Genomic DNA, 72,059 nt, shown 5'->3' with positions numbered 1-72,059 from the left:
TTGCAAGTAAAATATAGTTAAATTTGTAAAATATTTTTTATCGATCATAAAATCTTTTATTAAAAGTTGTAAAATATTTTACCTTTGAAATTGGTAAAACATTTTCCAAAAACACATAGTGGTTTCCCCTCTCCCATCTGGTTGCTTGGTTACTAGTTTGGTGGCTAGAGACACTGCTCTAGCGATTGGTGCCAGTGGTTTGGTGGCTAGAGACTCCGTTCCAATGACTTGTGCCAGCAGTCCGATGTTTGGTGACTCCGCTCTGTAACTAGTGCCAATGGTTTGGTGATGGGATACTTTGCTCCAACAATTGATGTCGACAATCCAGTGCCCAGTGACTCCACTCCATGACCAGTGCTAACGAATGTTAGGTGTTTGGAGACTTCATTCCAGCGATTGGTGCTAGCGGTCTAATGGCAAGATACACCTCATCGGCAATCAATGACGACTATTCAATGCCTAGAGACATTTTTTTGACCAGTGTTGGCTTGCTCTTTGCTCTACAATAAAGACGTCCAGCAACTTGTTTCCCTCATTGTACTAGACCCATACTGTGTAAACCTAGTATTAATAGAATTGTTGAGAACATACATGTGAGGTAAGTACTACATTGAATAGGAATGACAATAGTGAGTGATTAATATAATATAGTTGGGATCAAATTCATTGGACACTTGTGAATGTTTAGACCCTCAATTACAAATTTTTCAAAGCAAGCTTATATTCAAACAATTGATGTGCAGAATGATAAATATAAGCAATACCCAAATATGCAAACTACTCTAAGCCATATTTTAATCACAACTAAATAGTAATTAAAAGCAAAGAGTAAGGGATAGAGAGAAGCAAACATAAGATAACATCGGCACGTGTTATCGAAAAGGAAAATGAAGAACTCAGCGAAAAATCTCTTTGCCACCCTCCAAGCGGTAAAATGATCCACTAGAAAATCAGTTGGGATACATGAATAGCAATAAACCCTCCAAGCCTAATCTACTCGATGCACCTAAGTCCTCTAAGCTTCTTGCTTCAACAAGGTTACGTCTAACCGTGTCTTCTCTAGCTTACCGGATCCCGTAATTAGCCCATTGCATCAACCAATAAGAATTGGTTTTCTCTTGAACTGCTTCCCAAAAACTAAGAACCTTCGCACTACTATGAATTTCGTGAGGTAAGGATTTGGCTTAAGATCCTCTCATGGGCATGACAATGGAGATGGGGAGTGTAGAGGAATTTAGAGAATCAAATGTATAATATTGTGGATGAATCAATCTTGTTGATCTCTAGGGTTTCTCTCTCAAAATTCTCTCTGGAAACTCTCTACATTTCGTAGGTATAGGGTATTTATAGTAGGGTATGAGATGGAATGTGAAAAGTCAGTTTTCAGCAAAACAGGGTGTACTAGCGAATCACTCGCGACTGGGATGAGTTGCGACTTCCAATTGCCAGTTAACAGAATGGCCAGATTGTACTTTTTGTCCTGTAATGATCCAACTGTCTTGACCCTTTAACTTCCTGCATGCTTCACATGTGTGCTAGATTCTGGCGAGTCACCATTTGCAAGTCAGTCCCAAGTCACCTCTTTTTGCACACTCTTGATCAATTCTTCACACTCTCTCACACATAACCCTTACATTATTCCCACCTAAATATAGGGTTTCTAAATGTTGAATTACAAGCAAATTTGGCTTGGAATAAAGCCAACACATATTTGAATAAATTCAACTTTACAATCTCCCCCATTGGCTATTTCGTGACAAAACCCTAAAACGGACTCTAGACTTAAAAATATAAGTTGGGAACAGTTGCCAAACTCACTCACACCTAATTCAAGATCTATGAATCTCTTGAACCATACGAACAAGTCTCCTAAAAAAAATATCACAAAATGCACTCATTAAGTTAATTGTAAGCGGAAAACTTAGAAAGCATATGAAGCAAGCACAATACGATCAAGTAAGTATGAATAAGGCAATGATGCATAACTTGACCATACAAGAACAATCACTATAAATAGTGACTACAATGAACATTCACACGGTGAATGAACATCCGGATATGCAAGCAAATAAGCTCAATGCAAAATATCATTTGCATGTCCAACACTCAACCGATGCAAGAACTCTAAAGCAAGAAGCATTAGGTTTGAATTGCATCAAGGATACAAGATCCAACAAGGACAAAAAAGTACTAAAGAAAATGCAAAACATTAACTAAAAGTCCTAAGCTACATAAGCAAAGGTACATAAAAGCATAGTCAAGTACACAACATAAGTTTTGAATGTTCAAATAGTTTATAAAACACCTTGAACATTTAGACCCCGAAATTACAAATTACCAAACAATGTATGTGCAGAATATGAACATAAGCTTAAAACAGAATTGATAAAACAATCTAAACCAAATAAAATTACATCCACAGCAGAAATTAAATGGCAAAGATTAAGGGAAGAGAGATGTTAACACAAAGACAACACAGCGATGTGTTATTGAAGAGGAAACCGAAGTCCTTGGCGTAAAAGCCCTTTGCAGCCCTCCAAGCAGTTAATAATCCACTAGAGAATGAAGTTGGGATACATGGACAATAGAAGACCCTCCAAGCCTAATCTACCCAGTGTACCTAAGCCCTTCAACCTTCTTGCTCCAACGAGGTTATGCTGAACCTTTGTCTTTTCTAGCTTACGGAATTCCGCTATAGCCCATAGCATCAACCAATATCAATTGGTCCTTTCCTGACTACTTCCCAAGCACCAAACAGCCTCCTCACAGATATGAGTATGGTGAGAAAAGGTTTTGGCTAATGTACCTCTCAAAGACGTAACAATGGAGAGGGTGTGAGTAGAGGAATTTGGAGAATCAAAAGAAGAAGATTGTGGATGAGTCAATCTTTTTTTTCTCTAGGGTTTTTCTCTCAAAATTCTCTCTGGAAACTCTCTACATTTCATGGGTATAAGGGGTATTTATACTTGTGTATGATTGGAATGCGAAAAGTCAGTTTTTCCTAAACAGAGTGGTCTGGCGACTGGATTGAGTCTCGAGTTCAAGTCGCGAGCTAACTGTCTGGCTAGCATGCTTTGCATGTGTGCCTTTTTTAGCAACTTTCCAGCCGCGAGCCACTCACTAGATCTAGTTGCGAGTCCCTGCAGAATGCACACTTCTGAGCTTTTCTTCACACTTCTCACACACTACCCTTACATGATTCCCACCTAAATACAAGGTTTCTAAATTCTGAATTACAAGCAAATTTGGTACAAAATAAAGTCAACAAAATGGTTGATTAAATTCAACCTTACAAGTTTAAACTATGAAATATGAACATAGACTAGTAATAACAACAAAGAAAAACTAGAACAACTTCTTGTTTGAATTGCTTGCTCCCCCTTTGATTTATCTCTCTCCCACTATCATAGCTCTCCCTCTATCATGATCACCATCTCCCCCTTTCTATTATGGAATAGCTAGTCATCATCTTCTTCTAGCTTCCTTTGGATTTGATCCAATTGAATTTGGAGATAGGTAAACTTTGTTTCAAATCGGGTGTGCTGAGACAATTTTGTGCATGATAGATGTGAGGCCAGACAATTTTGTGCTGATATCTTGCATAAAAGCCATTATGTTGTCCAATTTCTCATCATAGGAGTGTGAGCTAGAGCTTGTATCACCTTGAGGAGCATTACTTTCTTGCTTGACATTCTTTTGACTGTGGCCTATTATAGCATTGAGGATGGTAATGTTGATTGGTCTTTGCTTAGGTTGAGGATACTCATCTTCCAATGTGGGTACTCCTTTTAGCTTCAATATATTTGTGATGAGGCAACAAAATGGAAGGCGGTTCCTAGAGGCCGTCCTCTTAAAAGTTTTGACCAGAATTTGAAAGATATGAGAGCATACATCAATTTCTTCATTGGTAATCAAGTCATGAAGAAATAGAGCCCGACCAAGATTCATGTGTCCGGTGTTTGAGAGAGGATAGAGATTATGAAACATTATTGTTGTGAGCAAACTTAACTCGGGAGATAGAGATGACAGACTAATTGATTTCCCATTTGAAGACACATCCAAATTTTCTCCGAAAACATCGCAAAAAATTTCAGGGTCTGGGTCCATATCATCATACATTGATGGTTTTGCAAACATTGGTCGGTTGATGTTCAGAATGAGAGTAAGATATAAAGGCGTTATAGTGAAGTCCTTTCCTCTTACCCAACATCGTAGCTCTTCCCCATCAAAGATAGCATTCACATAAAATTCTTCCACATGCTCTTCATAAGGATCTTCAAGATTCGATAGAAGGTAGTTTCAATCCTTAGAAGTGAACCATTTAGGAATGTTCGTATCAGATGCTTGAGTATCTTTTTGGGTTTCATAAGGATCTTTTTGGGTTTGATCTACAGATGCTTGAGTATGTTGATCACATTTAATCAAGTACAATCACACAAATGAATAAGGCATTCATTAAACATAGACATGTGTGATATGGGTGGATATAAAAAATGAGATAGTTCTTAGTCTAATGTGAAGCTTCAATGATCAATTCAATCAAGTCATATACAATTAGCACTAAGTAGAGTGACTTATCTCAATTGTTGAAATGAACATATATGTCCTCCCACATAAACTTGATTACATTGAGATAGAAGCTTTTCATTTGGCTTGTTTTCTTTTGATCATTTTGATCTTTATATCTCTTTTTTAGATTGATGCCTGAAATTTTTGATATTTCATTTTGATGAGTAAGCCTTTGGCTTTTTAGCACCATACATTTAATTACACGTTGCTTTCCCTTTTTCCTAGTCAAATACTGGTTTGTGTGATGGCTTTTTTAGCTCATTATCTCTTTTCAAGATTTGACATTGGTTGAGCTCTTTAAGCAAAAAAATAAATAAGTGGGAAGAGACGTAGGTACAAGTCTACACAAGTCTCAAGATCAACAAAACTATTGACTAATCATTCATGACAAGTTTGAAGATTTATTTACAACAATCACTGTGAAAGACCGCAAAAATGCCTCTAAAAAAAAGAGATTTTGATACTTTTAAGGGCATCTCTCTTTTTGGGTAAGTGGTGTGGAGTCGCCACTTATTATTTTTATACAAAAAAAAAACTAAATATAAATACAATACTGAATTGTTCCTTTATCATTGATTGAACTAAAAAAAAAAATATTTGAAAATTTGAAAAATTACATGGCTTTGGGTCCTAGTTACAAACTACCAAATAATTACATGGCTTTTGTCCTAATTACAAACTACCCAAAATAAAAACAAAGACAAGGCTTAGATCTACTTATCCAAAGACATAAATTCGGAGGCTAGGTTACAAAATGGGAAGGTGTTAGACACCCATTTCGCCTAGACAGAGTCTGGTCTTCTAGACTCTTGTGGCCTATGTACTCCTTTATGTATGCTATGAATGATATGTTGTATATGTTAATAAAACTAAATCACACAAATTTATTTATGAATGCATCCTCTTCTTTATTTTAAAAAAATTAGATCTATTGTTATGAGTAAAAGAATTTGATTTTAGTTTATAAAAAAAAAAAAGATTTGCTTTTATTGTGTAAAAAAAGTGGTTTTTGGAGAGAAAATTCAGATATGTGTTTTTTTAAGTAAAACAAAGTCTTGGTTTTTTTTAAAAAAAAAAAATTAAATATGTTTTTAAGAACTTAGAAAAAAATGGTTTTGGTTTATAAAAGATTAGATCTATTTTTAAGAACTAAAAAAAAAAAAAGATTTTTGATGACAAAAAAATATGAAAAAGATTTTTGAGAAGAGGGTTTCATTCATGAAATAAATTTGTGCTACATATATTGAACAAAACAAACACAATAAACACAATCATGCATGATCTTTTTCTTTATTTCAAAATCCGTATATGTTAAAAAAAAAAAATATCTATATCTAAGGAAGATACAAATTCATTTATATTTTGAGAAAAATTCAGATCTGCATCTTAGGAAGATGTAGATTCGTTTTTATTCTAGGAAAAATTCAGATCTACATCTAAGGAAGATGTAGATCCTTTTTTTTTTTTTTTTTTTTTTTTTAATAAGAAAAATTCAGATCTACATCTAAAGAAGATGCAAATCCGTTTTTATTTTAAGAAAAATTTAGATCTACATCTAAGGAAGATGCAAATCCGTTTTTATTCTAGGAAAAATTAGATCTATATCTAAGGAAGATGTAGATCTGTTTTTTATTTATTTTTTATTTTTAAAGAAAAATTAGATCTACATCTAAGGAAGATGTAGATCCGTTTCATTTTGAAGAAAAAGAATTGTTGACTTGCAAATTTTTGAAAATAAGAAAGAGATCATAACAATAATAAAAGAATCAAGAACATGCCTTAAATAAAACAATAATTCATGATATGAATATTTGAAACAACTAAACTAAAAAAATAAACATACATGCATCATCACAAAAGAGAAGCATAAAGAAAAAGGGTTATCAGAAACAACCTCTTGCATGGAGCACTTCTTCTTCTTGAGAGGATATTTTAGGGTTCAAAGAAATTTATGCAATTATCTTTGAAACCTTGAAACCTAAAAACCCTAGTTTAAAAGAGAATACCAGAAAAGGGGAGTGAGAAATTTGAGAGTGTGAAAGGGTGTCTCTCCTTGAGCTTAAAAGAATGTGCTGAATTTTGAGATCCAATCCCTATTTATAGAGACTGGAATGCTTAAAAAATAAGCAACGATGGGTAGAATGTGAATCGGGAAACGTCTTTTTGCGAAAAAGTCAAAAAGGGTGTGCCTTATCAGCACCCAAAGAGAATTGGGCCAAAACCCAAGAAAGTGCAATTCAGCACTCCAAAAGTGCTGCAGGGTACTTTTGGGTGCTGATCGCACTTTCGTGTTTGGGTGTGTTTTAGACTCCTTTTTTAGGTTTTCTTGAGTTGGGCCTTGCACTTAGATGCATTTCCAATCTGTATTATAAGATTTTTATCTCTTTTCTAGATAATTCAGGTCTTTTTAGGAACGATTATCTTGTAGATAAATACCCTAAAATAAATCTTGATAAAGTTCAGATTATCCACAATTTTATTGTTATCCAATTATCCCTTTTATTCTTATGCAAGCAATCCTATTTTAGACACTAATTGTCAACCAATCACAAAATTATTTAATTAATTTTAATTTTTTAACCAATCAGAATTAATTTAAATTAATCACGCGTGGTTGACTCTACCTAGACACAATGCATGCTGATCGTGCAAACTTGATCATGTGATATCTTTTGATTCGATGGTTTGATTTGAAAACCGGACACATCATTGTGACTGTTAGAATCTCAAGATCATTTTTATGATATGCAATGAATGAATTAATGCAATCATGATTTTTGGGGTTTATGGATGGTCGCTCCAGTCATCTTCCTTGATTAAATCATGGATGCAAAATCGAGTGTCTACAAACACATAGATATCAAGATGTTTCCCACAAAGATACAAGTGCATAGAGAACAAACTAAGCTTATTAATGCATAAAGCCATTAGTGTGGAGGTACAAGGCTAAACATGCATGTGACAATACACAACACCGCCGATCAAACTTTTTGGATTTTATACTTTTTATGTGTTTTTGGATTTTTGACACAAAGCAAGTAAAAAATGATAAGAAACAACAAATAACCAAAGCTTTTAAACAACAAAAATAAAAAATAAAAACATGCTTCCAGCAAAGTAGTGTGTGCTTTACTCAATTAAGACCAATTCAAGATAGATATGTAAAACACACAACACACATGAGATTCAAGGAATGATACTGACATTGATGGTCTTACAGAGCGATTCAAACCAAGGACCATCAAGAGGTTTGGTGAAGATGTCAGCATTTTGGTTGTTCGTGTGGATGAATTCAAGACATATGATTTTATTTCCCACCAAATCATGGATGAAGTAATAACAAATCTCTATGTGCTTGGACTTTGAGTGCTGAACAGGATTCTTGGAAAGATTTATGGCGCTAGTGTTGTCATAAAATACACTCATCATTTATTGAGGAATTCCATAGTCATGAAGAAGTTTCTTCATCCAAAGAAGTTGAGTACAACAACTCCCAACAGCTATACTCGGCTTCAGCTATAGATAAAGATACCAAGTTTTGCTTCTTACTCATCCATGATACAAGGTTGTTGCCAAGATAGAAACATCTGCCTGAAGTGCTCTTTCGGTCATCAATATTTCCTGCCCAATTTGTATCCGAGTAACCAGCTAGACAATCATTAGAGTCTTTTAAGTACCATAGACCATACTCGGGAGTGCCATTAATATAGTGTATGATTCTCTTCACAGCCATCAAGTGGGACTCCTTTAGAGCTGCTTGATAAAGAGCATATACTCCCACACTAAATGTAATGTCCGACCTGCTTCCAGTGAGATATAGGAGACTTCCAATGATGCTCCTATACAAAGTTGGACTTACTTCTACCCCGGAAGAATCAAGACTAAGCTTGGTAGATGAACTCATGGGAGTGGAGGCATACCTTTTGGAATCCAGTCTAAACTTCTTGACAAGATTTCTAACATATTTTTCTGGAGAGATGAATATACCATCCTTCCTTTGTTTAACTTGAAGACCCAAGAAAATGTAAGTTCCCCCACCATACTCATTTCGAATTCCTTCTTCATTTCTTCAGAAAACTCTATAGCATGGGCGTCTATGATGGCTCCAAACACTATGTCATCAACATACACTTGAGCTACAAGAAGATAGTTCTCATCTATCTTTACAAACAAGGTTCGGTCGGCATACCCTCTTTTAAATCCTCTATCTAAGAGATAATTTGTAAGCCAATCATACCATGCTCTAGGTGCTTGTTTCAATCCATAGAGTGCCTTCTTCAATCTCAAAACATGATCCAGGAAGTGATGATCTTGGAAACCTTTAGGTTGTTTAACAAAGACTTCTTCATTAAGAAACCCATTGAGAAAGGCACATTTCACATCCATTTGGTAGAGTTTGAAATCCATAATACATGCAATGGACATAAGGATGCGAATAGACTCAAGTTTAGCTACGGAAGCAAAGGATTCATCAAAATCTACTCCTTCCATTTGAGTGTAACCTTGAGCCACCAATTGAGACTTATTTCTTATTATCTCACCATCCTTATCGGTCTTATTTTTGAAAATCCATTTGGTGCCAATGACATGAGTGTCTTTGGGCCTTGGGACAAGTTCCCATAGGTCATTCCTCACAAATTGATTCAGTTCTTCATGCATTGACTCCACCCAATTCTCATCTTGAAGAGCTTTTTCTATCCTTTTTGTCTCAAATTGAGCAAGGTAGCAATGATAAGTCACATGGTTGCAATAAGTGTGCTCCATTTTCTAAGACGTAGACCTTAATCTAGAGAACCGATAATGTTGCTTTTCGGATGATTTTGAACCACTTTAGATGATGGCTTCTTTGAGGTGGACACTTCATCATTCCGGGAGATAGGAGGATGAACTTTTGGAGGGGTGAGAGGGCTTGAGGATCTAGAGAATGATCTTGTCTCCATTCTAGAATTCATGGGAGTAGATTCTCTTTCTAGTGAACGTTCTTCCACTTCAACATCTTGGGCTTCAATCTCAACAATAGCTTCTTTGGAGCTTGTTCCTTCTCCACTATCATTATTTTCTACTTTTGTTATGGCATCATCAATGACCACATTGATGGACTCCATTACTGTTTTTGTTCTCTTGTTGAAGACTCTATATGCTTGATTAGTGGTTAAGTACCCGAGAAAGATAACTTCATCACTTTTTGCATCAAATTTTCCAAGGTTCCCCTGATCATTTAGAATGTAACGCTTACTCCTAAAGACTTGGAAGTATTTCACTTTTGGCTTTTTCCCACTCCAAATTTCATATGCAGTCTTCTTTGTTCCCGCTCAGAAGAATATTCTATTACTAATGTGACATGAGGTGTTCACGGCTTCCCCCCAAAATTTTTGAGGAATTTGCTTGTTGAGTAGCATAACTCTTGCCATTTCTTGAATCACCCGATTCTTCCTTTCAACCACCCCATTTTGTTGAGGAGTTTCAGGAGTTGAAAACTCTTTCTTGATCCCATTCTTCTCCAAAAAAGACTCAAATTTTGTATTCTCAAGAGATTTGCCTTAAGCCCTTTGATATATGGAACATCTTTCAATAGAGGTAGCCCTGGTATTTAAATAGTCCCTTTGCCAAGAACATGAGCATGGCTTCCATCCCCAAATGTCACATAGTCACCAACCTTCTCTTTGAGAGACTTAAACAGTAATTTATCTCCTGTCATATGACAAGAGCATCCATTATCAAGATGCCATAAACAAGAATTGAATACTTTCGAAGAGGTGTGCACAAACAAGCAAGCATGAGATAAGCACTCTTGACCTTTAAAAAGAAAATCATCTTCATTTTCTATTCTCTTACTAGATTGAATTCTCTTTTTAAGGTGATCAACCTTATCACGCAATATTCTATTTCTTCTTTTATACTTCTTGTAAGGTTGAATTTAATCAACCATCTTGTTGGCTTTATTCCATGCCAAATTTGCTTGTGATTTAGCAATTAGTAACCCTGTGTTTAGGTGAGAATCATGTAAGGGTAGTGTGTGAGAGAGTGTGAAGAAATGCTCAAGACTGCGCAGTGAAGAAAGGACTCGCGGCTTGGAAGCCACCAGAAAATGCACATGAGTGAAGCATGTAGAGAAGCTAAACTGTCATGCCAGTTGTAGCACTACAGGACAAAAAGTCTAGACTGGCCATTTAGTTAGCTCGCGGCTTGGACTCGCAACTCAATCAAGTCACGAGGCTAAGTCGCCAGTCCACTCTATTATGAAAAACTGACTCTTCGCATTCCTTTCTCACTCCAGTATAAATATCCCTTATACCCATGAAATATTGAGAGCTTCTAAAGTGAATTTTGAGAGAGAAACCCTAGAGAAAAACAAGATTGACTCATCCACAATCTTTACATAGTGACTCTTCAAATTCCTTAACTCTCACCCTCTCCATTGTTACATCCTTGAGAGGTTCATTAGCCAAATCCTTTTCTCACTATACCTATATCTGTGAGAAGGCTTTTTGGTGCTTGGGAAGTAGTTAGGAAGGGACTAATTCATATTGGTTAATGCTATGGGTTATAGCGGAATCCAGTAAGCTAAAGAAGAAATAGGTTCAACGTAACCTCGTTGGAGTAGGAGCTTGGAAGGCTTAGGTACAATGGATAGATTAGACTTGGAGGGTCTTCTGCTGTTCATGTATCCCAACTTGATTCTTTAGTGGATTATTGACCACTTGGAGGGCGGCGGAGAAGTTTATGCCGAGGGCTTTGGTTTCTTCTTCGATAACACATCGTTGTGTTGTCATTGTGTTTGCATCTCTCTTCCCTTAATCTTTACCGTTTAATTTATGCTGTGGATAGATTAGACTTGGAGGGTCTTCTGCTGTTCATGTATCCCAACTTGATTCTTTAGTAGATTATTGACCGCTTGGAGGGCGACGGAGAAGTTTTATGCTGAAGGCTTTGGTTTCTTCTTCGATAACATATCGCTGTGTTGTCCTTGTGTTTGCATCTCTCTTCCCTTAATCTTTACCGTTTAATTTCTGCTATGGATAGATTAGACTTAGAGGGTCTTCTACTGTTCATGTATCCCAACTTGATTCTTTAGTGGATTATTGACTGCTTGGAGGACAGCGGAGAGGTTTTATGCTGAGGGCTTTGGTTTCCTCTTCGATAACACATCGTTGTGTTGTCCTTGTGTTTGTATCTCTCTTCCCTTAATCTTTATCGTTTAATTTCTGCTGTGGATGTGATTTTATTTGGTTTAGATTATTTATCTATTCTGTGTTAAGGTTATTTACATTTTCTGCACATACATTGTTTGTTGATAAGCTTGAATTGGTAATTTGTTATTTGGGGGTCTAAACGTTCAAGGATATTTTACACACATTTTGAACATTCATTTGGTATCAGAGCGAGTGCACTTGCTATGATTTAATTACCTAAGTGCAATCCTAGACCCCTTAGCTATGGATGAAGCTATGGAAAAGGCTATGCTAAATTGTGGTTTAAATGTTTGTGATAATGACTCTATGAGTATGTTTGAAGGGTGCCCTAACAATGAACTCCTAGAGTTATTAAAAACAAAGAAACATGCTAGAATGTTTGTTCACATGCTGAAATATTTTGAAAATGAGAATCACATCTTACACAATAGTCTATGTGAATCTAATTCGTTGGTTAAGAAGTATAAAAGAAGAAATAGAATATTGTGTGATAAGGTTGATAATCTAAAAAAGAAAATTCAATCTAGCGAGAGCATGTAAAATGAAGATAAGTTTCTGTTTGAAGGTCAAGAGTGCTTGTCCCATGCTTGCCTATTTGTGCACACCTCTTTGAAGGTATTTAATTCATGTTTATGGTATCTTGATAGCGGCTGTTCTCGTCATATGACAGGTGATAAATCACTGTTTAAGTCACTCAAAGAAAATGTTGATGACTATGTAAATTTTGGCGATGGGAGTCATACCCAAGTTCTTGGCAAAGGGATTGTTGAGATACCTGGATTACCTTTATTGAAGGATGTCTTATACATCAAAGGGTCAAATGCAAATATTTTAAGCATCACTCAAATATGTGATGAGGATTTCCTTGTTTAATTCTCAAAGAAGGGGTGCATAATCATTGATGAAGAAGGGATTCAAGTCTTGGAAGGAAAGAGGACTACTGACAATTGCTACGGAGTGGTTCCTATGGCACCAATTTCCTGCAGAATTGCTCGTGTTGACATGTTGGAACTTTGGCATCAAAGATTCAGACATGCAAACTTCAAACAAGTGGCTAAAGTCTCTGAATTTGAAGTTGTTGAGAGACTTCCAAAATTTGGAAAGGTGCAGAAGACTTTTTGTGGTGCATGCCAAATGGGGAAGCAAACAAAGGCAAGTCACCACAAGGTGAATGTGATCGCCACTTTACGATGCTTAGAGCTTCTTCATGTTGATCTAATAAGGCCCACAAGAATTGAAAGTCTTGGAGAAAAAAGGTACATTATGGTCATTGTTGATGATTTCTCAAGATACACTTCGGTTGAATTTCTTAGAGAAAAATCGAAAGCGTGTGAGAAATTAAAAATTCTTTGCAAGAGACTACAAAACGAGAAAGGGGTTCTTATTGTCAAGATAAGGAGTGATCATGGCAAGGAGTTTGAGAATGCAAGATTTGAGTTGTTTTGTGAGAAGAATGGAATCAAAAAGGAATTTTCAGCTTCCAAAACTCCTCAACAAAATGGGGTGGTTGAAAGGAAGAATCAGGTGATTCAATAAATGGTGAGAGTTATGCTACTCAACAAGCAAATTACTCAAAAATTTTGGGGAGAAGCTATGAACACCTCATGTCACATTGGCAATAGAATATATTTTTGAGTGGGAACAAAGAAGACCGCATATGAAATTTGGAATGAAAAGAAGCCAAAAGTGAAGTACTTTCAAGTATTTGGAAGCAAGTGTTACATTCTCAATGATCATGAGAACCTTGGGAAGTTTGATGCGAAAAGTGATGAAGGCATCTTCCATGGGTATTCTACTAATAGCTGGGCATATAGAGTATTCAACAAGAGAACAAAGACGGTAATGGAGTCCATCAATGTGGAAGTTGATGATGCTATAACAAAGGTAAATATGGTTGATGATGGAGAAGGGCCAAGCTCCAAAGAACTCACAACTAAGGGCGAAGCCTAAGATATTGAAGTTAAAGAAACTACACCGGAAAAGGAATCAATTCCTATGAACTCAAAAATGGAAACAAGATCAATGTCTAGGACATCAAGTCCTCTTACTCCTCCAGAAGTTCATCCTCCCATCTCTCGGAATGATGAAGTGTCTACCACAAAGAAGCCATCATCAAGAGTGATCAAAAACCATCGGGCAGTAACATCATTGGATCTTTAGATGAAGGTCTCCGTCTTAGAAAGGGAAACTACTCTGCACCCATGACCATTGCTTCCATGCAATCTTCGAATGACTTGAGTGTGTTAGTGGAAGAGTTGGTGAGCACATCGAAGTGGAGTCGATGGGGATAGCAGAGGAATCCAATGATGAGGAAGAGGAAAGAATAGTGGGACTGCAAGAGACCTGCAATTCCCTCCTTGAAAAGATCGGTAAATATGTAAAAGTGGCTAAAGCAGCCATTAAGAAAATGAAGAAAGCAAAGCAAGACTACAAGAGTCTTTTAGTCCAATACAAGGAGACTAAGTGTGAAATCAAGACGCTGAATGGAGAGCTAACTGAAGCTTACTCAAAGATAAAATTTCTTGAGCTTGAGGTGATTCAAGCTAATGCTAAAGTAGAGCAGGTCTCCTCCAAGAAGCTTGATGAAGTACTTGCTCATCAAAAACCTTTCTCTGACAAAAGCGGATTGGGATACATCGGAGAGAGCAATTCGAGTGTCACAGTGTCCAAGGACATGAAGTTTATGAAAGCTAAGGAACCAATGGTGAAAATCTCTTCTGTTGAAAAAGTGAAGGCGGAGAAGAAGTGGAATGTGACTGACCAACGGTTTTTGTCTAAGTCACCTAACCAATCAATGGTCAAACCTAAGGCTTAAGGGAAATTTCTCCCAAAGTCATAAAGACGTTCGAGAATTCAACATTTCTGCTATCATTGTGGAATTCAAAGACACACCAGACCGAATTGTCATAAGCTTTGGGCATTAAAGAATGGCACTTATCAAAGGCCAAGTGGTCAAAGAAAGAATAAAGGGAACCCCAAGCAATCGAAAGGGGGAGAAGCTATGTCTAATATTGGAGATGTAATGAAGATGATTGATGCATTCACCACCTGCTTGACAAGCTTCAACAAAAGGTTTGAAAGTCAAAACAATAGTACCCAATCCTCTAGGGATATCACCCCATACGCATGTGCTGTGTGGGTGAAGAAGGGTACTCATGCATAAGCATTACAACATGTCCATGCATTAATTTTTCCTATGCTTTGTGACTTTGATTGGTTGTGTGCTTTTTGTTATCGTTCCAGCATGTGTTGAAAATTGTGCTTGTTTGCTCTTTACTTTGAATGTTTTTACATTGTTTTTGATCAATCTTTTCTTGCTTTTGTGTCAAAAATCCAAAAACACATAAAAAGTAGAAAATTCAAAAAGTTTGATCGGCATTGTTGTGTTTTGTCACAAGCATATTTTGCCTTGTACCTTCGTACAAATGGTTGTGTGCATTTTCGAGCATAGTTTGTTCTCTATGCACTCATATCATTATGGGAAAAATCTTAAAATATATGTGATTGTTGTAAATAGATCTTCACACTTGTCATGAATGATTAGCCAATGGTTTTGTTGATCTTGAGATATGCATAGACTTGTGCCTATATATCTTCCCACTCTTTATTTTATTGTTTTTGCTTAAAGAGCTCAACAAATGTAAATCTCCAAATGAAAAGAGATAATGAGCTGCAAAAGCCGTCGCACATACTAGTATTTGACTAAGAAAAAGGGAAAACGACTTGAAATAAATTTATGATGCCCAAAAAGCCAAAGACTAACTCATCAAATTGAAATATCAAAAATTTCAGGCATTGATCTCACAATGAGATGTTATGATTCAAAAGGATCAAATGATATGATGTAAAAGGAGCCAAATGAAAAGCTTCAAGTTATGTAATCAAGTTTTTTGTGGGAGGTCATATATGCATATTTCTATAACTAAGATGGGTCACTTTATCTAGTGGTAATTGTGTATGGCTTGGTTGAATTGATCATTGAAGCTTCACGTTATACTAAATACTATCTCATTGCTAATATCCACACACATCACACATGTCTATGTTCAATGAGTGCTATATTCATTTGTGTGATTGTACTTGATTAAATGTGTTTTCACATGCTCAATCTTTTTTTATCAAACACAAAAAGATTTTTAAGTGCTTAGTTGTTTTTGGAAACTATTTGGTTTTTACAAAAATTGTCAAAATTTCAAAAACAGTGTTGCCCTGTTTTGGCGACTTAGTTGTGGGTTGATCCAATCGAATGCCCCAGTCACGAGCCCACTCAGAGATTTTTTGTGGCTCACTGGTAGGTCAATGTCCTAGTCGTGAAAAATACTTAGAATATTTTTCAAAATTTGGGTTTTTATGTTTCTTGTGACTCAGATTGATGACTTGTTTGCGGGTGGAGGTTCGAATCGCGAGGGGTACTCAAAGATTTTCGTGGCTTACTTCGCGACTCCCTCACGGGTAGAACTTTCTAGTCGCAAAAAACTCTTAGAAATTTTTTTCAAAACTTTTATCCTAAGTGTTCTGGCGACTGGCCCTGGTGACTTGCTCGTAACTTAACCTAGTCGTGAAAATCGCGTGTTTTTGCACAATGAGGGTTATTTTCATGTTTACTTTATGCTTTGTAACATTTTGTTTTTGTCTTAGGTTTGAACTTCATTTTCTCATTTATCTTGCACCCTTCATGCATCATTATCATTGTTCATACCTTTAACTCTTGCCCTTTATTTTCTCCTTGACCCCTTTGTCCATTAGTGTCAAAAAAGAGGAAAGTATACTCTAGAGTAGTATACCGGAGAGTTTAGTCATTTCTTTATGATTGTTTTGGTGTATGATCAAGTTGCTCACATGTTTCACATCATGTTTACTTGATCGCAATTTACTTGTCCTTTTTATTACTTGCTTTACTTGAAGGTCTAATGTGTTTCATACAAGTGTTTCGTACAAGTGTTTCAGGTTATAGGTATAAATGTTCCAAGTTCATCACAACTCCTATGACTTATGATAGGGGGGTGATATGATAGAGGGAGAAAGAGAGAAAGAGCTTTGCATTATATTAACTATGTTTTTGCTTTGCTCATAATTTATGATTTTGCTTAGCTATTTAAAGTACTTTGTTTTGTACCGTTGCTTTGTAGCGTAGTACTTGTTTAATGTTTTTGCATTTTCTTTAAGTACATCACTCTTGTGCCCTAATAGGATCTTGTTCCTAGATGTATATATGTTTTGTGCATTGGTTGAGTGTTGGACATGCAAATGATACTTTGCATTTAAGCTTATTAGCTTGCATGTCCGGATGTTCATTCCATATGTGAATGAGCATTGTGGTCACTATTCTATAGTGATTGCTTGTATGGTCAAGCCATGGTTTATTGCTTTATTCCATTTTGCTTGATCGCTTTGTGCTTGCTTCATTTGAATTACAAGTTTTCTACATACAATGATTAAATTGTGTTGTTGTGTTTCAAGAGATACTTGTTCTTATGATTCAAGAGCTTCACAGATTCTAGAGTTAGGTGTGAGTGAGTTTTGTTCAACTATCCCCAACTCACATGTTAAGTCTAGAGTTTGTTTTAGGATTTTGTCACGGAATAGCCAAAGGGGGAGATTGTAAGGTTGAATTTAATCAACCATCTTGTTGGCTTTATTCCGTGCCAAATTTTCTTGTAATTTAGCAATTAGTAACCCTGTATTTAGGTGGGAATCATGTAAGGGTAGTGTGTGAGAGCATGTGAAGAAATGTTCAAGATTGTGCAGTGAAGCAGAGACTTGCGGCTAGATTTTGCGGGTGGCTTGCGGCTTGCAAGCCGCCAAAAGATGCACATGAGTGAAGCATGCAGAGGAGCTGAACCGTCATGCCAGCTATAGCACTATAGGACAAAAAGTCAAGACTGGCCATTCAGTTAGCTCACGGCTTGGACTCACGACTTAGTTAAGTCGTAAGGCCAAGTCACCAGTTCACTCTGTTATGAAAAACTGACTCTTCGCATTCTTTTCTCACTCTAGTATAAATACCCCTTGTACCCACGAAGTATTGAGAGCTTCCAAAGAGAATTTTAAGAGAGAAACCCTAGAGAAAAATAAGATTAACTCATCCACAATCTTTACATAGTGACTTTTCAAATTCCTCAACTCTCACGCTTTCCATTGTTACATCCTTGAGAGGTTCATTTCAAATCCTTTTCTCACTATACCTATATCTGTGAGAAGGCTTTTTGGTGCTTGGGAAGCAGTTAGGAAGGAACTAATTCATATTGGTTGATGCTATGTGTTATAGCGGAATCCGGTAAGCTAAAGAAGAAATATGTTCGATGTAACCTCATTGGAGTAGGAGCTTAGAGGGCTTAGGTACACTGGGTAGATTAGACTTGGAGGGTCTTCTACTGTTCATGTATCCCAACTTGATTCTTTAATGGATTATTGACCGCTTGGAGGGTAACAGAGAGGTTTCATGCCGAGGGCTTTAGTTTCCTCTTCGATAACACATCGCTGTGTTGTCCTTGTGTTTGCATCTCTCTTCCCTTAATCTTTACCATTTAATTTCTGTTGTGGATGTGATTTTATTTGGTTTAGATTGTTTATCTATTCTGTGTTAAGCTTATTTACATTTTCCGTACGTACATTATTTGTTGATAAGCTTGAATTGGTAATTTGTTATTTGGGGGTCTAAACGTTTAAGGGTGTTTTACACACATAGTGATGGCAGAATGATGCTAGAACAATGCTCGTATAGCCTACAGCCTACTTTACTACCACAAGCAAGGTAGTGATGAGACAAGCATAGGTGCATATAGCGTGAATATGCACCTATGGTTGCCTACATGTTCATGCATCAAACAAAAGATGATTAATAAACTTGAAACTTGAAGATCAAGTCCAGAAAAAACCTCAATTAGAAAAATATTCACATGAGGTTGTTTTGTGAAAAACTCCATATTTGATTCACTATTTCTAATGAATCTTAGGTTTTCTCCTAGGATTTTCTCTATGTTTTGAAAAGGTACAATGTAAGGTTTTATATAGTGAGAAAATAGGGGTTTGGAACAGCTCCTAGACAATGTGGGATTAGTTCCAAACCTCAACTTTAATGTAGAAAACTTGCCTTTCATTGTTTTTGGAACCCTAGCATGCGTACGCATGCTTGTGTATGCATACGCATGCGTACGTAGATCTGGATCATGAATGCACATACGCGTTTATGCTTACGCATGCCCTAGGGTTTCTGTGGCCTTTATTTTTCAAAAATAGCTTTATTTAGTTCACAAAAGAGTAAAATTTTCCTAAAATACTCTCCTTAAGTCAATTTTAATTTGATCAGCCCCTAAACCAACCTTGGGCTTTAGAATTTCAACATCATTGGGGAACGGGGGCCCGAGTTGAACTAGGGGTATAGAAGATGTATTTCGATGGAGCTATGAACCAATATGGAAGTGGGATGGATCCCATATACCTTTGGCAATCAAGTTGAACTTCGAGGCAACTAGCAACATGGTAGAATATGAGGATTGTATCACTGGAATGGAAGCTTAAGTGTAGAAATTGTGGAAGGTGAAAAAGGTAAACTTGAAATCTTATTACCAATATTTAGAGAATTTGACCAAAACCTTTAATAAGATTGACACAACCCTTAGGGATAGAACAAAGTTATAAGTTGGTACACAAGGAGAGGGCAAAGTCTTTAGTTTTGGCTATAGAATAAGAAGGAGTCCCTTGGTATTTTGACATCATGAAATTCCTGGAATTAGGAGTATATCTAGATGGTGTTGATAAGAGAGAACGTCGTTCATTTAGGATGATGGCAATGAAATACATCCTATGTGGAGGTCAGCTCTATAAGAGGTCTTGTGATGGCATACACCTTTGTTGTCTAAAGAAATAAGAAGTCGAAAGAGTAATGGAACAAGTCCATCGAAGGATTTGTGGCCCTTATATGAATGGGAGAATGTTGCCTAAAAGGATCCTAAGGATGGGATACTATTACAAAACAATGGAAATCAATTGTGTGAACTTTGTGAAGAGTTTCCACGATTGCCAAACACATGCAAATTTGAACCATGTACCACCTAGTGAGCTGCATAGTTTAACCTCTCCTTGGCCTTTCTAAGTATAGGGCATAGATGTGATTGGGAGAATAGCCCCTAAGGTTTTGAACGGAGATGAATACATCCTAGTGGCGATTGACTACTTCACCAAGTGGGTAAAGGGAGCCTTCTACTCCATACTGAAAGCCAAGCATATGGCTCGATTCATAAAGAACAACATCATTTGCCGATTTGGAGTGCCACAATAGATCATCTTAAACAGTGGTTCCCACTTTGAGGGATAGGTTTGAAGGATCATGGAGTTGTACAATATTAAGCATCCCAAGTCTTCACCATATTGACTGTAGACTAATGGGGCTATAGAAGTAGCCAATAAGAACATCAAGAATATCCTAGCCAAGATGGTAGTGACATACAAATATTGGCCGAAAACTTCCATTTTCCTTATTGGGTTACAGAACTTCTATCTGTGCATTGATTAGGGCAACCCCCTACTCTTTAGTTTATAGGAGTGAAGCGGTACTTCCCATTGAAGTGGAGATAAAATCGTTTAGGGTGCTAGTAGAAACCAAAGTCCTAGAGGAGGATTGGATAAGAGAAAGATATGAATAGTTGGCTTTGATAGATGAGAAGAGAGCTAGAGTACATTACCATGAATAAGTGTTTGTTCATTTAGACCCCTTAAACTAGATTGTTTAACCTAATTAATTAATCAAGTTGATTATTAGATTTATTATTCAGATCTAGGTTAAACAAATATATATCATATCATGCACAAATACGGAAAAGTAAATAACACCATGATATGATGACTTATGAAAACTAATGAAATGAACCGTTTCGAGGTAAAAACCTGGGAAGGATTTGATCTAGCTATCCTTAAGGTAAAGTAAATCCACTATAAGAGAATCATAGTTTTTGCAAAAGATTTAACCCTAAATCTAATGCTATCTCATGTAGTAACTTATTGACACGACCATGTGCAAGCTCCAAATCCATGGACTCCTTCTCTCCTTGGATTTACACCAACACAAGCTTTCTTGCTTGTGACTTTGAGATCCTACTCAAAGGTTTCAGATCACCATCAATAATGATCTTGTTGCAGCAACTAGATTCTACCAATGCTTAACTGTAGATCTTGCTTTGGCAGATTCTTGTGTAGTTTGAAGGTACATAACCTCTTGAATCTCACAAAGAGTAACACACAAGTCTTCTCAAAAGTCTACAAAATGTAGTTAGGGTTTCCCTTTATATGTGGACAAGTTAGGATGAATCCCTAAATATTTTTGCAGGCTTGGGCCTGATTTAAAATTTGCAGAATTTATTTTCCTGCGATTTTTGATCAATCAAGCCTAATTCTCGATTGGTCGAGCAAGGCAGAAATTGACTCCCTTTTTCTGTAGTCAACTGAACTTGAAGCTTGTAACCAACACCTGTAAGCATTGCCTAACACATAGACTAGACATATTTTGTTCTTGGTTTGACAACACATTTAAAAATATGATTCTAAACATTTAAACCTAAACCTTTAGAACCTAACAATCTTCCCCTTTGGCAATTTGTGACAAAACACACATATACAATGAAATGCTTAAATTTAGATACCATCCCAATTACAATATATTGCCCTAATACAATTTTAACACAACTACTAACTATTAGTTGCTAGTATAGACAACAACTGTTGAAAGAATTAACTTGTAAATTCCTAAAATACTGAAAACAAATCATAAATGCATGTGTGGAAAATACAATAACACAATCAAAGTAAAAATCTAATCTTTAATTCACAAACCCTATAAAGAGACAGTAATATCAAAATGAATAACCTCATCATCAATAAATATCATAGTCAATAATCACATCAATGTTTGTGAAACAAGAACAAAAACACTAAACATATATAAACAATGAAGAAAATCAAAATCAAAACAAAAGAAAATACATCAACCTCCTCCTAAATACAATAACTCTACAACCCCTAAGTACAAAAAGTCCTAAACCTACTCCCCCTTTTTGTTACAAATTGCCAAAGGCAATATCAATCATCAGAAGGTGGAGGAGCTGGAAATGTACCCCTATACTCGATAAAATATGCTCTCAATGAAGCAACCTCAGTCAACAACTCATCCAGAAGCTGTATGTAGGTTGCTTGAGTAGTAATGAAAGACTCCATCATGGCATAGAGTGGTAGAGGAGGGGTCACAATAGGGTCAACGTCATCAAAACCACTAGAAGGATCCACAGCAGCAGTCAGATCCACAAAAGTCTCCCTAGCAGTAGGCATAGCACCAGAGGTAGGAGTTGTAGTAGAATCTTCTCCTCATGATCTCCTTGAAGTCCTAGTGCTTGGTTCAACACTCTTCATCTGTGTCTGTTGCTGTTTAAGAAAGGTGGCTCCTATAGGGGTAGTGATGTGAACTAACTCTAAGGGAGGAGAATCAGACAACCCTAGAAACCTCAAAATCCTATTTATATACATAGGAAAGAATAATTTTTGATCTTTACTCTTACTCCTAGAAATATCAACAATGGTGTGAATAAACAAAGAGGGAAAATACATAGAACCATTTGTAATAAGAGCATAAAGAAAAGCACATCTATCTATAGGAATTGTATGAACATGGGAAATAGGATAGAAGTTATGATAGGAAATCCATAAATACAAAGAATTAAGCTCAGTAAACTCACAAGAATTGATTCTTGGTTTATTTCCCCAAGAAACAGACCTACCACAGTGTAAGGACATCATATCATCAACAAAAGGAAACTTAGTGTATGGATATGTGGGTTTAGGAACTAAAGGCACTCCTAAAGCTTCATAAACTATTTGCTTAGAGATGGTAAACTTTTGACCTTGAATCCAGGAAGTTGAGTAATGACCACCTGAACCTCAGAATAGACAGAGAGGTTTGAATAAAACTCTCTAATCAATGCTGCAAAAGGAGGATCAAACACCTCAAATAGAGAAACGCAGCTCCTAGACACAAAGTTCTTACAGATGGAGGGATTTAACTCACTCAACACAATCTCCCTTTCACCCCAAATAGACCTATATTTAGTTAAGGTCTCATAGGTCTCCTCACATTTGGCAGACAAAAACCTAACTCTACCAACTAGAGTTGAACCAGAAGAGGAAGACCTAGGGTTCCTATTTGCTCTAGTCTTAAATTTTCTATTAAACTTAGGAGCTATAACTAAAAACAAAAACAAAAACAACACAACAAAAACCAGGGACAGATTGCATTAAAATGGGTTAGAGACAAGATAACATGGAATTTTTGAAAAACTATATGATGCATGACATTAGAATACACATGATGCATGATCTAATGCTCCAAAATAGTTCAATTTTAACACAATTTTGAAAATTGAACAAGAAAATTAAGAATTTCACAAAATCCCCAATTTCGAAAAGCCTAATTTTCAAAAATTCTTATATTGATCATTTGAACAATTTAACAAGTATAAAACATGTTATAATCACTCAATCAAACAATATTACAAGCCAATTTTACTCAATTTTACCCAATTGAATAAAATCCCTAAATCTCTCAAGAACATAAGAACCCTAATTTGAAAAATCTTTATAAACCATGAAAATTTTGAGGTTAAAGCATGGAAATCATGTTTAAAGGATGCATGAACAAAAACCCATGAGTCAGATTTGACAAAAAATTTAAAAAAATAACATGTGTTCCAATGCAACATTGCGACCTATCAGAACTGATGGAGCTATAAAGGTGGTTTGGTGTTTTAAACTTATTGATCTTCTTTCATGGATAATCTCTTAAATATTTGTTGTTGAATCTACTTATCCAAAAAAAAAAAAAAAATTTGTTGTTGACTCTTGCATGCATTATAGGTGGGTCAAAAAAGGGCGAGATCACTTGTTGAGTTAGAAGATGGTGGGCAGCTTAATAAGAAAGTTCGACTAGGAACTCCTGCCACCCAATGGATCTCAGTCTATAATTCCCGATCAGCAATGAAGCAGAGGTGAATGACGCTCAAATATTGTTGGACTTAGAGGCCAATCCCCCTTCTTCTATATTAGTAATAGTACCTAGAGATTTCTATAAAAATATATATTGTTTCTGTCTGACAATTTTTTGGTTGATGTGTAGCTTTGATAATAACTCAAAGTCATGTTCTTTGTTTTGTATGGTTAAAAAAATTAACATTGGAGTCTTATCATTAAATCATTTGAAGCACAATTTAAGGTCACTGTGGGAATTAGTTATAGATATTTACATCATATCTTGGTGTTTAGCTAGGCTACTTGATCTCTTTCTGAAAGGAGAATGCATATTAAAGTTATAGATATTATACTGGAATCAGCTGTTATACCTGCTTTTCGTTGGTAGTCTTATTCGAATCTTTACAGAGGGAAAGAGCCTTTTGAGATTGAATCCATGATCACCTTTGATTGCGTTGGCTAAAACTTTTACTTAATGACGGCCAATTATAATTGTTAATGTAAAATTATCTGTTTTCACTTGTTGGTTTTAGATTCTTTATCTTATTTACAAGTAATGGCATGCCTTAACTGCAGGTATCACTACAATGTTATGGATTCAAGACTAAACCAGCATGCGGATAAAGGAAGAGAAGATGGTTTGTACATTAGCTGTGTATCTTCATCATTGAATTTGTGGGCCATCGTTATGGATGCAGGGACAGGTTTCACATCCCAGGTTTATGAACTATCACCCATGTTCTTGCATAAGGTGGGTATTACCATAACTTGTCATCATCACTGACAGCATGTCAAAATCATGCCCTGAAAACTTATCCAAATTTCTACCTAATTCACTGCCTTTCTCTTTACCTGTATAAAAAAGGAAAACTATAACTTGACATCTTTTTTTGAACCTCATATTCAATAACATGGTGGTTTAGCTACTTCATTTCTTCTAATTTTATTTGTCAGGAGTGGATAATGGAACAGTGGGACAAGAATTACTACTTCATTTCTTCATAAGGTGGGTCAACTACCTTAAAGATATTTGATGCACACACAAAGTAAAGTAAAAATTTAAAAAAATCTAAGGAATGCAAGAAGTAATGGATCCGTTGGGATTCTAATAACCCCACCCTCGTTGCAGGATACTAGGGGGATAATGACCGCGTCTTGTCCTCGTGTAGGGAAGAGCTGGTTGTCGTTTAGATGGTGAAATCGTGAAAGTTAACATCTTCGGGAATCATGTATTTCCTCCTAACTAAGGCCATGCTACCCTTGGTATTCGCTAGATGTGAAAACTTACCCAGTTGGAGGACAACAAACTACCAAACTAAACTCGGAAAAAAAAAAAGACTTTGAAAAAGAACCAAAGAGAGGAAACAAAACGAACTAATAGGATTTGCTAAGAGGGATGAGTGCTCGGGAAGAGAGAATCATTGTTCAAGAAGCAAGAAATGGACTCGAGAGGTGAGAATCAAAAAGTGAAGAGTGAGGAAAAGGGAATGCAATTTATAAGGGAAAACCGCCTTGAACTGAATATCAAGAGGTCAACCAAGTAGCTACGTTATCACGGCAGTGAATGTCTCCTGGGAATGGGATAACCAGATAGAACGTTGGGATTGACAACTGCCATACTCATGAATCATGTTTGTCCAACCCATTAAACGGGAAAAATACACTGGGATCCATTCTCATGTGAAGGGAAGAATTTATGTATCTGATATATGATATACCTTTTCTATTAGGTGAGGGGCAAGTCAAGTGACATCATCCAAAGAGAATTGGAGCAGGAGGGGATCCGGCATACCACTAGGACTTCAGTACTCCTAAGAATTAGGGCCCCAAACCAAAACCACACGTATTTAATCCCAAAACTTTTTTCTCTACATTTAAATTAAAGGGAAAAAGAACCCATAATAGAGATTTGAAGCAGAGAAATAGTGAAATACCAGCAACTGAACAACCTTCTTGTGTGTGTATCTGGAAAGATTGAGTGTCCTGTTTATAATATTCTTTGAGAGAATTGTTATTCCTTGGTCTTAAATGTGGTTCTCTAAAATTGATATAAATATATTTATTGAGTTTATTTCCACTAACCACTACAAATCCTTTACAAGATTTTAAGATGAAATACTCATCGTTGTTCTATACAAATATTACCCTAAAATAGCATAATGCCTATGAGTGATTGGAGCAGGTGTAAGGGACTTCTGAATACAAACTTTTTATATTAGTTTTTGTGTTTTATTTAATGTTTCATCAATCACAACTTATTAAGTATTTTTTTTTAAAAAACAAATTTAAACTTTGGCTATTTTATAAAAAATGTCAAATAAATACATGACAGGTTGTGATTAGTGGAACACAACAAGTGGTACAGAAGATTTGTATAGGAACATCTTGAATTAGAAAACTAATTATTTGACTAAATGCAAACAATTTTTCCTAACTTTTTTTTTTTAATAAAACAATGTCTTCAGTACTTACATGTAGATGAGAGACCGACTTTTTCGAGTAGGCAGAGTGCCATCTAACTTATTGTTTCCAAGAGACCTGACAATGAAAACAATAGTACATTCATCAATACAGAGAGGAATCTGTTGAGATGTAAACATGCCGAGTCAAGAAAATGTGGTACATTACAAGTGAGTGAGAGACCTCATTAGGAAAAGAGAGTTCGGAATTTTTCCTTTTATACTGTTGAAGCTCAAATCCCTAAAAAAAGAAAAGTAATATTATCACATGGGCAGAGAAGTCATTACAAAATAGTTCCAAGATATATAAAACTAGTAGTCTACAAGAAGTGGGATGAGAAGAAGATTTAAAAAAAAAAAAAAAATAAAACATTGGTCCTTCATTCGAATCATTTTTTAAGGGTATTTTACTTGTAAAATTTTAATATTGACATCCTCACAAATTTTATGACTTTTTAAATATTTTTTAAAAAAGACTTTATTTTATTAGTTGTTAAATTTGTTTCTTCAAAAAAATATATCTATCTTCACGTGTATCCCAATAGTCATCCTCCAATGGGTATTACTTACATATGTGTCAAATTTTGGTGTCCTCCAATGTTCAATGGAATTGAATCAGAAATGTTGTTATTCCTCAAATATCTGCAACACATGTAATTAAATTGTTATACCTTCATTCTCAAAAAAAAAAAAAAAAAAAAAAAAATTGTTATACCTTATTCCGGAAGGGACACTAAAAAGGAAAGAAAACATATTTATGAAATTTTGAACCATAGCCCGCTTTCCTGTTGCCTTACAAGATACTTATCGACCTCATATCTTTTATAAATGCCAGTGAAGAACCCCCATTAGACACATCGCTTATCATCCTACAACATCACACATGCTATTGTTACTATTACGCATTTGCAAAAAAACATAATAAACTAAACTTTCTAAGAGATGTAGACACTCACAAGTGTTTCATAGAGGTCAAATTGGATAACGTTGATGGTATTGGACCTTCAAAAGAGTTTCCTTCAAGCCTCCTATGGAAGAAATTGGGTGTCGTAATATATAAATTTGTGCACAAATTTTTCTTTTTAAGAAGAACAACAATTTTTGACATTGACTTTGTAGTGTAACAAAAACTTGAGCTTGATTGATCATGATTTACAAAATTGACTTACAAAAAACTAAGCGATGACCAATTCCCTCTGAATTCTGGTATCTTGCCTGTGAGTTCATTGTCTGATGCCCACCTGATACCAAAAGAAGTATTTTCTCAACAATTCTCAATCATATGAAACTTTTTTCATTAGGGTTTACATTGTACTAGTTATATAAATCTTACATTGTAGACTAGACAAGTATGTAAAACGTAAGATTTAATTATATTGCTAATACAATGTAAATTAAGAATTTTCCTTTTTGTTAATATCTGAAATACACAGTTTAAGTTTAAGTGAATTCTCATTTTTGTCCATAAAAGTTTCATTTTGTCAAATTCATCCTTCAAATTTACATTTGTGATCAAGTTAATCCTCCACTGCCATTAGAAAGCCACCCAATAAATAGCTTTAAAAACCAATGTTGCTTTGCTAAGAACTTTATACCTCAACTCAACTGGTTGACATTTCTTAGTGTTTTCTTCTAATTTTTAATATTACAAAAATTATTACATTTTTTAAAGGCACTTTACCAACACATCTCTCTCTTGTAATTGTCGTCAAAGAAAATCATATGTATTGCAAAACAACTTTGACCAGGCGGACTCAAGAACTAAGCCAGTTAGACCCCAATTTGTTCCAAAATTTTAAGGGTTTTAAGATGTCCATTAAATAGACAAAAGGCCCCAAAATTTTTGTAAAAAAAAAATAAAAAAAAAATAAAAAAATTCCTATCATTATAGAATGATTATTGATTTTTTTAAAATGAAAAAAAAAGAATATATATATATATATATATTTTTTTTTTTTTCTCCATCTCCAAGCAAACCTCTAAAATAAATACCGAGCTAATAGAAATCTAACACTATATATTGAAATCCTTAACTGTTAAAAGAATGTAATGAGCTTGCTATGAATGTGCTGAATAATCATTGAAAATCAAAATTTCTTACAACTTGTAAAAGAAATTAAAAAAATCTAAATAGAAAAACTATATTAGTAATTTTGCTTCTCAAAAAAAGAACATGGTTTTAAAACATATATATTTGATTAAATAATACTTAATTAATATTTAAATATTAAAAAAGCAACTAAATTTAATCATCCTAGACCTTATAATGTATTGACCCGACCCTGCTTTGACATGGGGTTTGCTACTCTCTCCCAGTCCCTTCATGACCTAGACTCACCCCTCTGACCTATGGTCTCTCCACCATGCCAAACACCATCCACCACTCCAAACACCATCCTTCTTGACGAGTTGATTGTTGAAATATAATCTCCCTTCTTCCTTTCTCACCCAATACAATCATAGTTGTCATTATCATATCATGTATCGTACATTAATGACAACTATGATTGTAATAGTGCTTGAGTTACATTTATTATTCTTTAATTAAAATGAATTTTAGTAATCTTTTAATATATATTTTCAACCGTTTTTACTAAAATTTAGTATTTAATTTTTTTTAATATAATATTCAATGGTAGGTTTCTAATGACAATGGACAAAAGAACTTACTTGATAACTAAAACAAACTTTAAGGATGAATTTAAAAAAAATATATATATATTAGAGACGAAAATGAGAATTTATCCAAACTTACAAGGTATAATTTGATTTTAAATTTTTTTTAATTATCTTTACCATTATCTAGATTTTAGAAAGTTTTCAATGGAGAAAAGTTGTGAGCTAGTTCTTACACAAACTGAAGGTTTTTTAAATTGGAAAATGTTGAAGGAATCTCACCGCTAAATCCACAACTATGAATGTATCTGTCAAGGTAAACAATGTACATGTAAATTTACTGACAATAATTAAATAATTCAACAACTGAAAGACAAGTCGCAACTGTCAAGCCATTATTCAACTCTCATTTAATTTGCTAACTATTCAAGAGAACAATGTTAAAAGATTCTCATGGTATGTATGCTCGAACTAAATATCTAAACAATGTGATTGTTTGGCATCAATTCTTTGCAATAGCTGTATAATATCCCCAAATCACTCTTGTGGTTACTAATTTACTATACCATATGGCTAAGAAACTGATGTAAGGAACGTAATAACTTTAACAATATATTGCTGACATAATTTGTAGTGGTTTTAGTAATATCATTTTCACTTGGCGGTTTATTATTGGCATCGTTTTTATCATATACCAATCACAATAAACCATGTTAGCAATAGTAAAATACAATTGAATAGATTTGCAGCACTAACAGTACTGAAAATGTAAGTTTAGCATTATAAAGAGATAGAGGTTGAAGTTGTGAGTTCAAAATCCATTTATTCATCTGTAACTCATCAATTTAAATTAAAAATAAGGACAACGGCAGAGATCTTACATTAAGTCTAATTTCTTTAAATTCCCAAGTTCAGATGGTAGAGAACCGGTGAAGTTGTTTGGCCCCAAAAACCTAGAAAATTAACAAGTAAAAAAATAATTACATTATAAACTTAGAAGTTGTCTGATAAAAATAAATAAACCAAGAAATTGATTCTCATTCAGATCATCAAGGATCGAATGAAATGCGAAAAGCAACAGACTTGATATACACCTGCACCAGGGTCAGTACTATTAGATTACAATATTTATGGGGCTTCTTCGAAACTATTACGACTATGTATCCGTTATATATATATATATATATATATATATTAGGGAAACTTACAATCGTCTTAAATCAGTAGGATTTCCAAGTTCCTTCGGAAGCTCCCCTGATAATGCATTAGCCCCAAGGCTCCTAATTTATTAAGCATCAAGGGGGGAAAAGAAAGAAAGAAAGTTAGTTAAGAAATATTATATACGTACTATGTACTATGTCCTATGAGTTTCAAATAAAAATCCAGATGGGCTTACAGGAATTGTAATTGCTTTAGGTTGCCAATGGACGACGACAGTTTACCTCTCATGTAAGTTTTGCTTAGATTTCTGTCAGAAATGGAGGAAACTTAGCACGTTAAAAAAGTCAAAAGAGAAGTGCTGGGTCATATAATGCAATTTTCAAGGTCTAATCTCAATCCGAGGTTATATGAGGAGAGAAATTATTTGATATATTGGAAGGAGGATGCCAGCAATGTCTATTGGTCCTCATATATTGCCAATGAGTTCAATTTGATTGATTAATCACCCATCTCACAATCTTAATCATCATCCAAATATATATATATATATATATATATATATATAAAAGCAAAAACCTCATGTGAGAGAGCATGAGGTTCTACTAAGTGGCTCATTGTATGAAATTCTTTAAATTTAGACTTCTACCTCATCTAATTTAGAATTTATGTCAAACTATTAAGTAATTGTAGATGCATTTATTTCAATATATTAATAAAATTCAAAAAATTCATATATATTTATAACTTTGAATGCTTTGATTGATATGAATGGATCTAAAAAGTCATGAGAAAAGTAGGAACTTAGAAAACTTTTCAATTTCCAACATAGGACTAACTTCAATGCAAAATTGCAAGAGTTAGATTCAATAAATTAGATAATATGATATGATTATTTGTCTCCATATTTGTCCAATATAAATCATCATTTGTCCACATTTGTCCAATATAATTTCTCTCACAATATTTTTGGTTCCCTTTCTGATAGATATGTTAATTTCCAAAATATTATGTTCGTCTTAAATATTTTGTTTAGATTTTATGTATAAGTTTTTACTGATGTAGCATTGTAATGTGTTTAGATTGGCCTTTTCATATTGTGTGTCAATTTAAATTTATGATTTTTCGTATGATGCATATATATAGTTGGTAGGGATTTGTAGTATTTTTGGTGTTTTGGCTGCTTTTAGGGAGGTTAAATCGTGATATTAATATGTCACTATGACATTATTGTTTGTGTTGTCGTATCATGAAATTATAACAGTTTTTATAGTTAATTGATTAAAATATCATTCTTTCAATTTTCATCCTATTATAATTACGATCTTAAAAATCAAACCTTTCTTCAATTAAAATATTAATGTGCCTTAATTTTATCTATCATGTCAATTCTGACACTAAAGAAAAGCTATTTTGAATGATATAATAAAAATTATAAGTGTTGAAATAGCGGAGATAGAGACTTTAGTGGCATAAGAAACATAGAAATTAACACCATAGAATCTACATATAAAGCATAAATCATACAAGGAAAACACCTAGGAACCAATAAATTTGTAGGTGACAATGTTAACTGTAAGTCTATGACAAACCATAATAGTATTCATGAAATTAATAGGTTATAAATAATTTTTTATAAAATTTATCAAAATGCACCGCGCATTGCGTGGAATATTAGCTAGTAAAACATAAATAAAAAGTTTTATCATCACTACCATTTCCCAATCCCTAGCATAGTCAACCACCACTCACCGTCTCCATCTCTAGCACCGAGAGGATGACAAGATCTGGCTATGAATTGCCATGTTTTCGACACCATACGATCTCCAACAAAGTCATGTAATCAAAATAAAGACGCCAATGTCACAATTGTCGGAAAAACAACCTTATAATCATTGAAGCTCCAAAGATTAGCCATTGACTGTAGGTGTACGGTGTACCATAGGGTATTGCTCTCTTTTATATGACTCTCTCATCTCTTGGCTAAGCAAGAAATGGATTATTTTGGCTCGATCTAGTAGTGAAACAAAATATCGTGCTCTTGTAGACACCATGACCAAGCTTTTGTGGCTACATTAGCTACTACAGGATCTTGGAGTTAACTACTCCACTGTGACAATTGAAGTGCTATTCAAATTGCCCAACAATGACGTCTTTCATGAATGTACCAAATATATTAATATAGATTGCCACTTTGTTTATCATCATCTACTTCAGGGAACACTTAAGCAACAATTTGTCTCCTCACTATACATGATTAGTTGGCTGATATCTTCACTAAACCTAGCCTTCTCCCCTAGGTTGCTTTCGTGCATTGGCTTCCAAACTGAAGTTGGTCTCCATTTATACAACAAGCTTTTGAAAGGGACTGTTAGAATATAAACCCAACGGGCTTAGTCCCATTGTTCTAGGTTTTCTTGTACTACACATATATTGCTTGTAGATTGTTGACACCCGTTTTGGGTAACCCAAGCCCAAAGGCACAATGGTAGAAAAAGCCCAAACTAGCTCAAAGAGGGGGTTAAGAAATGAAAAAGGAAAGTAATTGGGTCATGCCCCAAGAGCCTAAAAAGTAAGCAAACATGGCACAAACAGATAGAACACCCTTGAAGAATAGTAGATAAAGCCCATGCGAGCCCATTGACCCTCTTTAAAATAAGGGCAGAATATGGGAGGCAACCACAGCGGGATGGTCCTCCTTGAAGAATGAGAATGGTTCTAGAAAATTCCCAAAATGTAAATGATGAAGTAAGGCCCAAGAGGGTCATCCAGCAAAATCTAATGAGAAATAAGAAAGAGGACATCAAGAGCCAATATGATCAACCCAGCAAGATGAAATATAGCAAGCCCAATGAGCCCACATTGGGTGTGAGGTTGAATGGATCGGGTACGGCGGCGCTACTCGTTGGAGTGTGGGGGACCTCGGACCGGCGTTTGCGTGTGGGGTGGAGTTGTGTCTCTCTCTCGTTGGTGCGTGGGGTGGAGTTGAGGGGTGATGGGTTTTGAACCGATGTGCTCTTTCTTCTCTCCCTCCCCCTCTCTCTCTCTCTCTCTCTTTGTCTGTGAGTCCTAGAATTCATTTGAAGGTAAATTGAGAGTGTAATTCATTTTATGGTTGAAGTGGGTATATTTTACGGTCAACGGAAATGATTTTCTATTTGACCAAATTTTCCATGCACAACCAAACACATAGCAGGGTGTAAAATGATTTCTTGAAATGCATTTCAGGCGAAACAAACGCAGCCTAAGTAAGTGTCTGCAGTAGACAAAAGTGTTTAGTAAGGAACAAGGCTAAAAGGGAGAAATCACATGGGCTTGATTTAACATATAAATAGGAATAGTACCCATAAGGGGGAACAACAACAGTATCCTAGGCAACCTAAATAGGAAATTGAAAGTGAAATAAGAAAAAGAAAGGAAGTGTGAAGTGAAACATGGGAAAAAAAGTGTTAAGTTATGGTTTTTCACATAACATTTGTGTTGGTTTTATTCCATCATAAAAAGTGTTGTTGAAAGTTCAAAAACGTGTACAAAACACCTTTGAACGTTTAGACCCCCAAAATACAACTTAACCAAATCAAGCAATATGTCAAACAACAAGTGTGCGGAAACTTAACACATGCTATAATATGAAATTGGTTAAACAACTATCTAAGCCATAACAAAATAAAACCACAGCAGATAAAATAAAGGCAAAGATAGAGAGGAAGGAAGATACAAACACAAAGATAACACCCGATGTGTTATCGAAGAGGAAACCGAAGACCTCGGCGAAAAACCTCTCCGTCGCCCTCCAAGCGGTAATCAATCCACTAGAAAATACAGTTGGGATACAAGGACAGCAATAGACCCTCCAAGCCTAATCTACCCAGTGCACCTAAGCCCTCCAAGCTTCTTGCTCCAACGAGGTTGCGCCGAACCTTTTTCTTTTCTAGCTTCCCGGATTCCGCTACTAGACCGTAGCATCAACCAATGAAGATTGGCTCCTTCCTAACTGCTTCCCAGAACTCCAAACGACTGTCTCACAAGGATGATGATGGTGAGAACCAGGTTTGGTATAATGCCTCTCAAGGTTTTGACAATGGAGAGGAAGAGAGTAAGGGAATTTGAAGAGACTCTAAGGTATAGATTGTGGGTGAAGCAATCTGGTTTTTCTTTAGGGTTACTCTCTCAAAATTCTCTCTGGAAGCTTTCTTTCAATCGTGGGTTAAAGGGGTATTTATACTGGAGTGGGAGAGGAATGTGAAACGTCAGGTTTTACAAAACAGGGGTGGCTCGCGGCTTGACCTCGCGGCTTGACCAAGTCGCGAGATCCAGTCGCGAGTTAACCGTATGGCCAGTTGTCCTGTTTTGTCCTGTAGTGCTCCAGCTAGCATGACTGTTCATCTTCCAGCATGCTTGGCACGTGTGCATCTTCTGGCGGCTTACAGCCGCGAGTCCACCCGCGAGTCCCAGCCGCGAGTCTCTGTTTTCTTGCACACACTTGAACAAACTTCACTCTATCTCACTCACTACCCTTACAACAAACCCACCTAAATACAGGGTTACTAAATGCTGAATTACAAGCAAACAGACTCTAGACTCTAGATGGTTGAATAAATTCAACCTTACAATCTCCTCCTTTGGCTATTCCGTGACAAAACCCTAAAACAGACTCTAGACTTAACATGTGAGTTGGGAACAGTTGAACAAAACTCACTCACACCTAACTCTAGAAGCTGTGAAGCACTTGAATCATATGAACACAATACTCCTGAAACACAACAATACACCATGATCATTGTAAGCAGAAAATTATAAATGCATATGAAACAGGCAATATGTGATCAAGCAAAGATGGAGTTAATAAACAAATCATGGCTAGATCAACCAAGTGAACACCACAAGGTAGTGATCACAGTGCTCATTCACACTTGGAATGAACACAAGGACATACAAGTTAACAAGCACAAGGCATGACACTTGTATGCTCAACACTCAACCAATGCATAGCACACAAGGCATATGCATCTAGGAACAATCCTACAAGGGCACAAGAGTGACAGTACATAACCCAAAATGCATAACATTTAGATTAAAGTACTGATTTCAACATAGCATAAAGGCTGCACTTAAGCAAGGTACATACCATAAAGCCTACAAACTATGCATAAAACAATAACCCTAAAAGCTTACAAAAGCACATGGGTACAAACCACAGAGTATCCTGAATAACAGTTTTACAAAACACAATATATTAACTTAAAGAGAAAAATGAAACTGAAAAAAAATAAAGACACTCCCCCTTAGATAATGACGCTCCCCCTTAGGGTAATATCCTCCCCCTTTGATTATGCCTATCACTCCCCCTTTTTGTCATGGAATAGGCTAGTCATCCTCTTCTAGCTTTCTCTGAATTTGATCCAATTGAGTTTGAAGAGAAGTAAACTTCATATCCCATCGGTTGCTTTGATGGTGTAGAGAAGCAGTGAGTCCAGACATCTTTGTATTCAACTCGTGGACAGAGGAGACAATGCGATCAAGTTTCTCATCGAGGGAGAGATTGCTGAACTGAGAGTCACTGTGAGATGCAGAAGTTTCTGGTTTGGCTCTCTTCCGACTATGTCCAACACTTGCATTGTATGTACGCATGTTGATTGGACTCGGTTTGGGGATAGGAGACTCATCAGCCGTTGGATAAATTCCCTTGAGCTTCAAGATCCGTGAGATGAGACTGCAGAAAGGAATGCATATCCGAGACTCACTTCGAAGAACCGTTTTGCGCAGAACATGAAAGATATGAGCACAAATGTCGATTTCTTCATCAGAGATTAGATCATGTAGAAACAAAGCACGTCCGAGGTTCATATACCCAGTACTTGATAAAGGGTACAAATTGTGAAACATCACAATTGTAAGCACTCTCAGTTTCGGAGAAAGGGAGGAAACACTGATGGATTTGCCATTGGGTGAGAACTCCAAGTCTTGACCAAGACTTTGTTTGAGAAGCTCCTCATCAGGACATAGATCATCATAGACCGGTGAATGTCGAAAAATGGGTCTGTTGATGTGAAGAATTTCTGCCAGGTATGTAGGAGAGACAAAAAAGCTCCTTTGCCGAACCCAGCACTTAAGTTCATCGCCTTCCACAATTGCGTTAGCATAAAATTCTTTAACCAACTCTTCATACACGATATCCGGATCAGAGAGAAGGTAATTCCAATCCTTGTGAGCAAACCATTTCGGAATGTCAGTGTTATGAAGTGAGGACAGATCCACAGCTCTTTCTAGTAATGGTGTGGCATGAAGAAAAAAATTCTCATATGACTAATAGGCTGCATATGATCTGAACTTATTGGGATCGAATCGCTGTGATGAAGAGCGAGTCACTTTCGGGAGAGGTGTGTCTTCATCAACATCAATTACGGGTTCCTTCCCTTTGGAAGAACCTCCTTTCACAACAGCCTTTTTGAATGGAGACATGACCAGTCTGCATTATAAACAAGGGAAATGACAGAACACAATCCAACAGACTATATCAGCAGTGGGTTAGTGAAAATTTAGGGACAATGAAGAAACCCTAACAGCTGGATGAGAATGGTCAGAAAATAGCAATGAGGGACACCAAAGGCCCAAATTTGAACTACACAGTATAGAGAGATCAAATACAACCACATAATCAGCTGAAAAATGGACCAAAATCAACAACACATCAACAAGATACCACACAAGATCAAAGTGAAACATGATAGCAACAGCAGATCAGACAAAAATAGCTAACCCTAGCTAAGCACAGGATGAAGAACACAACCACCAACATAAACTAGCTCAAACACAGAAACACAAGCATCCAAGCGAAGCTAGAACAAAGAATAATAGTTGAGCTAAAAACCTATCACAAAATCACAATCAAATGTGAATGAACCAGAGGGAAAACCATAAGAACAAGTAAAATAGAGTGTAGGACAGAAAACCATACCTATTAGTCGACGATTTTGAGCTAAAAAGAGACAAGTATGGGAGATCGAAAATGGAGGCACGGTGACACAGTGTAAGAGCATATGAGAAAGACAATGAACAGTCACAAAAAGATCGAGGGAAAAATAAAAAGTTTAAAAACTGCCCCTGTTTATCCAAAACACGCGATTTTCGCGACTGGAACGAGTCGCCAAAAAGTCGCCAGATCAAGCCGCCAAAACACTAAAGGACAAAAAGTTGAAAAATTTTCTAAGTGTTTTTCGCGACTGGAAGGTCTACCCGCTAGTGAGTCGCGAGCTGAGCCGCGAAAATCTCTGAGTGAACCTCGCGACTGGACCTTCCACTCGCGAACAAGTCGCCAAAAATGACCAGCGAAGATGCGACTGAGTCTCGCGACTTGACATACCCGCGACTGAGCCGCCAAAACAGGGCAAAACAGGATTTTTGAAATTTTCAGAATTTTCAAATAAAATACTTTCCAAAAACACCTAAAACACTCAAAAATCTTTTTGTACTTGAATTAACAAAGATTGAGCATGTGAAAACACATTTCATCAAGTACAATCACACAAATGAATATGGCATTTATTGAACATAAACTTGTGTATTGTGTGTGGATATCAACAATGAGATAGTCCTTTGTCTAATGTGAAGCTTCAATGATCAATTCAACCAAGGCATACACAATTAGCACTAGATCATGTGACCCTTCTCAAATATAGAAATATGTATATATGACCTCCCACACAATATGATAATCAAAACTTGGAGCTTTTCATTTGACTCCACTTTCAATCATAACATTTGATCTTTTTGATCTTTTGAGGCAATCATCTCTCATTGTGAGAGAGATATACAGCATTTCTCTTTGAAGAATAGGCCTTTGGCCTTTTTGAATGAACATTCACTTTTAATATAAGGTCGCTTACCCTTTTTCCTAGTCAAATACTAGAATGTGCGACAGGCTTTTGCAGCTCAATATCTCTTTTCATTTGGAGATTTACATTTGGTGAGCTCTTTTTAGCAAAACAAAAATAAAAAGTGGGAAGATATATAGACACAAGTCTATGCATGTTTCAAGATCAACATAGTCATTCACTAATCATTCATGACAAGTTTGAAGATCTATTTACAACAATCACATAGGTTTCAAGATTTTTCCCACAGTGATAAAAGTGCATGAAAACAAGCAATGCTCGAAAATGCACAAAGCCATTAGCACAAAGGTACAAGACAAAACTCAACAACGTCAATCAAGCTTTTTGATTTTCTAATTTTTATGTGATTTTTGGATTTTTGACACAAGAAGCAAAAATGATTGAACAAACATAAAAAGAAACAACAGTATTCACAAATGGACAAACAAACAAGAAACATGTTGCACAAAAATACTAATAAAAAAGGTGTGTGCCCCAACACAGACAGATTTAGCATATTATAAATATGTGAAGCACACAACACACAAGAGAGTCAAGGAATTGTACCAACACCAATGGTCTTACGGAGTGATGCAAACCGTGGACCATCGAGAGGCTTGGTGAAGATATCCGCCTTTTGATTGTCGGTGTGTATGAACTCAAGACACACAACTCTTTCCTCTACCAAATCCCAAATGAAATGGTAACGTATCTCTATGTGTTTGGATTTTGAATGCTGAACAGGATTCTTGGAAAGATTGATGGCACTGGTGTTGTCACAGAAGACACACATCGTTTCTTGAGGAATTCCATAGTCATGAAGTAATTTCTTCATCCAAAGAAGCTGAGTGCAGCAACTTCCAGCAGCGATGTATTCTGCTTTTGCAGTAGATAGAGACACTGAATTCTGCTTCTTGCTCATCCACGAAACCAGATTGTTACCAAGATAAAAACAGCCGCCTGAAGTGCTTTTCCGATCGTCTACACTGCCAGCGCAGTCAGCATCTGAATACCCAGCAAGACAAGCATTTGAGTCTTTTGAATACCACAGACCATAGTTTGCAGTACCATTCACATATCGAATGATTCGCTTAGCAGCAGTCAGATGAGATTCCTTCGGATTAGCTTGGTACCTGGCACAAACGCCCACACTGAAAGCAATGTCCGGTCTACTGGCTGTAAGGTAGAGCAAACTTCCTATGATGCTCCTATACAATGTAGGACTTACTTCAACTCCTGACGAATCCACATTCAGTTTAGTGGAAGAGCTCATGGGAGTGGAGGCATGTTTTTTGGAGTCTAGGCCAAACTTCTTGACAATGTTTCTGGCATACTTCTCTTGAGATACAAATATACCCTCCTTCTGTTGTTTGACTTGAAGACCCAAGAAGAATGTGAGCTCCCCCACCATGCTCATCTCAAACTCCTTCTTCATCTCCTCAGAAAATTCAGTAGCACGATCTTCGATAGTTGCCCCAAACACTATGTCATCAACATAGACTTGTGCCACAAGGAGATAATCTTCATCATTTTTGAAAAACAGAGTTCGATCGGCGTACCCTCTCTTGAAACCTCTATCTAGAAGATAATGTGTAAGACGATCGTACCAGGCTCTAGGCGCTTGTTTTAAACCATAAAGTGCTTTCTTCAATCTTAATACATGGTCTGGAAAATGAGGATCCTCAAATCCTTTTGGTTGCTCAACAAAAACTTCTTCATTTAGATATCCATTCAGAAAAGCGCACTTAACATCCATTTGATAAAGTTTGAAATTCAAAGTGCACGCAATGGACATGAGGATTCGAATGGATTCGAGTCTTGCCACCGGAGCAAACGATTCATCAAAATCCACCCCTTCTACTTGTGTGTATCCTTGAGCCACCAACCGAGACTTGTTTCGAATTATCTCTCCATCTTCATCAGTTTTGTTTTTAAAAATCCACTTTGTGCCTATAACATGAACGTTCTCAGGCCGTGGAGCAAGTTCCCACACATCATTCCTCACAAACTGATTCAGCTCTTCATGCATTGACTCAACCCAATTCTCATCTTGAAGAGCCTCTTCAACCCTTTTTGGTTCAAACTGTGCAAGATAACAGTGAAATGTTACATGATTGGCTAGCAGAATATTTCCTTTCCTGAGGCGAAGACCGTCATCAAGTGATCCTATGATATTACTTTCCGGATGATTCTTGATAACTCTTGAAGATGGCCTTTTTGAAGTGGAAACTTCATCACTACGAGAGATAGGAGGATGAACTTCTGGAGGAGTAAGAGGACTTGAAGTTCTAGTCATCGATCTCGTTTCCATTCTTGGGTTGATTGGAGTCGATTCTACTTCTGGTATAGGTTCTTCACCTTCTATATCCAAAGCTTCTACCTCAACATCAGGCTCTTCGGTGCTCGGCCCTTCTACATCATCAATCATTTCCACCTTAAGTAAGACATCATCAATCTTGACATTTATGGATTCCATCACAGCCTTTGTTCTCTTGTTAAACACTCTATACGCTCGACTTGTAGTAGAGTAGCCAAGAAAAATACCCTCATCACTTCTTGCATCAAACTTCCCAAGATTCTCTCGATCATTTAAGATATAACATTTACTTCCAAATACCCGGAAATACTTCACTTTAGGCTTCTTCCCATTCCATATCTCATATGCAGTCTTCTTTGTACCAACTCGAAAGAAAATCCTATTGCCAATGTGACACGAGGTGTTGACAGCTTCTCCTCAAAATTTTTGAGGTATTTGCTTGTTAAGCAACATGACTCTTGCCATCTCCTGAATCACACGATTTTTTCTCTCTACCACTCCATTTTGTTGTGGAGTTTTGGGAGCTGAAAACTCTCTTTTAATACCATTCTTCTCACAGAAGGACTCGAATCTTGCATTCTCAAATTCTCTCCCATGATCACTTCTAACTTTGGCTATCGGAATCCCCTTTTCATTTTGTAATTTCTTGCACAGAATCTCCAACCTCTCACAAGCTTCTGATTTTTCTCTAAGGAATTCAACCCAAGTGTATCTTGAGTAGTCGTCCACAATGACCATAATGTATCTTTTTCCCCCTAGGCTTTCAGTTCTGGTGGGCCCCATCAGATCAACATGAAGTAACTCCAAACACCGAGAGGTGGCTATCACATTTACCTTGTGATGACTTGCCTTAGTTTGCTTCCCCATTTGACATGCACCACATACGGTCTTCTTCACTTTTCCAAACTTAGGAAGTCCCTCGACTGCTTCAAGTTTGGAGACTTTTGCTACTTGTTTGAAGTTGGCATGCCCAAATCTGTGATGCCACAGCTCCAACATATCCACCCGAGCACTTCTACACGATATTGGTGCCGTGGGAACTATTCCATAACAATTATCTGTAGTCCGATTTCCTTCCAAAACCTGAATCCTCTCTTCATTGATGATCAAACATCCTTTCTTAGAGAATTGTACCAGGAAATCGTCATCACAAATTTGAGTGATGCTCAGCAAATTCGCCTTCAGCCCTTTTATGAACAACACTTCTTTCAACAGAGGCAAACCGGGTATCTCAATGGTTCCTTTGCCTAGGACTTGAGCATGGCTTCCATCCCCAAAGGTCACATAGTCACCAACCTTTTCTTTGAGTGACTTAAACAGTGACTTATCCCCTGTCATATGGCGAGAACACCCACTGTCAAGATACCACAAACATGCATTAAACACCTTTAATGAGGTATGCACAAATAGGTTCACATGTGACAGACATTCTTGACCTTCAAACACAAACTCATTATCAGGTTTCATGCTTCTTTTAGATTGATTTTTCATTTTCAGATTCTCAATCATCTCACACAACATTCTATTCTTTCTTTTATATTTCTTAATCAATGATTTAGATTCAGATATGCTACTGTGTAAGACAAGATTCTGATTTTCAAGATATTCCAGCATGTGAACAAAAACTTTAGCATGTTTCTTAGTTTTTAATAACTCTACAAGATCATCATTAAGACACCTTTCAGACATATGCATAGAGACATTTTCACAAACACTTGAGCTACAATTCAGCATGGTATAAACGAAAACAACAACCACAACTCAGGGGTCTAGGATCACACTTAGGTAATAAAACCAACAGCAGTGTACCCGCTCTGATACCAATTGAAAGTTCAAAAACGTGTACAAAACACCTTTGAACGTTTAGACCCCCAAAATACAACTTAACTAAATCAAGCAATATGTCAAACAACAAGTGTGCGGAAACTTAACACATGCTATAATATGAAATTGGTTAAACAACTATCTAAGCCATAACAAAATAAAACCACAGCAGATAAAATAAAGGCAAAGATAGAGAGGAAGGAAGATGCAAACACAAAGATAACACCCGATGTGTTATCGAAGAGGAAACCGAAGACCTTGGCGAAAAACCTCTCCGCCGCCCTCCAAGCGGTAATCAATCCACTAGAAAATACAGTTGGGATACAAGGACAGCAATAGACCCTCCAAGCCTAATCTACCCAGTGCACCTAAGCCCTCCAAGCTTCTTGCTCCAACGAGGTTGCGCCGAACCTTTTTCTTTTCTAGCTTCTCGGATTCCGCTACTAGACCGTAGCATCAACCAATGAAGATTGGCTCCTTCCTAACTGCTTCCCAGAACTCCAAACGACTGTCTCACAAGGATGATAATGGTGAGAACCAGGTTTGGTATAATGCCTCTCAAGGTTTTGACAACGGAGAGGAAGAGAGTAAGGGAATTTGAAGAGACTCTAAGGTATAGATTGTAGGTGAAGCAATCTGGTTTTTCTTTAGGGTTTCTCTCTCAAAATTCTCTCTGGAAGCTCTCTTTCAATCGTGGGTTAAAGGGGTATTTATACTGGAGTGGGAGAGGAATGTGAAACGTCAGGTTTTACAAAACAGGGGTGGCTCGCGGCTTGACCTCGCGGCTTGACCAAGTCGCGAGATCCAGTCGCGAGTTAACCGTATGGCCAGTTGTCCTGTTTTGTCCTGTAGTGCTCCAGCTAGCATGACTGTTCATCTTCCAGCATGCTTGGCACATGTGCATCTTCTGACGGCTTGCAGCCGCGAGTCCACCCGCGAGTCCCAGCCGCGAGTCTCTGTTTTCTTGCACACTCTTGAGCAAACTTCACTCTATCTCACTCACTACCCTTACAACAAACCCACCTAAATACAGGGTTACTAAATGCTGAATTACAAGTAAATTTGGCACGGAATAAAGCCAATTAGATGGTTGAATAAATTCAACCTTACAGTTGTAATTGCATTAATTTATTTCCTTGTATTTTATGGGATTTATTTGTAATGGATTTAGTATTAAGTTGGTGAAGATTGCTCAAGAAGTTGATCTTCGCAACTTGTCTCTAGAGTGGTGCAACCTGCGAAAGTCATATGAGAAGCACATGCTAGAAGCTGAAGAGTCAAGTGGCAGGCTGTATTTCATGAGTCACTTCACGACTTAGGCCAAGTTGCGAGTGACCTGCGAAACTCTCTACCTGGAGGATTTTAAGTGTGACCTTTCATCTTCTTGACCTTACAATATATACTCTCATTATCCACAAAATTGTAAGTAGAATATATAGAAGAAATTCCTAGAAAACTTTCTACAACACCCACCTTGTTTATAGAGAACTACTCATCCTCGATAGAGAAATCCTTGTAGTCTCTTTTCCTTCCCCTCTCCCATAGTTATACCTTGAAAAGAGATTTGTACCCAAACACAACTCATACCTATACAGAGTATAGAAAATGTTTTGGAGCTTGGAAATCATTTGGAATTTGTTAAAAGAAGCCGGTGAGGCTTGGTGGATGCAATCAAATGGTGTTGTGGGATTCGGATAACTAGTGAAGACAAGACTCTGGAGGGTCTTTTTGATATTCTTGTACTCCAACTTATTCACTAGTAGATCGATTTTGACTTGGAGGGTCGTGGAGAGATTTTTTGTTGAATACTTTGGTTTCCTTTTCAATAACATGTCTTGGTGTTATCTTGTGTTTCCATCTTTCTTCCCTACTCTTTAAGCTTTACATTTATCACTTATTTTACTTGCTTATGCATTAGAGTAGTGTTCTGGTTTATTGCGCTTCATTTACTCTTATTCCACACTTAGATAAATTAGAGTAAAAGTAATTTAAACCGTAATTTAAAATTGGGGGTCAAAATAAGTATTAGTGTTTTCACACTAATTGAGCTTTCAAAAAGAAAAAAAGTGATTACGGCAAAAACAGCATGCATCACTAGGCAAATCTTTTCCCTTCCTCATGTAACAAACTCACATTTTGTAACCTTATTGGAAAAAGTAGTTATTCTGACCTATCCTCCAAAGTATGCAACTTTATGGCATCATAGGGTAATAAGGTTGTGTAAGATGGAGTTTGGGCTCTTTTTAGCCTACTTCCTGCAATGATTCCTTTTTTCATTTACATCATATCTACCACTCTAACTATGACTAACTGTTGACAAATTATTTGGACTAACATTTATTTCTGCTACTATATATGTATATTCTATGTTTTGGAGTGTCTTATCTAGTGCACAAACTGGTTCCAGGGGAATCCGTGGAAAGATCCAAGCTCAACTTCCTTACCCTTAGCATAAAGCCTTAGCCCAAAAGCGCAAAAGGCCCCTACATAGATCACACATATTTTGTTTATATAAATTAAGTCAATTTCACACCATACTAGCTGATATGGCTTACTGTACTGTACTAGTACTAAAGCTAGTACAAAAGCATTGATACCGAATAGGTACTAAACTTATGAAAACATCTTTTCATCTCTCTTCTGGGGAAAGATTTTTCTTCTATTTGTCTCCGCCTCTTTTTTCTCCTTACACTAGCAACAAGAGATGCCAATTGGTGGTGAACAAAGGTGTTATTGAATCATTATAGTTAGATTTTTAGATGTTGAAAATTGATGCTAAAGGGGGGGGAGAGAGAGAGAGAGAGAGAGAGAGAGAGAGAGAGAGAGAGAGAGAGAGAGAGAGAGAGAGAGAGAGAGAGAGTGGGGGGGGGGGGGGGGTCTAATCGAACCAAAGATATAGCACCACTAGTGGCAATAGCCAACAACAGTCACTAACAGTGGAAGAGAAGAAGCTCTTCCTTATTTGGACATAAAGGAGTTCTGAGAGAGAGGGAGAGAGATAGAGAGAAGAGGGCTTCAGTTTAAAAGGCACCACGATGGTGGAGAGTGGTGGCAACCAGTGAGAGGAGCTCGGATCTTTGGCCATGGAGGCCTTGGTGTGAGGAAGGGTTAGAGGGATTTACAATTAATGATGTTTGGTACGTAGGTGAGAAAATGAAAAAGAAAACTTAAGAAAAACATTGTTAGGGTTATATTTTTTATGTGTTGGCATATCCTTTGACAAAACACACTTTACTTGTATTTGGGTAGTTCTAAGTGGTTTCTAGAATATTATGAAGTATGTCTTAAGACCTTATCAAGTGGTATTATTGAAGACATGAAGACTACACAAAGAAATAAGTGAAGAAAAGTTGAATCTGCAGGTCTTGATACCTCATCGATACTTGTCAATCTATCGAGATTTAATGAAGCTTAATACCTGTCTCAATACCTCTTGATCTATCAAGCTATGGGATTTCAAATTATAGCCTACAATGTTTGGATTCGAATTGGCTAATGTTTATGGGTTTGTATAATCCCAATAGCAATAGGAGAGCATAGGATTTATGTCAACCTAACAGGAATAGGAGAGCCCATTCAAAAAGCTCATTAAGCTCCTATTTAAATAAGGTGGTAGAGAAAGAAAACTCTAGCTAACCCTTGAAAGCTTCATAAGGTTTTCTTATTGACACCCTAGACTCCTCCTACAAAAGAAAAAGATCTTGCTACAACTCTTGTGCACCTTTAGGTTATGTACCAAGCAAAGTCTCTAGCACTAACAATTAAAGATCTTATTGTTGTTTTTATGTGAAGCTGCTGCAAATCAACTCTAATAATTTGTGCAAAGAAGTTAGTTACATATTGAGATCCGTACAAAGGGAAAATGTCTCTACAAAATCAAGACCAATTGGAGATTGGCGTAAGGATTTAAATGTAGGTTAGTACTCTAGTATAGACCAGGTTGGGGTAAGATTTGTTGTACTTCTAATCTCTTGATTTTGATTAGACCAGGTTGGGGTAAGATTCCTTGTACTTCTAATCTCTTGATTTTGATTAGTGATTCTTGGGAGTAGTGATCTGAAAATAACCCGGTGAGTTTTTGCCTTGTGAGAGGTTTTCTCCATTAGTCAACAAATTATTGTATCAAATTTAATTTTCACTGCACTTTAGTTTATTTGGTGATTTGTTCGTGCCTCCACAATTTGTATCTAATTTGACCTAATTAATCAACTTAAGTAATTGAATTAATTAACTGTATTCAATCTATAACTCAACAAATATAAATATAAAGGGGACTTGGTGTCTAGCGGCTAGTTAAGCACTTAGGGTTTTAGTGTTTATGTGGTTTTTTTTTTTTTTTAAATTAATTAAACTTTTAAATTTTAGAATAAGTGAAATTAAAAAAAAAAAAAAGGGTATTCATTAGGTACCCAACTGATTTATCCGTTTATACTCATTTAATTGGTTACCCATTTGGGTCTTTAACTATTTAAGCCAAATCTTTAAATAATTGGGTTGGGTTAAGACGTACCAAATTAGATGGATCAAGGAGTGGATGGATTTTGGTAAAAATTGCCACCCCATAGAGAGTGGAAGAGAACTTAGAAGAAAAAGAAATTTGAAAGTGAAAGAAATAACATGTGGTGTAAAAAGATAACGTATGTGACGAAATAAGACTCCTGAAAATTGGATTCAGGATACTTGGCAATTACCTGGGCATTAGGCGTGGAATAGAAAAAAAAGAAAAGAGTAAAAAGAAATAAACGTGGGGTAGATGTTTCAGGCATGTGGTGTGGTTAAAAAAGAAAAGAAATAGTAAATAAAGGTAAAAGTAAAAGTAAGGAAAAAAAAATAATTAGGAAGAGAAAAATAGAGTAGGAAAAGTGTTGGGTTTTTTTTTTTTTTTGGTGGATAAAAGGCTTGGGCCAATATTATGCATGTTATGTAAAAAAATAAATACAAAATTATATTAATGGTCCAATTATTATTAAAAAAATATTAGACTTGTAAAAGTTTATATATTTTGAAAAGATGGGTAGTATATATTATTAAAACCATTTTTTATATATTAATTAAATAACTATTATTATGTTTAATTATATTTAATTATAAAAAACAGTGGCAGTTTTAAAACGGTTAAACGGTATTGATCAATGTCGAAACATATCATTCTCTTGACCAAATTAACCAAAGCAGCCTGTAGTACAAAATTAACTCCCTATAAATAGTTCCTTAAATATTTTTACACAGTCGGACACATAGTCTTTTCGACTTTAAAATCAACAATTCCTCCTGAAAGTTCACTAGTCTAATTACTAGAGCTAACTAAGACCCCCAAATTTTAATTATTGCTAAATCAATTTTAGACTAAACAAAATTAAAGTGGAATATATGTAATTAGTCAATTAATTAAATAAAACATTCAACAATTGCATGGACGAACATAAGCATGCAAAGTTATAATGTAAAGAGCACTAGGGAAAATAATATCAAACTTAAGATAAAACGCAATGTGTTATCGAAGAGGAAAACCGAAAAACTTAGTATAAAAACATCGGAGATTCTGGCATTTTACCCTTAATTTTTTTTAAAATTCGCAATATGCCCCTGTTTGCAAACTATATAGGGGCGTGCCCCTGTTTCGATACTCGATTATCCTAAAATCGAGTTCAATTAAATACCCGATTCGTAGAAAATCAAGTTATGCCCAATCAGACTAAAAAAAAAAAGTTGCATGGAACTCGACTGTTAGGAAATTGAGTTCCATGCAAAAAAAATTTTATAAGTGTGATCGCCCCATATTCAGGGAGCCCTATAGTGGCGTTTTTAAGCCCTATAGTGACGTTTTAAAACCTTATAACGGCGTTTTCATGCAAATTTTTTTATAAGTGTGATTGCCCCCATATTCAGGGAGCCCTATAGTGGCGTTTTTAAACCCTATAGTGACGTTTTAAAGTCCTATAGCGGTGTTTTCCTGCAAATTTTTTTTTTATAAGTGTGATCGCCCCGTGATTCGGAGAGCCCTGTAGTGGCGTTTTTAAGCTCTATAGTGACATTTTAAAGCCCTATAGTAGCGTTTTGGAACTCGACTTCCCTAAAATCGAGTTCCATGTTTTTTTTTTTTTTTTTTTTTTTTTTTTTTTAATTTTTATTGGGCATAACTCGATTTTCTACGAATCGAGTATTTCATTGAAACTCGATTTTAAGGTAATCAAGTATCGAAACAGGGGCATATCCGTATATAGTTTCGAAATAGGAGTATATTGCTAAATTTTTTAAAAATTAAGGGCAAAAGGCTAGAATTCCCTAAAAACATCTCTGTGACCCTTCAAACTGAAGAATAAGGATAATCAAAGAGACCATCAAAACCTAATTTATCCAAGGTACTTGAGCTTTTCAAGCTCCAGCTATTAACAGATTTCTCAGAGTCTTGTCTTTACTAGTTTTCCAAATCTTGCAATACTACTCAATTACACTACCAAGACTTACTAGCTTAATTTGGCTAAGCTCCAATGCTTCTCAATCAACCCAGAAACACTTGATTTGTGTGTAGATGTTGTTTGAGTAAAATCTTCTCTCAAGGTATGACATTGGAAGAGGAGAGAGGGAAGAGAAGAGACTACAAGGATTTCTCTCTTAAAGATGAGTAGCTCTCTCTAAAATGTGAGTATTTCCAATTTATGAAATCCTCAATTTGTCTACAGTTTTATATATGATAGTCTCCTTACAATTTTGTAGATAATGAGAATATATATAATGTGGATGAAGGATAGGAAGAGTCACACACAAATTGTAGCTGTTGGAGCATTTTGAGGGTCACTTGCGAGTTACACGCGAAAATGAAACACAGTATAAAAACATTTGAACTTCCATCTTGTGCTCCTCACATAATCTTTCGCGAGTGTTGTAGTAGCGTGCTAGTCACCAAATCTATTGACTAGCAATTTTTCACCAACTTAAGACTAAACTCAAAACATTTGAACATTTATCATATGCTTCTCACGTGATCTTTTGCGGGTGTTGCAGTAGCGTGCTAGTTGCCAAATCCATTATCTTTAGCAAATCTTTCTTCAACTTAAGACTAAACCCATGTACGATAAATTCGAAAAAATTCGAAAAAATCAATTGATGAAGTTACAACAAATTTGTCACAAAATAGAGCCAACATAAACGTTATGGAAAAACATAACTTTACACCTCCAAATCACAGTCTTTGTATCTTCCTCTTATCATGCCACAACTAATCATAAGAAATAGCTGTAATGATTCCTATCCATGATCAGGCTAGCATGCATCTCTCTTCTAGGCACTTATCTTATGCCTAGATGACCTATGTCCGCCTTCCTAGACCCAGGCTTTTCAAGAATGCAAAAAAGGGAATTTCATGGTCATTTTAAGGTTTTTATTGACGGAACCAAATTGCCTTCAGTGGCATCAAATGCTTCTTTTTCTACCAGATAGTCTGACACCACTCAGAAAAGGGATTATCAATTGAAATATATTTTAATGCATCTTAGCAACGCCGGGTTCACTTGATGGCATCCAACTACGTACTGACATCGAGCTGACTTACGCTAGATGTAGTAGTTATCCCAAACCAAAATACATGGTATTATATTAACGAGTGGAGGAACATTACACATTGCTGACATGGTCCTCCTAGCCTGTTTGAACAATTTCTCACAAGGGAATTAAGCTAACCATTTTTTCATGCAAAAGCCATGTAAACAAATAAACAATCATATATAAGGAAGAAGAAACCATACAGATGGGTGAGGAAAGTCAAATTCCATAGTGCTTCTGGGATTTCAGCATTAATATCTTGGCCGAAAACATTCCTGTAAAATAATTAAAAAAAAAAAAATGTAAAAAGCCATGAACGTAAACGTTCATATACTGGAGATGCTCAAAGAAAGATAGATATACTGAAGTTGATCTTTATATTTTGAAGTATAGCTTATGGGTGCTTATTATTCATTAATGGGTGATGTGGAATCCCGATAATGTGACCCAATTTGGCGAATAGCAAAATGCCAAATCATTTAAGAAATTTTTTTCTTCTCAACTCTACCTTAGCAAACTTGTGTGTTAAACAAACCTCGTCCACACAAAAAATGAAGTGTTAATTACACTAAACTTAAGTGTGGTTTGGTTTAAATTAACCTTATCTACCTACGATTTGAAAAATGTTACTTTATCTACTTGTGATTTGCTCCATTAAGACTTCTCAACCCACCTTTGTTAAAAATAACAATAAATATGTATTTTTATTCTCATTTTATATCTTTTTCCTTTCAAAACATAAATAACAAATAAAAAAGAAGACAAAATAAGATCAAAACTAACCATTTTAATTCCAAGCCTTAATCTCAAGGTTTGAGAGACAGGCGAAGGATATATAATAAGTAATTTATTAGATTTTGTCTCTCAAACCCATTCAAGGTTTGAGAAGAAACCCATTTGAGTTCAAACCTTGAATTCCCAAAAAAAAAAAAAAAAATCTAAGGAAAGGAGGAAACCCAGCTTACAATCCTCCGAAACCAAGTGGAAACCGAAAGATTTGTGCCTGAAAATGGGTCTTTTATGAGATTCCAATAAATGGTAGTGGAAAGACATTCATGATGAGAAGAAGAGAGAAAGGAGTTGCAATGAGGCCAAGGCACCGGCGAATGGCAGCAGCTGTATTAGAGGAAGAGAGAGAGAGAGAGAGAGAGAGAGAGAGAGAGAGAGAGAGAGAGGGTTACAGTTTGCACGGTACTCCATCATCAAATTCCTACATCTAGGAGACAATGCACCACCAATGCATTTTGACTAGCTTACGTAGCTTGGTGCTTAGCTTTGGTTGCTCTTATTCACAATATGAGACAATAACATTTATTTAGCTTGGAGGCTTATCATTGAGAGTCCCTGTCACACGCACTTGCGTATGACTGTGAGTGAAAGACAATAAATCTAAGTGGTTTTGTATATGTGTGGGTGTGTGTATTTTGTTCTGAGTTTTGGCATTGTATTTTGATAGATAAAGTGGGTTTGGTGCTTTCTCCTGTATCTTCCTCTATTTTCTTTGAGCTTTGTACTGTTTCTGTTCTCTTGCCTTGAATGAATGAACGAAAGTTCAGTTTCAAAAAAAAAAAAAAAAAAAAAAACAAACAAACAAACAAAGATAAAGTGGGTTTGTGTATTGATGTGTGTGGGTGTGTTTGTGTTTGTGTTTGTGTTGGTGTCTATGCAAAATCCAAAGACTGAATTGGGTTTTGAGAGCAAAAACAGAGATGGATCTGAGTTTTGTGTTCTTGAGTAAGTTTCTACTATTTTTCCCGATGATATTTTTTGATCTTATTTTTTCTTGCTTTTGTTTTTTTTTTTTTTAATGTTTTGAGAAGAGAGGGACATAAAAAGAGAGTAAAAATACATATTTTCCCTTAATTTTAACAAAGGTAGGTTACAGAGTCCTAATGGAGCGAATCTCAGATGACCAAAGTGACACTTTTCAACCTACATATAGGTAAAGTGAATTCGGACTAGAGCATAGGTGGATTTACAGCAATTACCCAAAAAATTAAATAGTATATGGATCTGATAATAAAGAAAAATCATTATGCAGTGGCTGCCAAAGATATTTCACCAACTCTATCTTAGCAAACTTCACGTACTTCAACTTATTTCTATTTCTGTTTTTTCTTTTTCATTTTTCTAATGAATAAAGCTTTAACTCTTATGTTCTAAAAAAAATGTCACTCTTATAAAACATACACATAAAAGAGAGGGACACACAAACTAGTTATGTGGCAAGAAGAGTAACAGTCGCATGTGATATAGGATTTGTAGGCCGCCTCCTTGCATGGTTCCATAGATGACAACCATGGGACTATCCTCCAATATTCAAATATTTCATTAAGAGCTGTCACTGCAATCAAATGTATAAAAGAATCGATTATAATGACTAAGAGAATTCACAACAGGATAGATAAATGAGTTTTATAGCCAAAATTTAGCAAGATATTCTTAAAAAGCGTTGCATTATAAGGCTTGGTTTTGGTTGGCCAATATATGAAAAATACTAAAGTAATCGCCCTAATGGTAAAATATTGTAGCTCACCATTTAAAAAAAAAGAAAAAAAAATTGTCTCTCTCTCCAATACGATGATATTCTTAAAATGCGTTGCATTATAAGGCTTGGTTTTGGTTGGCCAATATATGAAAAATACTAAAGTAATCGCCCTAATGGTAAAATATTGTAGCTCACCATTTAAAAAAAAAAAAAAAAAATTGTCTCTCTCTCCAATACGATGATATTCTTAAAATGCGTTGCATTATAAGGCTTGGTTTTGGTTGGCCAATATATGAAAAATACTAAAGTAATCGCCCTAATGGTAAAATATTGTAGCTCACCATTTAAAAAAAAGAAAAAAAAATTGTCTCTCTCTCCAATACGATGATATTCTTAAAATGTGTTGCATTATAAGGCTTGGTTTTGGTTGGCCAATATATGAAAAATACTAAAGTAATCGCCCTAATGGTAAAATATTGTAGCTCACCATTTAAAAAAAAGAAAAAAAAACTGTCTCTCTCTCCAATACGATGATCTACACAAATTCATGAAGATTGTCGATAAGGATGCATGATTGTTTGTCTTTGGAATTTCATGATGGCTAGCAAAGGCAAAGTCAAAAATTTTTGTTTGCAAGGTTCGAGGTAAAACTATTATATTAATTTTCCTTCTTATTTTTAACATTGGTTATTTTATAATAAAAAAATGTCAAATAAATATACGTGGAATAAATACAAGACAAATTAGGATGTAAAATACAAAAAGTGGAATGTATTTCTCAATAACCATCTTGAATACAATTGACCATCTTTTCAACCAATCAAATCAGAGCATGTGTCTAAAACAATTACAATAGTTAATCAACACGTGCTGATTAAGGGCACACCAGTATTGCTGCTATTGCTACGGGCTACGGCATCGCTACACGCGCCATTTAATGCAGTGACGACAACGTTTGATATTGGATTCTTGTTCTTCTCACTTTTAGTGAGACGACGCCGTTTGCGAACACTAAATATGTGGTTGATGGAAGATTAAGAAAAACTTGAAGAGTTGTAGGTACACGTAGCCACTAGTGTGACCCACCCAGATGTGAGTTAAAGTTTGTTGTGAAGGGACGATTGGAATGAGGCAGCTATGGCTAGGGCCTGTGGGGCTTGGTGGTACTGAAAATTGAAGAAGAAGAAGAACTGGTTCTTCTTCTTCTTCCAAAGACTATGGGCCAGTGGACTAGCTTATCGGCTCAGCCCAGATCCAAATGAAAGGAAAGATACTTGCAAAAGAGTTCTCATGAGTTCTCACCTCTCAGTAGTGGTATGTCCCTACTTTCAATAATCTCCTCACTTCAGCCAAGTGTGCGTAAAGCCGAACTGAGATTTGAAAATGATGGGTTGAAATTGAAAGTTAAAAAAAAAAAAAAAAAAAATCAATTTCAATTATTGGAAAAAAAGAGTTAAAATTAAAAAAATGAGAATTTAGTAAAAATTGATGTAAAGCCTTCAACTATATATAGATGGCATGCATTGAGGGCTAAACCCGGTCCAGTTAACCTCCAGCGGACTGCCATCGGTAATGGATTGCTGATGTGTTTGGCTGTGGGTGAGAGAAACTAATCAAATCAAGCAAGGATGTATGAATATATATGTGTGTGTCTGTGTGTGTGTGAGAGAGAGAAGTGTCTAGTACACATAGCTGCAATACTTGAAATTGTGACTTAAAGCACAGAGTTGCATTTTATCCTTTATAAAATGCAACTCTGTTTATATATCCTTGTAAAATACCTTACTGCTATCTCTCTCTCTCTCTCTCAAAAAAAAAAAAAAAAAATATATATATATATATATATATATATATAAATAAGTGTTTAAAATAAAGGAGTGAGAAATAGCGTATGTTGTAAGAAGTGGATAAATAAAATAGAAAAATTGTTGCTTTTTTTTTTTGGTTATTGTGGCTGTCGTTGTTATAGGTAAGATAGAATTTGAAATTATAGTGCATTCCAAATGATTGCTATTTAATAACATGCAGCTAAGATACCATTTGGTTCTTCTGCACAACACACACAGAGAGAGAGAGAGAGAGAGGAGGCGCACCTTCATCAGGATCTGTACTAGGTTCAGCAGCTGCAGGTTGCGGTTGGTATGGCTGGTTCCTGTCATAACCAGAATAATAAGGTTTGGTCACCGAATAATATGGATATTGAGCGCCGTGAGCTTCCAAAACAAGGTCAAAGATGCAAGCAGCACAAAAGATTAAAACTAGAATTTGTGGTAATCCCACCATGACTGATGACTCTAAGATGTTGATTAAGAAATCAGAGCTATGAGAAAACTTGGACCAAATGCATTACCAGAGTTACAAAATATACAAATAAGGCATCTTCATCCTTTAGGTAAATATATAAAATTAATGCTGCTAAAAAGCTAACTACTTTCTCTCTACTGAGAAAATGGATTATTATTGTGCAATTTCGGAGAAGTTTTCCGAGCTCTGTGGACCAAACAATAATTTTCTTGAGAAAACAACAAAACAAATAGAGGAATCAAACTATCACTGAAAAGCTAAAAAGAAAAGAACCAGACAAAACACAAAGGGAGACTAAACTTTTTAAGAGGGTCCCGCTTCTTAAAGAACCACTAAACACGTCCAGCAATCACAGTAAAAGTATTATTTGACGGGATGACGTTACAACTTTGGTCATAATTTACTTAGGGTAAATGTGGGTGGTGAACTTGTAGACCAATATGAATCCATTATTTTCACTTTATCAATTACAATTTGATATATAAGTAAATTATGACAAAAATTGTGATAAAAGTTATGCTCATAGTATTTTCTATTATTTTTTGGCTCATTATTACTTTGATTTTTCTGTTATTTTATATTAATTGTGGTCTTCAAGTTTTTTTTTTAAAGGTTTTTATTTTATTCTTGACGTCATCTAAATGACAAAACTTGCTCACGTGAATAACAGAATTCTCATGATACACATGTAACCAGGGCTTCGTTTATTTTGAGCTTTGAAGTAAAATATTTTTCATTTTTTGATATTTATTTAAAGGCAAAATATAGTTAAATTTGTAAAATATTTTTTGCTGAACATAAAAATTTTTATTAAAAGTTACAAAATATTTTACCTCTGAAAATTTGGTAAAATATTTTCTAAAAACACAGTGATTTTCTCTCTCCCATCTGGTTACTAGATTAGTACTTCGATGGCTGGAGACATTACTCTAGCAACTGGTGCCGACGGTCCGGTGGCTAGAGACTCCGCTCTAGTGACTTGTGCCAGCAGTCTAATGTTCGGTGACTTCACTTTGTAACCAGTGCCAACGGTTTGGTGACAAAATACTCTGCTCCAATGATTGATGTCGGCAATCCAATGCCTAGTGACTCCGCTCCATGATCGGTGCCAACGTTCAAGTGTTCGGAGAATTCATTACACCGACTGATGCTAGCGGTCTAATGGCAGGATACACCACATTGGCGATCAGTGCCGACTATTCAATGCCCAGAGACATTTTTTCAACCAGTGTTGGCGGTTTAATCATTGGAGAATTAGATAATATTACTTTACTACTATTAGAAAAAGCCAAATCATAATTGTAATGAATTAAAAAAAACAATGTAAAAAATTGATGAATATAAAGAAAAAATAATTATTATTTAAAAAATATTATCTTCTTTTTTTTTTTTTTTTTCTTGCACTTTCTTGATAACCAAATACAATATAAGCAAAAACACAGTAGAAATACCAAAAGTATGAATCATCTAACACAAGTATTTTCTTGCCCTTTGTGATAGGCCAAGAATATATTGACCCATTGTGAATAATTAACCAATTAATTAGCCAAGTTAATTAATTAATTTAATTTGTATGCAATAAGGTGGTAGCACAAACAAATCACCAACTAAATTAAAGTGCAGCGGAAAATAAATTGACACGGTGATTTGTTTACGAATAGGGAAAACTTACACAGCAAAAACCTCACGGGTGTTTTTAAGGTCACCACTCCCGAGAATTCACTATTATCACAACAAGCGATTATAATTAAATGAATCCTAATTCCTTATACCAACCTACAGTTAAACCCTTATCCCAATATCCAATTAGACTTGTTCTGTAGTGACAATCTCTCCTTTTAATGCACGGCTCTCAGTACGTGACTAACCAATTCGGTGTGCAAATCCTAGTACGTGGCTTACTCACCAACTTGAGAAGGATGTTGACTGCAAAGTTCTTCAGTTCATCACACGATGAAGATCACGAAACTCCTTGGTTGCAAAACCCCACGGTGTACAAACACAACAACTTCTTGAATAGAAAGATGAACTAGTGTATATCTCTTCGATTCATAATATGCTTGTGAAAAACTTTTGCATTGAGTTGCATTAGCTGTGATGGTCCTTAAAACAATCCATATATATGTTTAGGATTGTGAGAAAAGAAAGCCTAAACATGTATTCACGGATTGAAGTGAAATTAGCTTTGAAAAATTGATTTTCATAAACCTCGACAGATAACCTATCTATCGAAAAGCCGTCGAGCATCGAACTGAAACATTTTTTTAAACCTCGATAGATACTAGTTGTCAAATTTTAAAATCCAGCACTTCTTCACTTGATTCTTAGATAGATTTGCATGGTTTTAACACTTGAACTTGAAACCTTGTTCCTTGAAGCATTAAACATAGACTTACAAGTAAAGTGCGTTTTGTCAAAGGATTAGTCAATTCTATATTGACATATGTTCCTAACAATGATTCACATATGTCCTAACAATCTCCCCCTTTGGCAATCCATGACAAAACCACAACAAACAAATGAACATATGAGAGAAGTCATAAATTACTCAACTCATACTCACTTGTTGAATACAATAAAATCTATTCTAACACAAACTCTTGAAAAATTTTGTAAGAAGAGAGTTCATGGCAAGAAGATTTTGACAACCTGTAATTCTAAAACACTTTGAACAAAACTCATCATGGCATCTTAGTGTGAAACAGAAATAAAAGATTGCATACAATATATAAGAAGTATGTGCATAAAGAGAGAAAATAAACAACACATGTAAAAATAGTTGAATAACATACATCAACATATATAAACCCAAATATAAGTACAATGTATGTCAAATGGTCACAAGACCAATATACATGAGGTAAATGTAAAAGAAAGAAAAGAAAAGAAAATACATAAAAACCTCACTATATCCCTTATAGTATAAACACTCCCCCTATCACAAAAATCTCCTATGCTATATTTTCCCCTATGTATATGACTATTCTCATATCAAAATTACTCTCCCTTTTTGTCATGAGTGACAAAGGATAAGTAAATCAAGTAGACATTTCATCATCATTGAGCAAGCTAGCACCATCATCCTCATCAGCATCATCACTGCCAGAGCCATCATCACTCTCATCTCTGAAGCCGGTGGAGATGGAGAGGTATAAGCAGTGAAACCACCTATGACAACTTGTTGTCGTGCAATACGACCAACATGGGTGTTCACTTGACACAACTTATCACTAAGTGTGTCAAGGCGAGCATCCATGCACACAAGCTGTGCCATGATGGCCTCGAGAGTCATTCCACCCACAGAAGATGAAGGAGCGAAGGTGGAAGAAGTAGAAGAAGCTGGAGGAGTTACCGTCTCAGTCCGTGGCCGCTTCGGTTGAAGTTGGGCCTCCCTCTGTCTAATGATAGCAGTGTCTATGACACTTATAACCATAAAATGAGGAGGCTCGGGAAAGGAGACAAAAAAATGGCAAAGAAGCCTTGTGATAGTGGAAGAAAAAATGAGCTTATCATGAGTCGCTGTATCCCTATAAACATCTATAAGGGATAGAATAAAGTGAGAAGGGAAGTCAATAGAGATGTCCTCTAAGAGGGATAACAAAAATCGAGCACGAGGCTCTGTGATGGAGTTATATTGAGATAATGGATGACAAATGAATGTCATTACCATGTTAAAAAATCTCAGACCTTTTGTAAAGCTCGAGCAAGGGGTGTTTTGATGATCACCCCAAGATGAAGGTGTCTCACAAATTAGAGACAAGAGTTCGTCTTTGGACATAGTCCTCAGAAGATCGCAGCCAGAGTAGTCAGGATACGCTACTGTAGGAACATGTAGTACATCGGATACAATATCCGGAGTAACTATAATGCGCGTATCTTGAACGCGAGGGACAAAATGAGGTACTAAAGTATATCAAATCTGTGCATGTTGGAGTCAAACTCCTGTATGATCATGGAGGGACAAGTGATCGGGACGTCACACAGTGACTTCCAACCTCGATTGTCGATGATAGTTGGAAGGTCAGTATCGAAAAAATCTGATAGAATGACTTGGCGTTTCGAATGAATGCCTCATCGAGAAAAGTTCTCCAAAAAGTCCTTATGGGTTTTATCACATAGAACCGTATGTGAGAAGGAGTGGTGTCAGAAGAAGATGCGTTAGAACGAAGAAAGTTTTAGGTCGGAGTGGATTTTCGTTTAGGTGCCATAGAACAACTAACGAAAGAAAGAGGGAGAGAAAGAAACACACAAAAAAGCACCAACAATATCAATATCAATAAAAAGATAAATGAAGGTACGTATGCATGAAAATGCATGAACATGTGATATGCAACATAAAAAGCATCATGGGCTTAGCCCAATCCAAACCTACCAGCACACATCATTGCAACAAAGTAAATACACATCTAAAATTCATGACACATTGTTATAATGTAGATGTAATACAATACATGATGTTTTAAAACTCATTTAAGCAAAACCTAACCCAAAATTTTTGCAAAAACCTCATCAATTTTGAAAAACCCCCAAAAACTTTTCAAAAACCCAAAACTTAGGTAAAAAAGAATGAAATGCATGATACAAGAGAGAAATAAGATCATACCAGATGAAGAAAACTTGATTTGGGCCGAAGATCAAGTGGGGAAGTGAAGAGGTTGAGTTTGAGGAGTTTGGGAGAGAGAGAAATCTTGTGCTGAACCTATATAGAAAATCATAAAGCTTAATGGATCGAGAGGTGTCAAGATTTAAAAGGTAAGAATTAGCTATCGAGGATCTGTCGAGAGGTGTCCACAGCAAAAGAGCTCGATGGATCGAGAAGTTATCGAGCATCAATCGAGCATTCAGAAACTTTCTCGATGGATTGAGTAGCTATCGAGAATTCAATAAAAAGAAGCTAAAAGGGCTCGATAGATAGCCTAGCTGTTAAGAGGTGTTCAGAAGCTGTCGAGATTGCTTAAAAACAGTTTTTCAAGAAGAGAAAAACACAAATATGAATGCAATCAAGCATGCTACACAACCAAAGATTCAAGCAACATTTTAAGCTCTCAAAAATCATCTCTCATCAAGAAAAATGTCAAGCATCTAGATCCAAAACACACACATACACAATAAACAAGTCTAACCAATTTTATATTTCAAAAACAAATTAAGACAGTTTAGTGAGCATACATTAACACATGTATTCCTTGTGATGGCCAAATCAATTGTATTTGCACATGTATCAAAAGTAGCAAAGAATATTGCATGTTGTGTGTGAAAAATATTGCAAGATTACATAAGTGTCTACATGTTATGACGATTTGAGATATGAGAAAATCACTTTAACTCACACACAATCATAATTGTTTGATGGGGACTATTACCTTCGAGGTACATCCTATAACTCTCACATCTCCTAAAAAACACACTTGCAATTATATATAAAGTATTTTGATTCTTTTTGCTTTTTATTTTTCTTTGCATATTTTTCTTTTAAGCAAACTATGCATGGGCATATAAGAGATAGAAAAGAAATACCCAATGATGTTAAGCATTTGACATTCCACTTTTGCTATGCCAAAATATACAAATGTCATTTCATGATTGGCAGGCAATAGTGGTGAGATGGTTATTTATGCCTTTCTTTTAGGATTTTCTAGTCCTTCCCATAAAAAAGAGTGATACGAGTGTTAAGTACAAGAGATTACTTAATCTTACCCATCACAAACACGAGCCATAAAGCTCACTTGTTTAATTGTGCATTGAGATGCTTATCTAAGATACAAGAGATACAAAGTTTAGAAAACTTTGTTTCAATATCCATCCAAGGTACACAAGTATCAATGTACCAAAACACACACTGTTTTTGTATTTTTCTGATTTTTCAAATTTTTTATTTTATTTTTTTTATGAAAAGCAAAATAAAACAAAATTGAAAATAAACAAACAAAAACATGTTAGACAAAACAATGCATAAAACTAGATGCAAATGCATGAGGAAAAAGGAGGAGAAGAGGAGATCAATCCATTGAGGTAACACCAATGTTTTGGTGAAGGAATTCAAACCGTTTTCTATCAAAAGATTTGGTGAACAAATCAACCTTCTAATCATCAATGTGAATGAACTCAAGAGTAAGAGTACCATCTTCGACAAGCTCCCGAATGAAGTGATGTCGAATCTCTATGTGTTTAGTTCTAGAATATTAAACCGGATTCATAGAGATGTTGATGACACTGGTATTGTCACAGTAGATAGTGAGATGCTCTTGACAAATACTATAATCAATGAGGAGTTTTTGTATCTAAAGAAGTTGGGTGCAACAGCTACCGGCAACGATGTACTCAGCCTCTGCAGTGGATAAAGAGATGAAATTCTGCTTTTTGCTCATCTAGGAGACAAGATTATTACCCACATAAAAACAACCCCCCAAAGTACTCTTTCTATCATCAGCATTCCCAGCCCAATTTGCGTTAGAGTACCCAGTTAAGATATCATTTGTGCCATTGCTATACCACACATCAAACTCGGTAATGGTTTTGACATACTTTATGATTCTTTTCAAAGCAATCATATGAGACTCTTTGGGATTAGCCTGATATCTAGCACACACTCCTATACTATAACTAATATCAAGTCTACTAGTAGTAAGGTAAAGAAGACTACTTATCATGCTTCTATAAAGAGATGTATCAACACTCTTACCCAACAAATCAATAGTGAATTTAACATTTGGGCTCATAGGGGTTCTAACAGAACTAGCATATTCCAAACCAAAATTTTTCACAAGGTTCTTGGCATTTTTAGATTAAGATATGAATATACCTGACTCTTGTTGACGAATCTACAACCCAAGGAAGTGATTCAACTTTCCAAGCATGCTCATCTTGAACTCGTCCTGCATGAGTTTAGAAAAGCTATGAGCAAGTTTATCCTTTGTTAATCCGAAGATGGTATTATCAACATAGACTTAAGCAACTATCAACTCGCCATCTTCCCTTTTGATGAAGATAGTTTGATAAGCTTTCCCTCTTGTGAACCCATGTGATACCAAGTATTATGTGAGCCGATCATACCAAGCTCTAGGGGCTTGCTTTAAACCATAGAGTGCCTTCTTGAGGTACAACACATGAAGCAGAAAGTGGGAATCAATGAATCCTTTTTGTTGAACCATATTGACATCTTCTTTAAGGAACCCATTTAAGAAAGTGGTTTTTACATCCATCTGGTAAAGCTTGAATTTCAAATGGCATGCTAGGGCTAGGAGAATTCTGATGGACTCCATACGGGCTATTGGAGCAAATGTCTCATCATAGTTTACTCCTTGCATTTGAAAGTATCCTTGAGCTACAAGACAAGCCTTGTTGCGGGTCACATTACCCTCATCATCAGTCTTATTGCAGAATATCCGCTTTGTGCCAATGCTATGCTCACCCTTCGGTCTAGGTACTAGAGTCTAGACATCATTCCTTTGAATCTGAAGTAGTCCATCATGCATAGCTTCAACCTAGCTTTCATCTTGTAGAGCGTCCTCAACTTTAGTGGTTTCAACTTGTGACAAATAACAAGAATAAGACACAAAGTTCGCAACACATTTATCAATTGTACGCTTCCTTAGTGTTAGTTCATTCATATTTCCCAAAATAACTTCAGGAGAATGATTCAATTTGATCTTAGAGGAAGGTCCTTTCTCTTCATGAGATTCAGAATCAGGTGAAGTAGGTATGTCTGCTGAACCTTCTATAACACTTAAAGTACCGGGAGTACTTGGAGATGCGGACTCTTGATCAACAATTTCTTGAACGTCCTTGGGCTCGGGAGAAAGAATTTCTTTAGAGATTTCCTCACTAAATTCCTCAGAATTGGAATTTGAAGATTCATCAATAACAACATTCACAGTTTCCATTACTTTCTTGGTCCTTTTGTTGTATAGCCGATAAGCCTTGCTTGTAGAGGAGTATCCTAGAAATATTCCTTCATCATTTTGGGAGTCAAATTTTCCCACATTCTCTCTATTCTTGAGAATGAAACTAGTACTTCCAAAAATTCTGAAATAATTAACATTTGGCTTCCTTCCCTTCCACAACTCATAGGGAGTCTTCTTGGTATCGGGTCTAAAATACACCCTATTAATTGTATGACATGCAGTGTTAACAGCTTTTCCCCACAAGTTTCTAGCCACATCTTTGTTGTGCAACTTGGCTCTAGCCATCTCTTGAATAACCCTGTTCTTTCTTTCTACTACACCATTCTTGTAAGGAGTAATAGGAGTAAAGAATTCTTAAGATATACCTGATCTAGTGCAAAAGGACTCCATGTATGAGTTCTCGAATTCTTTATTATGATCACTTGGAATTCGATCAATCTCTAAACTCTTCTCATTTTGCAATCTTGTGCACAAGGCTTCAATGTGCTCTGGAGCATCAGACTTGGATCGTAGAAGGATGACCCAAGTCTACCTAGTGAAGTGATCTACCATAACCATGATATATCTCTTTCCACCAAGAGACTCGGTTCTGGTTAGACCTATGAGATCCAGATGCAGTAGTTCCAATGGTTTAGATGTAGTGGATGTTTGAGTGCCTGAATGTTTTGCTTTTGTCTGTTTTCCAAGCTAACATGGTCTACACACCACATTGTTCACTCTACTAAGCTTTGGTATCCCCAAGATTGACTCATACTTAGATACTATTGAAAGATGTTTGTAACTAGCATGTCCCATCCTTTGGTGCCATAGATCTTCATTTGGTAAATGAATGCTATTGCACACAATATCAGCATCAGGAACAAACCATAACAATTGTCTAGTGTGCGAACACGACTTATGAGTTTCCTCCCAGACTTATCCATGACAAGGAATTTCCCTTTTGAGAATAGTATCGTGAAGTCTTGATCACATATCTGACTTATGCTCAACATGTTCACTCTCAAACCTTTTACATATAGAACATTTGCAATGTCTGGCAGTCCAGGTAGAGAGATGATTCCGTTTCTTTTAATCTGTGATTTGCTCTCATCACCAAAAGTGACATTACCACCTTTCTTAGACTTGAATACCTTGAAAGGAGATCGGTCTCCAGTCATGTGTCTTGAGCAGCCATTATCAAGGTACCATAAACACATATCCATAACCTTAAATGCAAACTTTAACATGAAGCACACTTCATGCTTAGATGACAGATCAGTGAGAATGGTGTATTTTCTCATCTGCCTTTTATGAACAAAGGCTATAACTTTCACTCTTCTCAGATGAATTCTTTTGCACATTTTCATTCTAAGACAGTCTAGTTTCTTCTTTGTCAAGCTAAGATCTTTTTCAATAATCATCATGATAGAAGTCAAATAACTTTTAGACTTGCATTTTCTGATACACTCAAACAAGTAGAGATTAGAAAAATAAGATGTATTTGAAAACAAAGATATTTTTATGCAGGTTGCATCCATGACAAATAGGGGTCAATGGATCACACAGCAAAGATTAAAACCTAATCAGAGTGTGCCTGTTTTGATACCACTTGATAGGTTAAGAATGTATTGACCCCTTGTGAAGAATTAACCAATTAATTAGTCAAGTTAATTAATTAATTCAATTTGCATGCAATAAGGTGGTAGCACAAACAAATCACCAACTAAGTTAAAGTGCAGCGGAAAATAAATTGATACGGTGATTTGTTTATAAATGGGGAAAACATACACGGAAAAAATTCTACCGGGTGGTTTTAAGGTCACCACTTTCAAGAAATCACTATTATCATAACAAGCAGTTACAAGTAAAGGAATCCTAGTACTTTATACCAACCTACAGTTGAACCCTTACACCAATACCCAATTGGACTTGTCTTGTAGTGACAATTTCTCATTTTAATGCACAGCTCCCAATATGTGACTAACTAATTTAATGTGCGGATCCCAGTACGTGGCTTACTCACTAACTTGAGAAGGATGTTGGCTACAAAGTTCTTTAGTTTACCACACAATGAAGATTACGAAACTCCTTGGTTACAAAATCCTATGGTGTACAAACATAGTAGCTTCTGGAATAGAAAGATGAACTAGGGCATATGTCTCTGGTTCACAATATGCTTGTGAAATTCTTTTGCATTTAGTTGCATTAGCTATGACAGCCCTTAAAACAATCCATATATATGTTTAGGGTTGTGAGAAAAGAAAGCCCAAACAAATATTCACGGATTGAAGTGAAATCATCTCTAAAAAATTTATTTTCATAAATCTTGACAGATAACCTATCTATTGAGAAGCTGTCGAGCATCGGGCTGAAACAGTTTTTTAAATCTCGATAGATACTAGCTGTTGAGTTTTAAAATCCAACACTTCTTGACTTGATTCTTGGACAGACTTGCATGGCTTTAACACTTGAACTTAAAACCTTGTTCCTTGAAGCATTAAACACATCCTAGATTTACCCAATTATAAGTAAAGTGCGTTTTATCAAAGGATTAGCCAATTCTATTTTGACATATGTTCCTAACAATGATTCACATATGTCCTAACACTTTGCTCTACAATAAACACGTTCAACAACTTGTTTCCCTCATTATACTGGACCCATATTGTGTAAACCTAGTATTATTAGAATTGTTGAGAATATACATGCGAGGTAAGTCCTACATTGAATAAGAATGACAATAGTGAGTGATCAATATAATATAGTAGGGCCCAAACTTGGCTTAAACCTTTTTGGATTAAGTGATGTCCTAATCAATGTTTTAAACTTCATTCTGTTCAGATTGAAACAACCAGAATTTTTTGTTCAGGTGCTTGGACAGGCAGGTGCTTGGACAGGTGCAAAAGACTCCCCATGTTTCATTTCGCCCTTAATTTCGGACTATTTTGGCATAAAACGACATTCCAGGCTGAATTTCGGCATTCTAGGCGATATCCATGTTCCAGACGAAAAAAAGAACAAAAAAAGGCTTTATTACTCTTCCTACTGATAAGATATACTTTTTACTTCTTCTACCAACAAACGAAATTGATGACCTGGGAGAGATTTGAAACCAGAATACAAAATTGATGAAATTCAAAGCAACCAAATCGACGAAACACTACTAGAATGTTGCACGCTATGAGAAAAATATGGAAAGAAGATTTTTGAATTCTAACTTGAGAGAGAGAGAGATTGAGGATCATAAAACATTAAAACTGTTGACTATTAGTTTGTGTTTGAGGATCAGATTGATTATATCAAAACATCAGTTATGGATGCTTGCAATATTGATAATGAGTAGGTGTCCAAGTTGCTTGAGAGGTCTTAAAGCAAAATCAGCATTGGATGCACACTGCCAAGACGAGTTGCTGCAATGAGTGTTGCTGCTAGAGTTTCTCAAGAAATGGGTGTCAAACTAGGCCATGTTGTAGGTTATTCTATCCGTTTTGAAGGTTGCACTTTAGAAAAGACTATTTTGAAATATATGACACGTGGAATGTGGTTGCAAGAGTTTCTAGCTGAACCAGATTTGGAAAGCTATAGTGTGTTTATGGTGGATGGCCTTCGGTTGTAACTGAATGTTTTCAAAATAGTACTTGTTAGTTGTTACGAGCATTCCCTTATGTATTGAAGCCATATTTTGCAGTCAAAAAGCTAATTTTCAGTATCAGTGAAACATTGAATGCATTCTCTAATTTTGACACTTAAATAGTTTCATCGTTCATTTACAAAAAATCTTACAAGAATTTAGAGTAGAAATGAAGAAGAATGTAATAAAATATAGCTATTCTTCTCTTTATATTGGTTTTGAGAGTTTAATAAATGTAATTGATTTTGTACCTTTTTATTTCTAACTTCTTGTAATGCTTCAAATTGAACAATTTTGATGTTGCCTATACGGTCACAAATTGAAGCAAGAGTTTGATTTAAGACTATACAAAACTTTATTGAAATGTGCACTTTGATTACATAGCTATTAGAACAAGAGCCCTAATTATTTATATATATAGAGAGGAAAAAATTGCCAAATGCCCTTTTCAGGCAAAAATAGAAGCTCTTTGCCTGCTTTCTCAAACTAATTAGGAAAATGCTCCTCTTTTGAAACTCGATTTGTGATAAATTGAGTTAGGCCCTATAGCGCTGTTTTTAAGGAGCCTATAGTGACGTTTTCAGGACCTATAGTGGCATTTTGTAACTCGACCTCTATGAAATCGAGTTATAGGTAAAAATAATTGCCTATAACTTGATTTTATGGAGGTCGGGTTACAAAACGCCACTATAGGTCCTTAAAATGTCACTATAGGTCCTTAAAAACATCGCTATAGGGCTCCAATTTTATTTATTTATTTTTTTGAAAACTCAATTTATCTCAAATCGAGTTACAAAAGAGGGACATTTTCCTAATAAGTTTGGAAAATGGAGCAAAACGCTGCTTAGTTTGGAGAAAAGGGCATTTCCCCATTTTCTCCTATATATATATATATATATATATATTCATGGGCAATGATTTATTTCACTAAAAAAAGAACCTAAAATTTGCGAGCAAATTCTGTAAAGATGCAAGTTGAAGCCAAAGTGTAATGAACAAGATAATACCCATGCAAAATACTTTTATTCAAAACAATTTTTGAATCATCAAAGTGGCTGCTAAAGGTTATCCAAAAAATATATATTTTTACAATACTTCTTCATAATGGTAAAACTTAAACAAGTGTGAGAACATGTGGTCTTCACTAACATAAAACAATCTAAACTTCAGCACTAATCCCTCCAGCACCTGCCTTTTCACACTCTCAGTGATCAAAAGAACAATAGCATACCTATAATCATGCCATTCAACTTGACAGAAGAAAAAAGAGTGATTTCTAATTAACTTCACACTCTCATGCCATTCAATGATAAACATATATCAAAATTTCCAATTAACAGCATGCACGGTTAAACCCTTAAGATCATTATCATTACTAATTATGTAAGTTTGTTGAGGGTTTAGCTTTCGAAGTTCCATCTTAAGAACTCAACTAAGGAACCAAAATTAAAAGTGAAATACAAAGCAGATCATATAGTCCAAATGTTCATGAGATGTATTTAATTTCTTTGTAATCAATGTCATAATATAATAGGTGCATAGCCCAATTTAATGGGGCAATCAGACAATAATAAATGCATTTTGCATTAAGGAGAAGCAAATATGAAATATTCACCAACTGAAAGAAGGCATTGAAGCAAAATTAGGCTCCAATAAAGATTGTCACTGAAAGAATCTAAAAAGAGATCCAAGGTATTTAGTGGCAAATGCAGGTGAAAATATTTTGGCAAAAAATTTTATTTCAAGACAAGCCATGGCTCAAACTGTTAAATAAGAAATTATTTTTTACCAAGGACTGAAAAAGAATGGGGAAATCTTTGACAAAGAAATCAAGAAAAGGGGGAGAAAAAAAAACTGATATCAAATAACTTAGCATCACTTCATAGTTTCTCTAACAGATATTTTCAAAAACATCTTCTGTGCATTTCCAAAATAACATTAAATGAAAATAAAATAATCAACTACTACCATACTCAAACCACAATAATAACAAACAAATGGAATAAGAGAGGACTGATACATTGTGATAAACTTCAAACTAAGAAATTGTTATTAACCTAAGAAAGCATAGTATGTTTCAATGAAAGAAGCATTAGATTCAATGAATGGTTGATATCTAAGTAATTGCACGGGATCTCCATCCAATAACCAGTATAAGAAGGTTTGGTCACCGAATAATATGGATATTGAGCGTGAGCTTCCAAAACAAGGCCAAAGATGCAAGCAGCACAAAAGATTAAAACTAGAATTTGTGGTAATCCCACCATGACTGATGACTCTAAGATGCTGATTAAGAAATCAGAGCTATGAGAAAACTTGGACCAAATGCATTACCAGAGTTGATAAATATACAAATAAGGCATCTTCATCCATTAGGTAAATATATAAAATTAATGCTGCTAAAAAGCTACTTACTTTCTCTCTCCTGAGAAAATGGATTATTATTGTGTAATTTCGGAGAATTATTCCGAGCTCTGCGGACCAAACAATAATTTTCTTGAGAAAACAACAAAACAAATAGAGGAATCAAATATTCACTAAAAAAAAGAAAAGAACCACTAAACACGTCCAGCAATAATTGTAAAAGTATTATCAATGAAAAATGCTATCATCACAACTTTTATTATAACTTGCTTGAGTAATTCTTACATGATGGAGTTGTGGACCACCATAAATTCACTATTTTTACTTTATGACTCACAATTTAACATATGAATAAATTAAGGTAAAAATTATGATAAAGTTGTATTTCTAGTATATTCTATTATTTAAGGTTCATTATTGCTGTGATTTTTCTGTTATTTTATATTAATTGTGGTCCTCAACTTTTTTTCAAAAGATTTTTATTTTGTTCTTGATGTCATCTAAATGACAAAACTTGCTCACGTGAATAACAGAATTCTCATGATAACCAGTGCTTCGTTTGTTTTTAACTCGAAGTATTTTTTTTTTTCAATTTTTAGGTATTTATTTGCCAGTAAAATATAGTTAAATTTGTAAAGTACTTTTTACTGACCATAAAATCTTTTATTAAAAGTTGTAAAATATTTTACCTTTGAAATTGATAAAACATTTTCCAAAAACACACAGTGGTTTCCCATCAAGTTGCTTGGCTACTAGTTTGGTGGCCAGAGACACTGCTCTAGTGACTGGTGCCAGTGGTTCGGTGGCTAGAGACTCCGATCCGATGACTTGTGCCAGCAATCCGATGTTCGGTGACTCCGCTCTGTAACTAGTGCCAACGGTTTGGTGATGGGATACTCTGCTCCAACGATTGATGTCGGCAATCTAGTGCCCAGTGACTCCACTCCATGACTAGTGCTAACGGATATCAGGTGTTCGGAGACTACATTCCAATGATTTGTGCTAGCGGTCTAATGGCAAGATACACCTCATTGGCGATGAGTGCCGACTATTCAATGCCTAGAGACATTTTTTCAACTAGTGTTGGTGGTTTAGTCATTGGAGAAAAATATAAGATTACTTTAGTTCTATTGAAAAAGCCAAATCAACATTGTAATGAATTAAAATTGATGAATATAAAGAAAAAATTATTATTATTTAAAAAATATTATTATTATTATGATTTTCATTTACTTGCACTTTCTTGATAACCAAATACAATATAAGCAAAAACATAGCAGAAATACCAAAAGTATGAATCATCCAACACAAGGATTTTCTTGCCCTTTGCTCTACAATAAACACGTCCAGCAACTTGTTTCCCTCATTGTACTAGACCCATACTGTGTAAACCTAGTATTAATAGAATTGTTGAGAACATACATGTGAGGTAAGTACTACATTGAATAAGAATGACAATAGTGAGTGATTAATATAATATAGTTGGGCTCAAATTCATTGGCTTAAACCTTTTTGGATTAAGTGATGTCCTAATCAATGCTGAAAACTCACTTAATGTGTAAAACACTTGTGAATGTTTAGATCCCCAATTACAAATTTTCCAAAGCAAGCTTATATTCAAACAATTGATAAAATATAAGCAATACCCAAATATGCAAACTACTCTAAGTCAAATTTTAATCACAACTAAACAGTAATTAAAAGCAAAGAGTAAAGGATAGAGAGAAGCAAACATAAGATAATACCGGCATGTGTTATCAAAGAGGAAATCGAAGAACTCAGCGAAAAATCTCTCTGCTGCCCTTCAAGTGGTAAGATGTTCCACTAGAAAATCAGTTAGGATACATGAATAGCAATAAACCCTCCAAGCCTAATCTACCCGATGCACCGAAACCCTCCAAACTTCTTGCTTCAACAAGGTTACACCTAATTGTGTCTTCTCTAGCTTATTGGATCCCACAATTAGCCCATTGCATCAACTAATAAGAATTGGTTTTCTCTTGAATTGCTTCCCAAAAACCAAGAACCTTCTCACTACTATGAATTTGGTGAGGTAAGGATTTGGCTTAAGATCATCTCATGGGTATGACAATAGAGAGGGTGAGAGTAGAGGAATTTGAAGAATTAAATGTTTAAGATTTCTCTAGGATTTCTCTCTCAAAATTCTTTCTGGAAGGTCTTTACATTTCGTAGGTATAAGGGTATTTATAGTAGGGTATGAGATGGAATGTGAAAAGTTAGTTTTCAGCAAAATAGGATGCATTGGCGAGTTACTCGTGACTGGGATGAGTCGCGACTTCCAGTCGCCAATTAATAGAATGGCTAGACTATACTTTTTGTCTTGTAGTGATCCAGCTGTCCCGACCCTTTAGCTTCCTGCATGCTTCACAAGTGTGCTAGATTCTGGCGAGTCACCATTCGCAAGTCAGTCGCAAGTCACCTCTTTTTGCACACTCTTGATCAATTCTTCACACTCTCTCACACACAACTCTTACATTATTCCCACCTAAATACAGGGTTTCTAAATGTTGAATTACAATCTCCCCCTTTGGCTATTCCGTGACAAAACCCTAAAACGGACTCTAGACTTAAAAATGTGAGTTGGGAATAGTTGCCAAAACTCACTACACCTAATTCTAGATCTATGAATCTCTTGAACCATACGAACAGGTCTCCTGAAAACAATATCACAAAATGCACTCATTAAGTTCATTGTAAGTGGAAAACTTAGAAAGCATATGGAGCAAGCACAATATGATCAAGCAAGTATGAATATGACAATGATGCATAACTTGACTATACAAGAACAATCACTATAAATAGTGACTACAATGAACATTCACACAATGAATGAACAACTGGATATGCAAGCAAATAAGGTCAATGCAAAATATCATTTGCATGTCCAACACTCAATCGATGCAAGAACACTAAAGCAAGAAGCATTAAGTTTGAATTGCATCAAGGATACAAGATCCAACAAGTACTCAAAAGTACTAAAGAAAATGCAAAACATTAACTAAAAGTCCTAAGCTACATAAGCAAAGGTACATAAAAGCATAGTCAAGTACACAACATAAGTTTAAACTATGAAATATGAACATAGACTAGTAATAACAACAAAGAAAAACTAGAACAACTTGTTGTTTGAATTGCTTGCTCTTGCATTGCTTGCTCCCCCTTTAATTTATCTTTCTCCCACTATCATAGCTCTCCCCCTATCATGATCACCATCTCCCCCTTTTTGTCATGGAATAGCTAGTCATCATCTTCTTCTAGCTTCCTTTGGATTTGATCCAATTGAATTTGGAGAGAGGTAAACTTTGTTTCAAATCGGGTGTGCTGAGAGTGCATGATAGATGTAAGGCTGGACAATTTTGTGTTGATGTCTTGCATAGAAGCCATTATGTTGTCCAACTTCTCATCATAGGCGTGTGAGCTAGAGCTTGTATCACCTTTAGGATCATTACTCTCTTGCTTGACATTCTATCGGATGTGGCCTATTATAGCATTGAGTGGTAATGTTGATTGGTCTTTGCTTAGGTTGAGGATACTCATCTTCCAATGTGGGTACTCCTTTTAGCTTCAATTTTTTTGTGATGAGGCAACAAAATGGAGGGCAATTCCTAGAGGCCATCCTCTCAGCAATTTTGACCAAAATTTGAAAGATATAAGAGCATACATCAATTTCTTCATTGGTAATCAAGTCATGAAGAAATAGAGCCCAAACAAGATTCATGTTTTCGGTGCGAGAGAGAGCATAGAGATTATGAAACATTACTGTTGTGAGCAACCTCAACTCGGGAGATAGAGATGACAGACCAATTG

The 72,059-nt window shown here is 35.8% G+C and overlaps 1 protein-coding gene across 4 annotated transcripts; it reads right to left on the bottom strand.

The window, feature by feature from the left end:
• Positions 1-21,629: 21,629 nt before the first annotated feature.
• Positions 21,630-54,474, bottom strand: LOC126720675 (probable LRR receptor-like serine/threonine-protein kinase At1g56140). 4 transcript variants are annotated; one of them, XM_050423422.1, is made up of 14 exons: positions 54,143-54,474; positions 51,773-51,905; positions 49,765-49,836; positions 30,243-30,314; positions 30,055-30,126; positions 29,728-29,799; positions 29,083-29,154; positions 27,400-27,471; positions 27,187-27,258; positions 27,028-27,099; positions 26,801-26,872; positions 26,400-26,471; positions 26,244-26,309; positions 21,630-22,992 (listed from the first exon to the last, which is right to left on the bottom strand). In XM_050423422.1, exons 1-14 carry the CDS (start codon positions 54,330-54,332, stop codon positions 22,980-22,982), a joined length of 1,122 nt encoding a protein of 373 aa, XP_050279379.1. In that variant the 5' UTR covers positions 54,333-54,474; the 3' UTR covers positions 21,630-22,979. The 4 variants fall into 4 exon arrangements, 3 of the variants coding, with proteins under 3 accessions (XP_050279379.1, XP_050279380.1, XP_050279381.1); XM_050423423.1 differs by having other exon boundaries at positions 26,415-26,471; XM_050423424.1 differs by lacking the exon at positions 21,630-22,992 and having other exon boundaries at positions 26,395-26,471.
• Between the last annotated feature and the right edge of the window lie 17,585 nt (positions 54,475-72,059).

The sequence above is a fragment of the Quercus robur genome, chromosome 4 (genome assembly GCF_932294415.1).
Source record: "Quercus robur chromosome 4, dhQueRobu3.1, whole genome shotgun sequence".
Lineage (NCBI taxonomy): Eukaryota > Viridiplantae > Streptophyta > Magnoliopsida > Fagales > Fagaceae > Quercus > Quercus robur.
Note: the sequence above shows the minus strand (reverse complement) of the source record. Positions and strands in the feature narration are given on the sequence as shown.

What these genes read in the sequence shown, in the direction of transcription:
- LOC126720675 (XM_050423422.1), bottom strand. Translation starts at nt 54,332, where the DNA reads ATGGTGGGATTACCACAAATTCTAGTTTTAATCTTTTGTGCTGCTTGC. An exon ending in TCTTGCCACATAACTAGTTT is followed by an intron (nt 49,837 to 51,772) that starts GTGTGTCCCTCT and finishes ATTATTTTACAG; the next exon opens with GAATGTTTTCGGCCAAGATA. An exon ending in CCTACTGATTTAAGACGATT is followed by an intron (nt 29,800 to 30,054) that starts GTAAGTTTCCCT and finishes TTAATTTTCTAG; the next exon opens with GTTTTTGGGGCCAAACAACT.